The sequence below is a fragment of the Nematostella vectensis genome, chromosome 5, assembly GCF_932526225.1.
Source record: "Nematostella vectensis chromosome 5, jaNemVect1.1, whole genome shotgun sequence".
Classification (NCBI taxonomy): domain Eukaryota; kingdom Metazoa; phylum Cnidaria; class Anthozoa; order Actiniaria; family Edwardsiidae; genus Nematostella; species Nematostella vectensis.
Genome location: NC_064038.1, coordinates 5,090,180 through 5,159,333, shown reverse-complemented (window position 1 = coordinate 5,159,333; position 69,154 = coordinate 5,090,180). Strand labels below are relative to the sequence as shown.

Below are 69,154 nucleotides of genomic sequence, written 5' to 3'. Positions count from 1 at the left end.
ATTGCAATGCATTGCGATACACACGTAATGGCCCGCCGGAACGGCAAGCGCATGTCCGACGAAGAACTCGATGCGTTCCTTCGTCCTATATACTACGCCAGAGGTGGCTTCCAAGGAGTGACCGCTCTGCATGCCAAACTTCCCAAGGGATCAGCCTCCATAGATCGAGTGCGCAAGTGGGTAAGCTCGCAGCCAGTCGGGGGCTACACACAGACACCCCCTCCTACTACTACCTACGGCCACTTCTCGGAGCAGATACCAAACTGTATCCACCAGTCGGACCTGCTATTCTTGCCAACCGACCGCGGGTACAAGTATGCCCTGACTGTCGTTGACGTTGCTTCACGATATAAAGCCGCCTGCCCACTGAGGACTAAGAGCGCGGCCGTCGTCTCCCGCGAACTCGCTGGCATCTATGCAGAGGGACCTCTCGCATGGCCTAAAGTCCTCATGGTTGATGACGGCACGGAGTTCAAGGGCGCTACCACAAAGCTCCTGACAGACCACGGGGTGGAGGTCCGAAGGGCTGAGCCAGGGCACCACAGGAGCCAAGCTTTCGCCGAGTCTTTCCATCGCTGGCAGGCACAGCGCCTATTTCGTGCGCAGTACTCGAAGGAGCTTGCATCCGGCTAGACAAACCGCGAGTGGGTTACTGCTTTGCCAATTGTCATCTCGGACATGAACGCAACGAAGACTCGCATGACTGGCTTTGCGCCTAAAGACGCCATAAAGCTGAGGTGCGTGCCTCTCAAAGCCGAAAAGCCCCCATTAGAGGTCCCCTTAGGGGTAGGAACAGAGGTGTACATCGCCGTAAACGAGGAAGACCTTCAGGACAAGGGCCGACGGCGAGCGACGGACCCGTGGTGGACAAGCAGGGCATACCCAATACTAAAGAGGGTCATGGAGCCCGGACAGCCAGTGTTGTATTACACGGCGTACTCTAAGCAAGGCTTCACGCGTTCGCAGTTGCGTAGCGTGACGCTAGCGTGGCAAAACAGATAAAAAAATCTGCTGATCGCGCTAGCGCCACCCTAGCGTGATCAGCGCTTGTGCCTTCTATTGCAGCTAAGGCACGTGAGTCTGACATTCCACTTGTAGTGACCCTGACTGTCGTCCAGCCGGTCGATACTGAAGCATTGGGGATGACTCTTGGTGTACCCCTGAAGCAGAAGCTGAGTGTCACAGACCGTGCACTTCTTTTCCGCGTCAGCAATCATGCCGAGTACGTAATCTACCGTCAGAACGTGGTGCGGTCCCGTGTACTTTGTGCGACCCTTTTGCCTTTCGTCTATAGCGTATCGCTTGATTCGCGCTATAATCTTCACTCTTCACTGGGCGTAGCCTGCATTCCTGTGGGAACCAAGGCACCGGGGGTGTTATTGGGGGGGATCATGCGAACTATCTGGTCGGCGAGCCGCACGCGTGAGATGCCGGTGTATACAGCATTCGTGATCCAGCCCTCTAAGCTGTGATCTATGATAAACAAACGTCTTGGAGTCTGGATAGTCTTGCCCTGCACCCGGTGGACTGTCCCACAGCCCGCGTATTTCCACTCGAGGGGAAGCCCGTTAAGGACCGCGTCGAGAGGAACCTCGACTACCGTGCCTTTGTACGCGTCGACCTTCTCGCCCCTTTTGCCTGGCACGGGCACCGGCCGCCCTTGCTTGCGATAACGATGCGCGACGCTAGGATCGGGGTCAAAGCGGATGGTTGCTGGCAATCGGGGGTTGTTTTTCCTGTGGTGCTCTACCAATCGCTGCTGAACAAGGGCCCCCATCTTGTTGGTCGAGCACACCCACATAACGCTTGGGTGGGCCTGCTCGATCGCCGCGTCGAACGCCACCCCATCCCACTCCTCTCGAAACATCTCAAGCTGTTGGGAGTCTGGCTGACACCAAATCCGGCCCTTTATGTCGTGGAGCCTGGAGGAGGGCGCGGCAGAGCCGCAGTCGAATGTACTGTACGGCTTTCTGCAGTCTTCACACAGGCAGCGGTAGTCGGACTCGAACCAGCGGATGTTCCCTTGTGCCCACTCCTTGAGCATATCGTGAGGCCCCTCTTTATCTAACCAGGGCGGGACCTGCCCATAGTCGCCACAACACACTACCTGACACGGCCGCGTGGCGAGATACCCTAGGATGGCGCGTAGCACCTTAGTCTGTACCTTACAAAACTCGTCGATGATAATCACTTCTGCGAGACGGTCGAGTTTGTGCCCCAGTTCGGAAGGTCTCCACTCCTCTATCGGCTTCTCCGCTGGTATGCAGAGGTAGTGGTGGTAGGTTTGAGCCTTTACCGCGAGGCGCGGGTTGTTGCGATGGTCGTGGGCGAGGTCGTTCTCGGGGGTGAGCACCACAACTTTCCGTTGCGGAACATGCTCACCGCCCACTCGGTCTTCCCCGATCCTCCCTGGCCGGCTAGATACATCCTTGCAGAGGTTGCGGCCACTAGATCGCACGGCAGACTCGGCGCAGTGCTTGGCTCCATAGCCAAGCACCCCGACCTCTTCGGACCCCAAGCCGCTTCGGGTCGCCACTCGTACCCAGGCTTCTTGTGGCGCCACTCTCCATACCTCGGATTTCGCTCCACGAGCTTCACACCACTGGGCACCGCCTTTGCGTATATGGCATCTGTGCACACTCGGAGGACGTCTTCGCGAGGGATCCGCCTTAACATGCGTCGCAACGCTATGTTTGTGTACTCCAAGACGAAGGCCCTGATATGGTACCATTGTGAGCGCCGGACACCGTCTTTGTATTGTATCAGATGAGCCCCGTCGGCATGCTCGAAGTTAAGTAAGTGGTCGGTGCCCGCAAGGAGGTTTGTCAGATACGCGGCTTCTTCACGGTCGCAGACTACGATCGAGGACTCGTCGCCATGGCGAGCGCACTTGCCTACGAAACGGACAGCGAGATCTCGACCCTCAGGGTACTGCGAGTCTTCGCCGCCGGGGCGGCACGCGATGGAGTGGGGGAACTTGATGGGATCCTTTTTTCCGACGCTATACAACACCTCCCTCGCCTCGGCCATGACGAGGTCACCCGAGTCTAACAGGTCCTTGAGCTCTGGCGTGGTGATCCAGCCCTCGTTTTGATCCAAGTGCTGCCCTACCCTCCCGGAAGTGTAGGGGTGGCAGGCCTCAGAGAACCCCCACTCGGTCAGCTGAATGGCCCCGGTCAGTTGAAGAACCTCGCTCAATGGCCGTCCCACAACATCCGCGATACGATACACGTTCGTAGGGAAGCCGTATTTCCGTACCAAATCAATGGCGTCCGAGGCGCCGCCGAAGACGCTGTCCTCGCATCCTAGGTACGCCGCACGCATGTCGATGTGCGCATGAGGCTGCGCCCCTAAGTTTTCCTTGCTATTCCACACTTAGGACTCAACCTGCGCCGCTCGCCAGACGTCCCTGTATTTAAGAGGCGTTGGCCTGATGTTCTCTCTTTGGATCCACTTCTTGAAGGGATACCCTATTGCACCGCCCATCGAGTGCGTAGCTTCGGTGTACTCTTGGTAGGCTGGGTGGTCATCAGGGAGCCATTGAGGATCATATCCAGTCTCGTCTGTAAACGCCCTGTCGATAGCCCATCCGTCTTGTCCCGATCGGTACAGTTTGCCTTCGTGCGTGACTATAACACGCCCACACAGCCAGATCCTCGTGCTTCTGGGGATCGCCCTGTTTATAAAGCGAATGAGCACCTCTCGCACTTTTGCCTCGCGCGTCTTTGTGGCGGCACTGGTAGCGCGAGGCGCTGCCTTCTCCTGACATAACGAACGAAGCTCCCCCTCAGTCTCGAAGTCTAGGCCGTGGACGCTCGCGATCACAGGTGGTTCAGTCGGAAGCTCCGCCTAGGCGTGGCTATTGTGGCAAGGGATGCGGATTTGTGTGTACCCCCTCTCGTACTTCCCCGAGTCCCACATAACGTTGCCCAGGGCGTCCACGGCTACCAGCATTATCTCGAGCTTCTTTTCCATCTCAAAGAGGTCTTTTTTGGTGCATCCTGTAGTGGCCAGCTTCTTGTCAAATCGCTCGAGGATCTTGCCTCGTGTCTTGGTCAGACCAAGGGAGCGCGAGGTGCCGCGGTTCCTCAAGAAGTCGGCAACATAGCTCACAACACAGTTAGCGAAGGCGTCACTCCCCTCTTGCTCAAACATTGGCCCAGGCTCCCCATTTTGCTTAGGTAAAGGGCGAAGCTCGTATCTCACATAGACGAGGTACTCTCGTCCTTTCTCCCAAATACCCGCATCGATGCCTTCCAGGGCGCCGACTGCGATTTGGTCCCCTCTTTTGACTAACGACCCACCAATCGTGTGCTCCGAGCGCTTTTCCTCCTCCGTGATTGGCGCCAATGGCTCTGCGGGGGCCTTACCAACGACCGTGAAGAGTCCGTAACGCCAGTCGGGGTCTACCATCTCGAGCACCAGCGGCAGCACTGCGTTTGCCCTCAGAGACTCTCGCTCGCGCGAGACCCACCACACCGAGCCGTCGTCATTAATATCAGGCCCCCGCATAACCGGCTTTAGAGCAATGACTCCTGCTCCACCAAGATCTCGTATCTCCTGGTAAACACCGGCGCTTATGTCTTGGCCCCGAAGAGTGGCATCCACGCTTGGAAACCGAAGATGGGCGCCGCCGACGAAGAGAGAATAGTACTCCTCGGGGTCTAAGCTCTCTGGGACCTCTTGCCGCCGTCCCGGCAGCAAAGGGTCGACTTCTTCTGTCCACACTTTCGCCGGTACGAGCGGCTTAAGCAGCTTGTGTTTGACATCGTCGGGGATGTCCTCGTCCAGGATGTTCTGGACCAGCCCTGCCAGTACGGCGGGCGCCTCTTTGTCAGGCATGCTATCGAGAATCTCCTCTATATAAGCGTCCATGTTTGGGTATACCCTGTGCCACCCAGTCTCCGACTGCCCGTATCACAACCGGCGGGACGAGTGTTCGGGTATGACTTGTGCCACCCAGTATCAATTGCCCGTACCGCGGGCTGCGATGTCAGACAGGAAGGGTGCGAATTATTTCCGATCGCGCCTCTCGACGCCACGCATCCTCTGCCCTTCACGATTCGCTCCGCAGGGGCGGCACAACCGCGTCTCCGACCGAGTCCCTATGCCGCAGATCCTGCACGGCACGGGGAGGGGGGTGCCCTTACGGAGCCTTTGGAGGTGCACCTTGCAATAGGTGTCCATGCATCTCCGGCCGCACGTGTTTGCGTGGCCGACCTTTAGCCACCCGCAATAATCCTTTCCGCACCTCATCCTTCGAACGCTCGGTATACCACAGGACAGACGGATGTCTAATTGCAAGTCCTTGGGGGTTCGAACTGCATCATTGGAAAAATATAGCCATGATACTTCATAACAACTTCATTTATTAGGGTGCGAGTCACAAAGTCCTTAAAAACGTATGTCATGAAGTATCAAGCTCAATTATCCAAGATGGCGGCTCCACTCAAACACGAAATTAGACCTAAAGTGCTTGGCTGGAAACTTTCAGTAACAACCGAGGGGAAAGAAGAGGACGCCTTTGTAGATGGAGTTTTAAAGAGTTCGGCCGCCTCTATGAAACCGTATTTCGGAAACAGGAGGCTTCTGTGGCAAACAAAGATTGCCATAAAATCGTAGACCTCTGGCCGGCGATCGAGCGTTCGATAAAAAGAACACACGGCGGTATTCATCGCCCTATTATCGCTGCTTTAGTAGAGAAATCCCGAGAAAAGTTCGAAGTCATGAACACAAGCACGACCAAACTGGGGATTGGGGGCAATTCAAGCACCACGTGAGTAAAACTCAGGTTTAAACGCCACGCCAGCGGCTTTGAATTTACGGCCGAAAAACAGTTATTCCGCGCTCCGTAGGTCTTGCGTAGATGGATAATTAGCAATCTACGCGGGGCCTCATCCGCATGAGACGGGGCTGGGGGCCGCTGGCTGGGTTTGTGTACGCGGAACGGGCTCGGCCTACTACATACACAATCGCCCAGGTCGCGCCTGCGCGCTTTTTGGAACAAAGAGTTGTGTACGCGAACCGCGCCCGGCCTACAACAGCAATTGCCCCAAAAAGTAGTGTACAAGAAACCGCGCCCGGCCTACATGGGCAATTGCCCCTAAGAGTCGTGTACGCGAACCGCGCCCGGCCTACATGGGCAATTGCCCCAAAGAGTCGTGTACGCGAAGCGCGCCCGGCCTACATGAATAATTGCCCTAACTATTTATGTACGTGAAACATTATATGCTTGATATATGTGGAAGGGGGGGTAGCATCCGCATGATACGGGGCTTGGGGGCTCGGAGGGGCGCGCCGCGCCTCCCAAGCCTAAGATGGGGTTGGGTGGGGGGGGGGGGGGGGGGCGGAGGGGCCCGCCGATGCCCCCAGGGGAGTTTCACTCAAACCACCCAGTCCCCCCCCCCATGTTACCATGAGAGATCAGAAAACATTTGACAGCGAATTGTTTCTAATGACACAGTGAATCATTCAGAAAAGTACCGAAGAATTAATTATTCACGAAATCCTTAAGATCAATATAAGAAGTCTATCACGAACAAAACTTAAAGTTTGTTCGACATAAATAACAAAAACATAAACCCACAAATATTGGGTTAACTATGTTTTTTGCAGCCCTTGTTTCCACGTTGAGACCTTTGATAACAATGACGACGTAGACGCACGTGTGAGGGACGTAACATAGCAGTATAATGGTCATAAGGTATTTAAGGGCTTTGAGAGACTTGCGATACTTAAGAATGCGTATCTGATCAGCCCGCGCATTTCCACTGCTACGTAAATTACGGTCTGGTTACTCTTGTGCTTTTCCACGTGTCTCTGCTGAGTTCTTTAAACTTCTCAGTTGAAACGCATTTAAATAATTACATTCTTTTACCTGTTGCGGATTTCCCTGACTATATTTTTTCTCGCTTGAAATCTCGCCTGGTCATCCTTTTGTTGTTTCCTCCCTGGTCTTCTCTAGGCAGTGCATTATTCGAGACATCAACGAAAGACATCCCACTAGTATAGACGTTGCTCACATTTTCATGTAAGTTCCAAGCTTTTTGTCGGGTAGTCATTTTTCGATAGTGCGTCCTCAGTGCAATGTAAGCCTTGGAATAAGCTAAGATCAAAGTCGCAAGGCACATCAACATAAGCGCAGTAATCACCACGAAAAACAGCTTTGCTTCTACCCACAGCTGTAGGAACCCAGGTAACACAGCGAAAACCCACAGGATCACCACCAGTCTGACAACGCGGCATTGCGTGACAATCAAACGGTAACGCAGTCCTAAGTGTAACGCAAGGCATCGGTCAAGACTCATAACTGTAAGACTATAGAACGATGTGCCGGCCAGGAAGTAGCTCGAGACAAGCGCAACAATTTGCACCCCTGCGTTGCAGAATTCCTCGAATTTGCCACTGATTTCTGAGAATTTGTACGCCACGTAAAAAGGCTGCGTCACGAGACCGATGAGGAGATCCGAGAAAGACAGGCTGCAAATAAGAATGTTTGATGCAGAGTGAAGAGGTGGCGTCTGGTATATTGCAAGAATGACCATAATGTTCAGGAGGATCGTAGGAGGGGAGAAAAGGCAGTTGAGGACAATGTTGACGACATAGCTGGTGTAGGCTAGTTCTACGGACGCGCGATCCAGTACGATGAACCAGCAAGTCTGTTCAATTGTTTCGTTAGTCTGCATTGTCTGTTAAGTTCTATCCGAGTTTCCATGTACTACTACTGTTTGCCCTTAGCACGCCCATTAGGTTTAAAGGCCCTCTCACCGCTTGTGATAGTTCAGTTCAGGAGCAAGCTATCGTGCCATTTTATAGTCTTGGCTTGACTGTCGATGATCGTGTTTCAAGTAATAACTAAAATGGCTCAGAGCACTTCAGGAAATGTGGATATCTAATCTATTACCGTTTTAAAACATTTTTTAAGTCGGTTTTCTTTTTAGTGCTATCTTATTTCATGAGATTATTTTTCTATGAACCGAGTTTTCTCAAACTTTAGTAAAGTATCATATTCAGTTTCATCACACAGCTTACGCGCTCCCTGGCGGGCAGTGCATCCCCCCCGTAGAGACGGAACTCTCTCAAAACGCCGTGTAAAAACACCTTACTGATCTTTCGGTCATTAAGAGGCATATATTTAATAGGAATCAAGGGATAAAGCTTCAATGGACTAGACATGTATTGAACCCATTTGGTGAAGACGGAAAAACCGTATGCTCCGCGAAGAGATACTGAGGGAGATGCCACGTTTTCGTACAATGGCCGTCTGTCTTGCATTCCGAACTGAGTTTCCCTTTTCAAAACACTAATACCAAGAGGCTGAAGTGCACACTTCCAAGACTGGCATTTTCGCTGACTTTTTTCTTGATTATCCTCAAGCATCGTTTATGAAGGCTGGGACAAAATCTGCAAATTTCAGACACTTTACAAAAAGCCGCATCAAAATTTAAAATGTCGCATTTGATATTTTGTTAATTATCACTCTCTAAGTACTTAAAGTTGAAACATTACCTCATGTTACGCATTTGTTAATAAATATTCGCATAAAATTTAGTTTTCGGAGGAACTAATCCTGTAAAGAACCACCATGAACCCCTAAGCACACATCAGACACAAATATTGTGGCCAAACCCCATTTTACCTACTTTTAAATCTGTAGTGGAACTCCGATTATTCGAACTCGAACTTCGCGCTAACTAGGATTGACTCAAGTTCCCTAGAAACTACTTTTCAGTCATTTCCATTTGATAACTCGACATCCCCCCTAACTTGAACTGACTCTTAGTTCCCTAGATACTATTTTTTAGTCATTTCTATTCGGATAACTCGAACTCCCTGCTTACTCGAACTGTTTCCTCGTTTCATGTGAGGGTTCGAGTAAGCGCGCTTTACTTCATTGACTATGCAGAATAGCGACATGTTTCTATAGCTGTTCTGTTCTCTGTTCAAAATCGATGTACCCTTATCTCACAGCATCAATTAAACGGAACCAAGGGTAAAATCATGTGGCATTTTGTTAAGCTCATCATGATATAAGTTAAGTTGATGAGTTTTTGTGGCGAATGTTTACAAAGTCAAGCGTTTTGTTGAGAAAACACCATTTACAAGTGATAATACCGTTTAGATTTACAAAGGCAAATCAAAGCTGTACAAACATTGAAAACGGATAAAAACCTTTCAGGTACTTGGAATGTTGTTATTCACAGTTTGAAAATATTAACTTTTCCATGAATCAGATGAGAATATGAGTAGCTATATATTTTGAGTTTCAGTTAATGGAACTTTACACCAAATTTTTTACTTATCAAAATATAAATTTTGCCTAACTCTACTGAATGTGTGAGGAGAATTGATAAGCGGCGAGCATGTTATAAGATATCGTCACATTTTTCACGTTGATGGTAAATAGAAATTTGTTGCATGACTCTTGGCTATAGTTTCCGGTTGTCACGAATTAAGCCCTTGCTTTTTTATCATTTTATGAAATAAGTCTTGCCTATAAACATGCCTAGAAATAAGAAAAAAATACAGCTTGAAGTTTAAAACCTTGTAAAGGATTCCACTATTCTGACTAATTCCTTATTTAGACGGAAGCTGAAGGAGCCAGTATCGGGCCACTAGTGACGCGGCAGATGTCGTGTCGCTAACACACTGCAAGGAACGCCTGGCTGACCTGCAAACAACAAAAGGGCACACATTAGTAGAAATCTAAACAAGCGGAGCGCATTGGTTACATTTAAACCGTAGCATGTTTTAACTAATCCACAGGGCAAGTGAGAGAAAGCATCCATTTCCAACGGCTGATTTTGGGGAAGCTGCAGTGACGTTCCCTATTGAATTTTGTAAATAAAGCAAGATGCCTAAATTTCAGAGGTGTGCCTTAAGAGGGCTCTTAAAATGCCTGTTAGTATGAGACTAATGTCAGCTTTGTTTAACACATTGACCCCTCAACCGGCCTGTACCGGCTTTGGGAAGTACCCACAACCCAAAAAATTCATAAATTCAAAATAAACACAAGATGAAGATACTCAGGCATCAGTCTAAGGGATAAATGGTCTTGCAGATATGCATCCAACCAAGGTGTTGGCATCTACTCTTAAGCCAAATAATATCACAGGTTCTTTGACAAATCTCAAATCGAACAAGGAGAGAAAAGCAGAATCACCCCTCTCAATAAAACGCTCAAAATACCACACAAGGGAGAGAGATCAGCAAACACAGCTCAAGACACAAATAGATACCTTTATTCTGATCCTCCAGGTACATTTCCTTGGCCTCAAAACACAATGTCCATTCCTTGAAGGATTGAACAACCACGAAAATATCTTTACGTATTGCAAAGCATTCTGGGAGATCCAGGGGAAAATTCACGAGGGGAGGGCCAGTCAACACTCCTCTCCCCAAAGTCAGATGGTTTTTTATAAGTCTTTTCACCCCGAAGCCAAACGAATCAATTCCAGGTCATACAGACCCAGAATAGCAGTGTAAACAATTTTGCAATCAATTTGGTTTCAGAAAAGACACCATTTAGGAGAGCTGTGGTGATTCATTAGAAAATTATTTTCTCATCTGGGCAAAGCCAAACAAGAAAAAATCATCATGAATCCACCTTTGCTTGCAAATATCCATAAGCAAAGCATTCAATTATGCCCCAAAAGACTTCATGATGTCCTGAGACACTCTCCTAATATGCTCATAGCTGTATTTTTGATGAAAAATACAAGCAACCATCAACTTGTGCTGGCTTCAGCACATCGACGAGGGATTAAAAGTGGGGACCGCAAAGCACTGTTGGAAAGCTTGGATACCGCTGACTAGGTGCAGCTGTGTTTGACTTTGACGGGCTGTATAAAACTCAGAATAGGGGGGGGGGGAGGTATCTGTTTTCAGTCTGTTTTTTGTAAATTCAGCTCCAAAAAAGCCAGGAGTCAATGGGTTAAGTTCAGCTGTGATTTTTCTTTCCCATTTCTTCCCAGAGAACTCGAAACAGGGGAAGCCCAAATCCCCTCTTTTGTTTTTTATTTCCCACTGTCAGAGGTTCCTGTAGAAACTAGTGGAGCTTGCTTAGGGTCTCGGTTTAATGTCTGAAAGTCGTTTGCAAAATGGATATATGGACGCGTTACATTCGCACCTGGTGTTTCCAAGAATACACTGTGCAACTGCCTGGATAAGTCTGGCTGCAGTGCAACTTGGGTCGAGTTTCAAAACCTGAAAAGTTTAGAAAAATATTGAGATCGCCTTACATGTTAACCAATTGAACTCAAATTCAACAGACACTGAGCTGCCGGAGCGTGTATCGTAGCAAGAAATCCATTATGCCTACGAAAATAACCTTAGTTGGGTCATTAACTAGAAATTAATTGTGCGATTTTGATTCTTTCTGATATCTTGTGATGCTTCACATCGCTCAAAAGCACAAAATATACATTGTAGGCTATACAATATGGTGCATGGGTAAATCGATCATCGCTGCTTATCGAAATAGGTGTGTTGTGCAATTCTCTCCCCAACGCAGCGAATCACCCCTCCCCCATCCTCACAATTGGAATGCTTTATACAAGCTCTGTATTGAGCCTAACAGATAAAATTTCTCAGTGTGGGAAGACCTTTGTTCGAATCACACATTACATACTTTCGCGTCTTCTATCAAAAGGAATTGAGAGTTATCTAGACCCAGACCCAGACAGCAAATAGCACCCACCTCGGTCGACGCCTCGGTACACAGTGCCTCCCATCGCTCACGGTTAGCCTCGTTAGCCTGAGATAAAAGTATAGGACACGAGTGATCTGTGGTACTTGAATGTTTCCAGACCTTTGCAAAATTAGTAAGGTAACTTGACTCCTCTGACTATTGTTAGTAAAGCGATTGAGTTATTATTATTTATTTCAAAGTTCAGAGCGGCTGCTTTGGAGGCCGGAGTCAGAGTTGAGACTTTACTTTTTACCTTAAAATAAGGTTAACCCACCTGGATTTGTTGCAGCGCGAGGAGAGCCAGTCGAATAAGGGGGACTAGGCGCCAACTTGTTGATCTGGTCATGTGGCAGAAGATTAAAGGTACAGGGAAGGGACACAGGAATAGTTATACGGATTAGCCAATCAAAGTGTAGGGATACGAGAACAGTTCAACGGGATAGCCAATCAATGTGCAGGGATACTAAAACAGCCCAACCAGATGGCCAATCAAAGTGCAGTGATACGAGAACAGTCAAAAGAGTTAGCCAATCAAAGTGTAGGGATACGATACAACAGTCCAAGTCAACCAGATGGCCAATCGAAGTGTAGAGAAACCAGAACAGTTCAACGGGATAGCCAATCAATGTGCCAGGGATACTAGAACAGTCCAACGGGATGGCCAATCAAAGTGCAGGGATATGAGAACAGTCCAAAGGGTTAGCCAATCAAAGTACAGGAATACGGGGACATTTAAGCGGGGTAGCCAATCAAGGAGCAGAAATACGAAAACAGTTCAACCAGAAAGCCAATCACAGTAACCTAATGCGGTAGCTATTCAAGATGCAACAAACACAATATACTGGCTAATCTATGCCGGAACAATAACTGTATCTTGTTTTAACAATTAAACCGAACGGGTTAAAAAAGTATATGTCACACCCGCAAAAAGTCAAAGTTAAGCTGTGATGGGAAAACGATATTAATATACTGTTCCCTCCGTAAGCTGGACACGGGGTTTACCTTTTGCCAGATCCTGCCTGGAGACATTGGCGATAGCACAGCTCAGCCGCCATGGGTGCGCCCAGTTTGCTCTGAACTTGCGCGACGAGCTGGGAAAACGAAATAATTATGAGCCCTCTTTGACCACATATCCGCACAAAAAATTTGTTATGGATGGACAATCAGATCTTTGAATTTTGGCAGGCTCAGGCTAAGTTTAAACGTCGTTTTTTCCATTCGCCGTGTTCAATTCAAACGCATGCAAACGAATCGAGTCGATTGTTTTATCTTTTAAGATCAATTAAAATTTGCATGCATTTGCAATGAATACGGCTCATCTACAATACGACGTTTGAACTTAGCCTTAGAAAATGTTTATACAATATTTATATTTTTTTAGTATTGTTGCTAATGCTTTGGTAAGTCTGACGGGTATTTTCCCCTCCCCCTTAAATATCTATTGTTTAATACGAGCGTGAGTGTGAGTAGCCTCGAAAATTGTATCGAGGGCCAGCATCCGTTTCTTATTAAGAAAAACAATATATTGGATGTACCATTAAATTAAAATAAGCGCCCCTAATACGGTACACAGTATTTTATCACAATCAATTGCCAACACTTAGTCGGTTTTTACTAATCAAAAAGCCCTAGATATTCAAACATTTTAATCAATTTTGAAATTATTAAATTACATTTGATGAAATCTTGTGATGACCATCCAAAACACAGTTTTATAATTCATTTATTAAATTCAATAGAAAATAGTCCAATAGCTTCTACAAATTAGCCGATTGAAATGGATATTTTGCTAGGATAAACTGATGGCGGCTGACAAAGACAGCGTTTATGGCTTTCCTACCTGCCACGCATGCGCAGAGTGGTGTGGACTCGACAGCACGGAGGCCTGGAGTGAGTTTAGCCCAGTCTCCGACGAGTCCCCCATCTGCAGTAATACTTGAGCCTTGAGGAAGTGAACACCGGTTGATAGCTGAGGAACATCGCTATATGCAGCAAGGACCTTAGGTTTAAATGGGAAAGTGTCTGTTATTTCAACTAACTCTTCAGTCTAAGCTGCAATTTGAGCACGAAAGAGAGGCTTTGGTAGGTTTGAGTTTGTTGCCATCTATTGCAACATTTGAACTTTTCGTTTTACGATAGGAAAATATTCTAGGATCGAGGGCATGGAATGCAGCTATTTAATACAAAATAGCAGTCAAACGGCTGTAAACAGACCAGGACCTGGCAAAAAGATTCGCTTTCGCACAGGAAATCGAATCTGGAAAACGTCCAATTATACCTTGACAATTCTACAAGAATTAAGACACAACAAAATGGAATAGTACAAGACACAACGAAATACAATAGTACAATTGAAGATATATATATTGTTATAATTGACAGTACATACACATACTTGTCATATGTAACAGAACAATATTTACAATAACAGAACAATATTACAATGAGAGAACAGAAGACTCCTGTTAATTCCTACCTTCAGTCGGAATTATTGGTAGATCACAAACGCATTACTACTGAGCAAGTTGAGAGGCAAAGAAGTGACTGCAAAAATAAAACTATAAAAAGCGCCACCTACTTGTTCACAGTGCTGCAAAGCTTCCTGCGTGAGCCCGCAGTTCAGCAAGCAGTAGCCCGTGTGAAGCAGGGTCCACTTGTAGACAGCGTCAGCAAGCGACGCGTGTGACCCTGAGGGCCTGGTACCGAGGCTCTGTAGGAGATCGTCTTTTTCTTGAGAAGCTGAATGAAGAGAGGGAATAAGGTCAAAGTGGTTCTCCACATTCTTCCGTTTCTCGATCCATCCCTCTTTCCATTGGTTTATTCCATCATCTGTATGTCTATGTGTCTGTTTGTCCGTTTATCTGTTCACTCGTGTGTCTGCCAATCCGTCTGGCCGTTTAAATTTTCTTCCCATATATATATATATATATATATATATATATATATATATATATATATATATATATATATATATATATATATATATATATATATATATATATATATATATATATATATAATGAATGAATCGTAACCCGCAGTGCTTCTTGGGTATCAAATAAATGAGTAAATAAGCGTAAATAAAAATATTCCCAGGCTTCAGAAGAAGTAGAATTCTTGTTCATGTTTCTATGAATATTTGCATGGCTTTCAGATACCAGGATTCAGCCATTTATTTACACCCATGAAGCGCTGAGGGTTACGGTACAATGATTTCCGAGTGCAAAGTTATTTGGAATAGGTGTAAATATAAACATTGCATGCATGTGACGTGGTCTGCGTCTGAAGAAAGAGTCGCTCAGACGTAGCGAATGTCGGCGAAATCACTCAAACAGTTTTTAGGGAAAAGTCCAACATAATACTCCAACCTTTTGAATTCCCTGTCCCTACGTCTGTCGGTTAATCTGCTTCTAAAGAAGGTCGAACGACAACCCCGCGGGTCTATGGTACCTTTAGCACTGACATATCTTGATAGCTTCAGAGCCAGGCGGTGTAAACCTTTCTCTCTAGTCACGCTCTCCACTGCAATACCATTGGCAGTTACAGCAGACACAAAAACAGCCCAGTTGGTCACGTGTCCAGGGTACATGCGCAGAGCCTTCTGGGAAGCACGCAGAGCGTACGTTGAACGCGATGTTAGATTTGAAGCGTCGAGGGGCGGGTCACCTGTGGTGGGTAGTGTGCCTGAACCCAAGATACTCGCAGGATATAAAGTGCGGTTTGTCTGTGGAAAAAAAAGGTTGGAACTAAATGTAGCCATCAATATAGTGTGTCCTAGACACTTACCCTTACCATATTGATGGGCTACATGAAGTTTGATGTAACAAAGATTTGTAAAAACTTCTATGAAATTTGGCAAAGTGACAGAGTATCTCGCACTGAGCAATTGAGCAAAGATGCTGCATTATTGTCTTTTTTATTGTAATGTAACTGGTGTAATGATGTAAAGCTCTGTTGGCCACGAATAGCCTTAGCTACCTGCAAGCAACTCCAGATAAATTTGTATTGTTATTAGTTTTTAATAAACCTAGAAACCATCCACTAAAAAGGTGCAATGAGCTAGGGTAGCTACAGTATGTGTTGGAAAGCTAGACAAGCTTAGCCTCTGGCACCCAGAGTGAAATCATACTAACTTCTGCCTTTTTAATGTTCCCTAGAACTATGCCAGGATGAAGTGGCTGCTTCTGCCTTTTTAATGTTCCCTATAACTATGCCAGGATGAATAGGCGGCTTCTGCCTTTTTAATGTTCCCCATAACTATGCCAGGATGAAGTGGCGGCTTCTGCCTATTTAATGTTCCCCATAACTATGCTAGGATGAAGTGGCGGCTACTGCCTTTTTAATGTTCCCCATAACTATGCTAGGAAGAAATGGTGGCTTCTGCCTTTTTGATGTTCCCCATAACTATGCCAGGATGAAGTGGCGGCTTCTGCCTATTTAATGTTCCCCATAACTATGCCAGGATGAAATGGTGGCTTCTGCTTTTATAATGTTCCCCATAACTATGCTAGGATGAAATGGTGGCTTCTGCTTTTATAATGTTCCCCATAACTATGCTAGGATGAAATGGTGGCTTCTGCTTTTATAATGTTCCCCATAACTATGCTAGGATGAAATGGTGGCTTCTGCTTTTATAATGTTCCCCATAACTATGCTAGGATGAAATGGTGGCTTCTGCTTTTATAATGTTCCCCATAACTATGCTAGGATGAAATGGTGGCTTCTGCTTTTATAATGTTCCCCATAACTATGCTAGGATGAAATGGTGGCTTCTGCTTTTATAATGTTCCCCATAACTATGCTAGGATGAAATGGTGGCTTCTGCTTTTATAATGTTCCCCATAACTATGCTAGGATGAAATGGTGGCTTCTGCTTTTATAATGTTCCCCATAACTATGTTAGGATGAAATGGTGGCTTCTGCTTTTATAATGTTCCCCATAACTATGTTAGGATGAAATGGTGGCTTCTGCTTTTATAATGTTCCCCATAACTATGCTAGGATGAAATGGTGGCTTCTGCTTTTATAATGTTCCCCATAACTATGTTAGGATGAAATGGTGGCTTCTGCTTTTATAATGTTCCCCATAACTATGCTAGGATGAAATGGTGGCTTCTGCTTTTATAATGTTCCCCATAACTATGTTAGGATGAAATGGTGGCTTCTGCTTTTATAATGTTCCCCATAACTATGCTAGGATGAAATGGTGGCTTCTGCTTTTATAATGTTCCCCATAACTATGCTAGGATGAAGTGGCGGCTGACAGGGCCAACCTCAATACTTTCATTAGGCTCGAAAACACTGTCGACAATTCTTACCCCAGCAGTGCCAGGATCGAGCTTTACTGTTCCCTCTGCACAGCGTGAAGCCGCCTACAAGAAACGGGAAAAACACAAAAAAAGTCAAGAAATGCCAGTCAAGTCTTCTGTATAAGTCAAGTGATAACTTCGGGCCAGACCAACGCCTGCTTAACAGTTACTCACAGTGTCACGCACGCCTCCCCAACAAGCTAGTGGGAAGGCGTGCGTGACATTAAAAGCGGCTGCTGAGTAGACTAGGACTGATTCTAACCGGAAAAAGCTTTACGCGTCAGTTCAGTAGATCAACGACGAGCTGCATTGATTTTGACCTTTTTGTTTAGGTTATTCATGAACAAAAAGAGAAAAAAGTGCGATGGTTCTGACTGGGACTGGCTAGCCATGTCCTAATAGCATGACAAGTCTTGCTTAGAATTGGGAATTGAAACGAATGTTAGCAGGGCGGTAAGAAATCGTAAAAAAGCCCAAAATGGGCCAGAAATCTCAAACCATGCGCATAAATCCCGTGAGACTTACCTGCAGATCGTCAGGACAGACTTGTACAATAAAGGCCGCCAGCTGATCCCATAATTCCGCACGGTCCGGGTGCCTAAACACATGACACGAAAACGTACTGTAAAAAGGTCGAATAACCTCTAAGGTTCAACTGTTGCAAATTGTACGAAGAATGGATGGCGCTATCTTGACGATAGAAAAACGTATTGGTAACTTGAATAATTCCAGCCCTATAGCTTCATGCTGCCGCGGGCTTTAACAAGTGTCACTTTATCTTTGCTAGTGTCACGTGGTCTTACCGATGGACAGCCTTGACAATATGACGAAGACCGAGGCGAGGGTCACCCTGTGGAAAAAGCGGCAGGGGGTTAATATCAAATGGTTATCAGACACCTTTTACCTTAGCTTTTTTACTCTACCTTCTGCCTTTTATGAAATGATAGGTTGTCGGAGATCTTCTAAAGTAAAAGTTTTTTGTAGGTGTCCAGTTTGTGCATTTACCACATTGTGGACACTGGTGTGGCTTTTCTCTTATGTGTGTAAGAGAATGCGTTCGAGGGTTCCAACCAGTGCAAAGCATTTACCACACTGAGGACACTAATGTGCCTTTTCTTCAGTATGTGTTAGAGCATGTCTTTTGAGATCTCCAGTTTGTGCAAATCATTTACCACACTGAGGTTTCTTCGAACGTTTCTAAAAAAAGTGTTTAAAAAGGGGTATTCAAGGTTAAATTTTTGAGCAAGCAGGGCAGCAAGCAGCAAGCAGGGTAGGTAATGAAAATCACACGAGAGGATACAACAACCGCAACAAATCTTAACACTTAATCCTTAGATACACACCTGAAGAGTGTAGAATCTTGAGAAAAGATAGCAGATCTCGTAATGCAGGTCTTTATTACCTAGAGATAATAGCAATTCGAAATAGTAAGGTGATAACAACACAAGTAATATACTCACTACACTATACATTGTGTTTGGGTTAAAAACTGCTAAAAGAACACGTGGCTTTCTTTTTTCCGAAGAAAAGAGGCTGCCATACACTATACATTGTGCTTTGGATTAATTTATAGAAATACATTTGACGTTTACAGCAAAATTTTAGTTTAAATTTTCATTTTAATACTGCAAAAAGTTCTACGTGGATTTCTTTCGTCCCGAGGAAAGGAGGCTTATGTAGAAAGAGGCGTATTCCCGGTATATGGCTTCTGTGCCGTTTGTTTATATTTACACGGAAAAAGAAAGTGACTCGTTGATATAAACATTAAATACACGTTGATAGTCCTGGTATTGTGTCACGCTAGGTGCTTTATAATCTTGAGGGTGGGTGGGGGAGGGGGGGGGGCTTTAAGGAAGGAGGGGGGCTTATGTGACTTGAGTTCTTCAAATACGTGTTCCAAATGTTGATTTTAAACAACCAACTCCATAGTGTTTCTACTTTGTCAAAATATTGTGATACCTCCTCCTCCAAGCTTCATCAGTTCCCCGAGTGCAGCCCCTGCTAGCGCCGAGTCTCCCGTCACCAGACCGAGGGCACACAGCGCCATTAGGCCGCGTTCACATGGCTGGGAAAGTTGAGAGCTGGAAGATTGATCAGAAGTAGCATGGGTTAACCACGGGAACTTGGATACTAAATCAGCTTTTGTCACGTACACTACACAGTAACGTTTAGAGGGTAAAAAAAAACACAAGGATCACAAGAGTTTCCAGACTCAAGAGAAATAGGAATATAAGACACTATTAAAAAATATTTGGCTGAATCGTTTTCTGAAATAAGTGAAAGGAAAAGAGAAGAAGAAACAATCAGAAATGAGCTATCATATTTTTCAGGCGTCACTTGTCTTCTCCAAGCTCTTTATACAAATAAATTTCCTTTGTTGAAAAGCCAGTAAAAGAAAATTTGTTCGCCTTCTCACTTTATTTTTTTACTTTACTTCACTTTATTGCACAACCTATCCATACAAATAAAATAGTGCGCAGCGCATGTTTACATCTAAAGCCCAGCGTGGTTTTTGACACCATGTTTCCCATTAAAGGCGCGCAACGTGATATTTTCATACAACAGATACGACTGACGCGGGAGACACAACCCTAAGGAGTTAGATACTTGAATATGTGATACGTTGTAAGCAATTTACGTCCCCGTGTGACCGTAGAATCGTAAAGCTGTAAAGGAGTTTACAGGGAATATTGTGGTGCGAGATAATAAGCGTCGTCATGAATAAATTAAAAAATTACCTTAAAGAATGTCGATCAACTTCTCCTCTGTTATTAGTTGAAAATACAATGGTTTATTTGCAAAAAATTCAACTTCAAAATAACCATCCACAAATGAAGTCTACAAACTTGAATAAACAATGATTTAAAAGTTTGCGAAAGCCCAAATAAAGTGAAAAGTAACGGGGGAGATCACAAACATTTGACGGCGAATGGTTCCTAATGACAATTCAGAAAGGTTGTAAAATTAAAATAGGGTTCAGATGGATAAAATTGAAAAAAATCTATTGAAAAGCAATAAGATTTGATGTTATCATGAGAGATCAGAAAACATTTGACAGCGAATTGTTTCTAATGACACAGTGAATCATTCAGAAAAGTACCGAAGAATTAATTATTCACGAAATGCTTAAGATCAATATACGAAGTCTATCACGAACATCTTACAGTTTGTTCGACACAAATAACAAGACAATAAACTTTTTTGAAAACAAATTATCATTCTCAGCGAATCATTCAAAGCAGCGACAAATTAATAATTAACGAAAGCTTTTAAATCGAAATAAAAAGTTTCTCAAAAACATATTTTCTTAGAGATTGGTCGGCATGTTATTCCTGCAAATTCTACGTTTCACTTTTTATATTTTCTTCATCTTGGCTTTCCTGCCCTTCTTAATAGAAGGAACTTCTAACGGGAAGCAAAGAAACTCGGAATTTGACTTTTCTTTCGGTAACTTCATCAAGAACAGCTCTTCGTATCTGGAAGGGCCGATCATCTCTCGTAGTTTCGAAGGCGATGCTCTTTCTTGCTGGATGAGGTGTCTTGACGTCTTGGAGTGTTTGTCTGTCAACGTGGCGGCCATTGCTGACTCGAGCTTAAAGTTTTGGTGCGAATTACTGTCTGTCGATAAGTACAGCTGCCCAGACGAGAAGTACCAGCCCAACTCCACCTCAGACCATTACGAAATGAAGGTACGACATTATTTCAAAGTATTCAATGTTTTTTTTAAATGATCTGTTATATAGCAAGTAAATAAAAGTCTATATTTCGTATTTTCAATTTTGAGTTTTGTTATAATACGTTTTCGATCAACAAAAGCCAGCACCGTGCGAGCAGCTTTCGAATATTTTTGGGCAGGATAACAAATTACTGTCTTGTACTAGTCTTGTATATTTATTGCTATTTGAAGGTTTTAAAATCGGAGCTAAGAGGGGTAAACTGCACGAGCAAGATTTAAAATAATTAAAAAAATGTTTGAATGAAGTAAAAATACTTATGCTTCACACAGTTTAGTATGTATGAGTTATATTGAGAAAATAAAGTTTAATTTACACTGAACTGAAATTTGATACTTTGGTTCATGAGTTATTTAAGATGTGGCATTTGTTTGCTTAGTTACGAGTTTATTTTGCTTACACAATTAATAACAAACCACACTGATATACAATGATTAAACAACGATTTTCACATGCACGATCGATACCTACATAACCATAACCAAACCACATAATGAATACTGGTTTGTCCGTCCCACATAATGACCGCCCCCCAACGTACAACCGCCCCACCGAAAAATCGAAAAGCTAGTCCGCCCCACTCTTTAACGAAAGTCTTATTCACGTCTTATTCTTAGTTTTTCTTAATTTGTAGATTGGTTCTGGTATTTATATATCTTTTGCGTGTTGAATGTTTTCATCGCGTAGCGAATAAAATCACGAATTGCGTGGCTTTTCTAACGAGTTGCGGGATTCGATACGGGATAGACAAGGGATTATTTTTTTTTTTATTTTCTGACTTTGGTAGACGGTCGGGATAGGGATATGAGGGATCACGGGAATTATGTTGATGTTTTGTGTGAGCAGAAGCATATGGTTGACTTTTGTCAGAGCCGTTTTTGTATTTGCTCAATTGAGCCTTGACCTTGACTTTCTGGTCGCGGACGGGCTGATTGACTCTAGCGCAGGTACGTAGAAGGGCATGTACACTCTTCTCGCCGGCCGCGTAGTCTTCCCAGCCTTTGAAGATGATGGCCTGGTGGTCTCTGTAGCGCTTTTGTTGGATGCATTTTACCCTGTTTGCTTATTGGCTCGCTTATATGCTAATGTAGAAGCGAGCCAAACCCATATATGCTAATGTCATATTTCGATCCTTTTTCGAAAATCTCGAAACCTTATATGATAATTCTATCCGAAAAAAAAAAATACGCTTAGGTCGTAAATTACCCACTACAGAGTTAATTATTATCAGCCGACATTACAAGCCGACAGCGAATGCTTGTAAGATAAGACAACATGATGTTAATGACGGCGGCATTCTTAGCCGCTAGCTAGGTGTGAAAATGAACCCAAAGTCGGTATCAAACTTTCCATATCATGGCAGCGCTAGAAAAATCGCACCAAATAAATGCGAGATACTTTTCCGTTATAGTAAAGGGATTTATTTGATGTATGTTGTGTTGGGATACGTAATTTAACGAGCGAATAAAGACGAAAGTTGTTCCATTGACAGATGGGCGCTTGGATACGGGAATGCTTTCTCGCTAAACAAACGGTTAACAAAAAGTATCTTAAGCCCGTACTAACTGATGAAGATCGTGACAGAAATAAATACGAAATACTTTTTCGTTATAGTAAAGGGATTGATTTGATGTGTGTTGTGTTGGGATACGTAATTTAACGAGCGAATAAAGACGAAAGTTGTTCCATTGACAGATGCGGGCGCTTGGATACGGGAATGCTTTCTCGCTAAACAAACGGTTAACAAAAAGTATCTTAAGCCCGTACTAACTGATGAAGATCGTGACAGAAATAAATACGAAATACTTTTCCGTTATAGTAAAGGGATTTATTTGATGTATGTTGTGTTGGGATACCTAATTTAACGAGCGAATAAAGACGAAAGTTGTTCCATTGACAGATGCGGGCGCTTGGATACGGGAATGCTTTCTCGCTAAACAAACGGTTAACAAAAAGTATCTTAAGCCCGTACTAACTGATGAAGATCGTGACAGAAATAAATACGAAATACTTTTTCGTTATAGTAAAGGGATTGATTTGATGTGTGTTGTGTTGCGATACGTAATTTAACGAGCGAATAAAGACGAAAGTTGTTTCATTGTCGTTGTTCTTGTGTTATTGTAAAACAACGCGGCGGCGACTGTAATATGCCAGTTTACGCTCGCTCATAAACAAGCGCATCAAACAGATCCCGCAAAAAAGATTCCCTGAGCTTTAATTTGACAAAAAGATCGTGGCAATCGGGGTTGAACTGTGAGAGTTATCGCCGTACGCGTGCCGAATAATCGAGTTCGGGTTCCCCCAAGAATCAGGTTCATTCTAGTTGTTCTAGTGTTTTTGTAAAACAAGGCATGAAATAATATGCTCGCTCATAAACAAGCGCATGAAACATATGTCCCCTGAAATATGCCGGTTTTTGCTCGCTCCTGAACAAGCGCATCAAGTCCCCTGAAGGGGGGGACTTTGAATTTTCATAAACACCGAAACGCGTTTCGCGTAGATTAATAATTGCTAATTATAAATCTACGTCGGGACCACTTCGCAGATTAATAATTAGCAATTATTAATCTACGCAAAACACACTCCGCGAAGATAAATAATTAGCAATGGTTAGCAATCATTAATCCGCTGTCTATCGACAGCAGCGGGACTGGGGCCTTTCATAGAAACGAGTGAGAACCTTGCCATTAGACCCCCGTATGTCCTGTAGTATATGCACATGTGCGTATGTACGTATATAAACACATGTGCATAGCATTGGGTTGGGCCGCCACCCTACGGAGCGCGGAATGACCGTTTTTCGGCCGTAAATTCAAAGCCGCTGGCGTGGCGTTTAAACCTGAGCTTTACTCGAACACCTCGCTCCCGAACTCCTCGCGAATTTCTCGCAGCCTTTTTTTCATCTTTTCGCGTGTCTCCAGGGAGGGCCCTTTCCTGCTTTTTTTCCCACGCGATGCGAGGCCGTGCCGAGCTCTGATAGCGGCCTTGAGCGCGTAGTATCTCTCTTGTTCCCGAAGTATCAGCCGAAACTCTTCGTCTGAGGTATGCCCGTCTTGCAGAGCCTTAGAGACCAGCTCGCTGATCGAGTTTTTCTTACTCTCCGCTAAAACCATCGTGTCTTCGTGTTTAGCCACCTTGCTCGTAAGACCCCTAGAGACCACCACCGCGCCCACGACACCGACACCGACCAGGCCCAGCGACCCCTGCCAGCGGACCGCCGATCAGAACCCCTATCCCACTCAAAGAGACCCCTGCCCCGGCACTGGAAAGCGCCCCTGCAGCGATGCCGGATGCCACAGACACAGCATGGGTAACGGCAAAGGCGCGCTTATACTTTTTCCGCACCTGTCGATGATGCGATATCTCGTTGTCTAGAACCGCCTGAGTGTCACATATTTTCTGGAGTCGGAAGCTTTGCACGTCGCCGCCGACGCTTGCCGGAACGGCAGGCGTCATGTGCGTATCCTTCGGGGGGGAAACACTGGGAAGCGAGGGGTATATGGCACCACCGCTAACGTCGCTGTTTGCCATGTTTGTTACGTCGGAGCTAGGTTAGCTCTAATACGAGGCGAACGGGCTTGCCCTTAAAGTCCACCCGTCTACCGTAGTTATCCCTCATCCATATTTGGATACTCGAGACAAACTCAGAGGAAGATGCTGCGGCACAAACGGGGGTGTCGGGTCCATAGACGACTTTCTCGTGCGGTCGCCCGCGGGTTTCTAGGCAAGCGAGAACGTTTGAAGGCTCACCTAATGAGTAGCATTGCGTGCGATCTCCGATATCGCAGCAGATGTAAAGGGCCTTTATTTTCGGCAAAGCCACCTTAATTGGGGGTCCCCCCAAGGACAGTGCGAGGCCCCGCTCCCCCAACTGATCGTCTTTAGCCTCTAGGCCAAATAGTGCGCAAAGCTCGGCATTCAGGAACGCAACGCCATTGGACATGAGCGCGATCTTCCCGGTGAGGGGATCCAGCTCCGCGGTCAGAATCTTGCTTTCAGCGCGGTTGATTGTTTCCACGATGGACTCGGCCGTGTGGTGCCCGGCTGGCAGAGAAGCGATGGGCGGGAGGGCGGCTATAGTCGTTATCTGATGCTCTCGCTCGAGATTATACCAGCTGTTAAACAGCGAGCACTGCCGGAGCGCCACGAAGCGTGGGCGCCTTATCGGCCGCTCGAAGAAGAGTGTCTGTTCGCCTTTGGTGAGCACAATATGTAGGACCACCATTGTGTTGAACACAGAGCACGGCCTCAGACATCACCCCACTACTCACGCAGCTAGAGATACACGTGGCTGAGGACAAATCATTCACGACTAGGGTCCGAGATATATTCAAAGAGACAGTAGTCACGCACAAGTCCTCCAAGGATTCTCGCCGGTGGCTATCGGAGCCTTCCTATGGGTACTGGCCACAGCAACTCAACTTTGCGGTCTGGTGCGCAACCGCCGGATGCGGGGTGTCCCTAACCGACCCCGCTTTCGCCACGCTCCCCTCTGTCGTCAGGGGATTTCTAAGGTTTCACGTCTACTTTACCACGCGGAGGATACTCTACGAGCTCGGCGCCCCCCTGCCTGGCGACAGCCCGTTCACGCAGAAAGGTAACCCCTACAAGAAAGCCGCTTTCGAGCGTCTATGTATAGAGTTCGGTTTGCCGCGTGAGCCGGACTTCCGATGGAAAGGCGGGCGGAACCACGGGCCAGGCGATGTGTTTGTGTTCTACCCGGGGGAGGGGTATCGCAACGTGCACGTGATCCGTGGCTACGACACGGCGGCTGACGAGTACCCGAGCCACCTCAATCTGTTTAGCGACGAAGGTGGGACGTACAATAGTGGGAAGCAGCTGGATTTCATACGCAACGACGACCACGGGGGTGTGCAACATAGCTGGTTTGCGCCTCCCAAAAATGAGGGGCTGACAAAAGCAGGGCTAGGAAGACTCGATCGCTCGGTCGAGGCGTTCGTCTACACAGTGCTGTTCGTCTACACAGCGCCGGTAAACGTCCGTTCCTCCATCGCGGGGGCCGGTGGACCGGCCATGGAGGCGCAGGTGGAGTTCACGAAGCTGCTTGAAGACGCGATCATAGAAAACGACATCGCTCAAAGCGTGCAAAGTTACCAGTTAGCCGTGCAGTAGGCCAAGGTGAGACTGAGTCTTGCGGTCGCACCAGGAGTGTGGCTGATGCCGAGCGATCTGGTGATAAACACGCAAAGCATAATGGGCTACAACAATAAACTACAGAAAGCCACAGACTCCATGACGCTCGGCGCAAACGCGATCAACACCGAGACAAAGCCAGTCGGTGCTCATAACATGGCCGGTGGGCATCCTAGGGTGCAACACGCGACTAGTCCGAGGATCGACCGCGAGGTGCGAAGCAAGGCTTTCGCACCTGCGAAAGTGCACGCAGAGGGAGCGGCGCCTGCCCCCTCTTCACGTATGCATGCTGCGCATAGCATGACTGCCGCCGGAACGGCAAGCGCACCCGGACCGGGCTAAAGGAGTGACCACACCGCCCCCAAGACGGGGTTGTCGGGACTCGCGGTGGCCGCGGCGTATTACTTGTTCCGATGATTGCTTTGCATTCAACGAACCAAGAACGCGGCTACGGCTAGAATAAGCAGCCACGCATTTTCGACAAGGAATTTCACCGCTTCTCCTGCAGCCTTAAACACGAAGTTCGCGATGCTGCCTACTAGCCCAGGGAGAAGCTCGCTAGCTTTTTCCCGATAGCCTTAAGCCCGTTACCGACCCCTCTGGCCACGGAGGAGAGCGACTTGCCGAGCGACGTCACAATGGTCGCGATCGTCGTCGCTACGGCCAAACCGATAGCGGTGACGGTAAAGCCGTACTTTTCGAAGATAGCTTTGATGCGCTCTCTGAGCGGCTTTCGGTTCTCGAGCTCTCGGTTTTCGCGTTCTAGTTCGTCGACCTCGGATAGCCTTTCCTCGTTGCGCTTACGGGCTTCTTGGCGGCGACTCTCTGACGTTTTAGGGTCGTCGATGGTCTCCCTGTCTGTGGTTACCACCCCATGCAGCTCTTGGACTCGTTCTGTGTTCTCCTGGATAACCGCGTCTATCTCTGCCACAGACCCCATCGCAAGCTTGAAGCCTTTCAACTTTGCAACGTCCTGTCGAACGCCCCCGTTCTCGTTGAACAGCTGTCTTGGTTTAGTCCAACCCCCTTTGTCGAGGTTGCGAAGCTGTATTAGAGTCTTTCCCCTCCGGTCTGACTGGAACCGTATCAGATTCTCGTTAAGGTCTGGGTATTTCTCCCTGAGGGACTGGAGACCGAGTCTTGTCGCTGCACCCTCTGTGGTGAACGAGGTTTCAGCGCTTGCCGTTCCGGCGGTTTGCGTTGCGGTTCGCGCAGTCATGCTATGCGCAGCATGCATACACGATGACGTGCTCGTCATTGGGATCGACTCCCCATCGTCGAGGTCAAACGGGATAAGGGGCGTCGTCTCGTCGTCCCCCGCTCCGCGATCGGCGGACGCACCCGGCAAGGTATCGTCAATGCCAATGTCAACATCATCCATGATGCGTGCGCATAGCCCATGTTACGCTATATTAGACATGTCCAACAGTCCGCACCATAGCCACTTTATGTATATATATCGCCGACTGACATTCCTATTACGTATTACGTATATTATATATATTATTTTATATATATATATATATATATAAAAATATATTATAAATATATATTTATAATATACGTAATACGTAATAGGAATGTCAGTCGGCGATAAACTTGACCCCCAACGAACACCCAGAACTCCTCTGGGGTTGAAAACCGAGAGAACTCTTCACCGGGTCATTCTCAACCCGTCGACGGCTTCCCTCGGCGAGACGCTATATGTGGCGGTCCCAAAGCTATCGGAAGGCGTCACGCTCGTGCCTGGCTCCTTGAGGGTTTCGATCTCTCCATCTCAGGCCAAGCAAATAATACCGTCGTGAACAACGTCGGCCGAAATCTCGTGAGCCGCCTGAAAATCACGTTTGCAGGAGAAACGCTCCAGGACACCAACCGCTACGATGTCTTCAAGACGTATGAGGAGCTTTACCTGTCCAAGGTCGAGAGAGAGGACCGAATGGAGCAGGGCATACAGTCAGAAAACATGCGCAAGCTTCGCTCCAAGGCTGGCGATAAAGCGACTAGTAACGCCAAGAAGAACGCTCTAAACGCCGCCCACGGGGCGAAGTACACGATCCCGCTAGACCATTCTCTGCTGACGGACCACGGCGTACTGTACTCAAGGGCGCTCTCCGAGGCGCTGCTCTTCAAGATCACGCTCGCAACAGTTGACCAGGTAGTAGTCGGGAGCGATGCTACCAAATTTTCCTACGGCATCAAAAATCTAGAGCTGGAATACGAAAGCCTGAGGGACGGCAACCTCGCCCGGTCTGCAGCCGCCGCCTACCAAAACGGCACAACGTTCTTCTACGAGCAAGTGAACTTCCACAAGACCTTCGTGATTAGCAAAGGGACGGACAGCATAATCAACCAGAGTGTCAACCTGCCGCGAAGGTCTATGAGTGGTCTGTTGCTCCTCTTTGTGGAGCCATACACGGCAGGGGCTCGCGACTCTGAGAAGTTCGTGTACCCCGACATCAAGAGCGTTCGCGTTACAATCGACGTCATGCCAAACAAGGTCTTCAGCCAGGGACTACGCACCACGGATTTCTGTAGGGAGGCGAAGAGGCGGTTCGTCCGCCCCTACCCTGGGGGGAGGGGGGCACAGCGGAGCGCCTGCCGCCCCTGCAGTCAGCCCCGAGTCGTTCTATGGCGATAACAAGTTTGCTATGTGGATCGACCTTCGAACGACGGACGACAGTGCTATCCATGGGGGTGGTCTCCGATTGGTCAATACCCGCGACGGTGTGCATCTCGAGATAAAACGCACGGCAAGCAGCCAGGGTATCCTGGCTATCCTGCATGACTACGGCGCGGAGCTCTCAGAAGAGAAGATAAAAGAGTACATGAAGGCCCTCAAGACGAAAAAGTTATCGAAGTTAGAGTTTTCCTTGCGTCACCCTTATACCATCGCCCTAGTTGAACGGTAAGGGCAGTAAATCACCGCCCACGTATACGTATAGTATACGTATACGTTTACGTATACGCATTGATCACACCGCCCTCATGGCACGTGAAACGTACACACTTGTTGCACCCTAGGGTGCATGATGAGCGACGAATACTTTGAGAGTCTTTTTGAGGGGGTTCCGCGCCGTAGTCATGCAGGATAGCTTTCATGTCCGCCTTGCTCGGCGTATGGAAGACCACCAAGGCCGCGATGTTCTCACGGAACGGCTTCGTGATGCTGGTGAGCTGCTGCGTGATCACCCACACGCTAATACCCACGTGGCGCGCGCTGAACGCCAAGTTGACGAGCTGGTCAGAGCGCCTCTTTACGTCTTTCGAGTCGTTGGGCTGCTCGACGCAGCCTGCCGGAACGGCAACCGGAGGTGAGCAAACTGAGATAGCAGACGCAAGGGAGAAACTCGCGATTCTCGTAGCCTCGTGGAACTCGAGAGAAATGGTAGGCAAGGCCCTGACTCACGACTTCAAACGCATGAGCGCCGAGGAGGTGAGGAAGTACGAGAAGCGATACAAGACTGCTCTAGCCAGCCGGACTACAGACGCCCTGGCAGACAGCTTTCTGAAGCTTACGACCAAGCTAGTAGGCATGGCGCTGCCGATAGAAAAGGTGGTCGATCTCCACAATGACCTAGTGTCCGACTACATCATCAACAACGAGCTCCGCACATTGTGCGGAAGCCTGTCTCTACGCTGAAGTCGTTTGGTGGCTTTAGCTGTCGGGGCGTTACACGTAGCAAGCCATGTGAACACCGCCGGAACGGCAAGCGCTAACACGCGGTGTCAACACGAGGTAGCAGTCGCGAAACCACCAGTGGTTTGCCCGCAAACGCACACTGGCGAGTCTGCCACCCCAGAGTAGACGTTCGTTTGAAAGCTTGTCACTTCTTCAGCAACCAAGTAGTTGCATCACAAATGGAGGAACCTCAAGGAAGTACTAGTGCTCAGCCTGCCGGAACGGCAAACGGGTCAGCGGAACCTGACAAACAAGCTGCTGATGATGAGCATCATCAAAAAACTGCTCATAAACATGCACGTACGCCTTCGGCGTTGGTGGAGAGAATCACGAGCCCCGAGCCACCCGTGACCCGACCTAAACATCCTAGACGATTCGAAGCTGGTAGAGTGGAACCGAATTAACCGAGCGAAGAAGAAAAAGACACTTCGTGTCGTGCAACACGTTGAGTCGACGGTCGCTGGCGAGCCGCAGGGACGCGAGGGCTTGTGCGCGCGCGCCGAAGATGCCGCCGCCGGAACGGCGAGCGCTGGCACGCCTTCGGCACACACACCAGTCCCGGAAAGCAACTCTGCTTGGTCGGCCAACTCGGTTATCGGGGTCGCTGGTCTTCTAGTGTCATTGATCGGCATCTACACACGTAGGCGGGAGCTAGCTGCCGCGTTCACTCGTACCCAGCTGCCAAACAGCGAGCTACCGATCCACTTGCTACCGAAGGTACCGACGACGTGACCCCGCCCGCAAATGCGCAGCAGATCAAGGATCGACCGCTTGCCGCTCCGGCGACAGCATTTCGCGCTACGGGATTATGCAAATCTCGACTGTTAGCCATGGAGTAAGCAGACATTTAAACACAAGAGCCCCACCCATATCCGCACGTCCGTGAATAATATGCGTACACGCGTATATATGTCGACGAAGCAGCAAAGCAAGATTACAAAGACCATCACCGACGCCGCAGTCATAACCGGCCTCGTCACCGGTATTGGCTGGGTTGGGCGCAAGGTCTTGCGCGAAGACTTCACCAAAGACCCCTCCGCGAACGCCATGAACTACGCAAAAATGACTGCCGCTTTTGCGGGTGCTGTCGCTTTGAAGGGTTACCTTGAGGACCAGAAGATCCTGCCCATGTAGTAGTGTACTACACGTGTAGGCCACGTATTAGACTCGTGTTCACGTACACACAGCACGTGAAACGTACACACTACTCGATGGCCTCCATCGCAATTTTGGTTGGCGGCGCCGTCCTAAACGCGACTGCATTCGTTGGTGGCAACTACCTCGCAAAGTTCCTGTCAAACGATGAGAGCCCTGCCTTAGCTGAGAAGGAGAGGCACGACAAGGCGCTCGAGAAATACAAACGAGACTATGGACGCTACCAACAGCGGCGACAAAAAATCCTCGATTGGCAAGCGCAAAGTCGCGAGAGAGGGGCCCTCGCAAAGCAAAACTTCACCGACACTGACTACGCGTTCAAACTCTACAACCAGACCCGGCCAAAACAATCCCTGGAGTCGATGCGGGCTCCTGAGCTGTCCGACTACTACATCCCCAGCAAAACGCAGGAAAACGCCGAGTTGGCGTACATTGGCGCCGACACTCTCGCCATCGGCTACACAGCCAGCCTCTTGCTATGATGCAGCCGCCGTTCCGGCGCTGCATCTAGGCGGCCTTTTTCCATACTGCGCTTATACGTATACGTATACTTATAAGATGATTGCAGACCAGTTGTGGAGTGCTATGCACGAGGTAGCAGCCGCTGCTAAGCTAGTGACACCGAAGGTGTCGTCGATGGGTGGGTTATGTAGCTTTGGTGACATTGCTAACCGAAGCCTCGAGTTGTGGCGCGCAGACAGGGAGTGCGTTAAGAGATTCGCCAATGTCGTTCTCCGAGGGGCTACCGACCTCAGAAAGACCGCCTCGGCGTGTTGGAGACTGATACACCTGTTGCAATACATTGCCGACACATAATGGCGGCGAAGCGCATGTCCGACGAAGAACTCGATGCGTTCCTTCGTCCTATATACTATGCCAGAGATGGCTTCCAGGGAGTGACCGCTCTGCATGCCAAACTTTCCAAGGGCTCAGCCTCCATAGATCGAGTGCGCAAGTGGGTAAGCTCGCAGCCCGTCGGGGGCTACACACGGACACCTACTCCTCCGACTACCTACGCCCACTTCTCGGAGCAGATACCAAACCGTATCCACCAGTCGGACCTGCTATTCTTGCCAACCGACCGCGGTTACAAGTATGCCCTGACTGTCGTTGACGTTGCTTCACGATATAAAGCCGCCCGCCCACTGAGGACTAAGAGCACGGTAGTCGTCTCCCGCAAATTCGCTGACATCTATGCAGAGGGACCTCTCACATGGCCCAAAGTCCTCATGGATGATGACGGCACGGAGTTCAAGGGTGCTACCACAAAGCTCCTAACAGACCACGGGGTGGAGGTCCGAAGGGCTGAGCCAGGGCACCACAGGAGCCAAGCTTTCGCCGAGTCTTTCCATCGCTGGCTGGCACAGCGCCTATTTCGTGCGCAGTACTCGAAGGAGCTTGCATCCGGCGAAACAAACCGCGAGTGGGTTACCGCTTTGCCAATCGTCATCTCGGCTTTGCGCCTAAAGACGCCATAAAGCTGAGGCGCGTGCCTCTCAAAGCCGAAAAGCCCCCCTTAGAGGTCCCCTTAGAGGTCGGAACGGAGGTGTACATCGCCGTAAAAAGGGGGAAGACCTCCAGAACAAGGGCCGACGGCGGGCGACGGACCCGTGGTGGACATGCAAGGCATACCCAATACTAAAGAGGGTTATGGAGCCCGGACAGCCAGTGTTGTATTACACGGCGTACTCTAAGCACGGCTTCACGCATTCGCAGTTGCGTAGCGTCACGCTTGCGTGATCAGCGCTTGTGCCTTCTATTGCAGCTAAGGCACGCGAGTCTGACATTCCACTTGTAGTGACCCTGACTGTCATCCAGCCAGTCGATACTGAAGCATTGGGGATGGCTCTTGGTGTACCCCTGAAGCAGAAGCTGATTGCCACAGACCGTGCACTTCTTTTCCGCGTCAGCAATCATGCCGAGTACGTGGTCTACCGTCAGAACGTGGTGCGATCCCGTGTACTTTGTGCGACCCTTTTGCCTGTCGTCTATAGTGTATCGCTTGATTCGCTCTATAATGAGCTCTTCACTGGGCGTAGCCTGCAGTCCTGTGGGAACCGGGGGTGTTATCGGGAGATGCCGGTGTATACAGCATTCGTGATCCATGATAAACAGACGTCTTGGAGTCTGGATAGTCTTGCCCTGCACCCGGTGGACGGTTCCTCAGCCCGCGCATTTCCACTCGAGGGAAAGCCCGTTAAGGACCGCGTCGAGAGGAACCTCGACTACCGTGCCTTTGTATGCGTCGACCTTCTCACCCCTTTTGCCTGGCACGGGCACTGGCCGCCCTTGCTTGCGATAACGATGCGCGACGCTAGGATCGGGGTCAAAAGAGGATGGTTGCTGGCAATCGGGGGTAGTTTTTCCTGTGGTGCTCTATTAATCACTGCTGAACAAGAGCCCCCATCTTGTTGGTCGAGCACACCCACATATCGCTTGGGTGGGTGCTCGACCGCGTCGAACGCTACCCCATCCCACTCCTCTCGAAACACCTCAAGCTGTTGGGAATCTGACCGAAACCAAACCCGGTCCTTTATGTCGTGGAGCCTGGAGGAGGGCAGGCCGACGCATGTTCTGTACGGCTTTCTGCAGTCTTCACACAGGCAGCGGTAGTCGGACTTGAACCAGCGGATGTTCCCTTGTGCCCACTCCTTGAGCAGGACCTGCCCATAGTCGCCACAACACACTACCTGACACGGCCGCGTGGCGAGGTACTCTAGGATGGCGCGTAGCACTTTAGTCTGTACCTTACAGCACTCGTCAATGATGATTACTTCTGCGAGATGGTCGAGTTTGTGCCCCAGTTCGGAAGGTCTCCACTCCTCTATCGGCTTCTCCGCTGGTATGCAAAGGTAGTAGTGGTAGGTTTGAGCCTTTACCTCGAGGCGCGGGTTATTGCGATGGTCGTGGGCAAGGTCGTTCTCGGGGGTGAGCACCACAACGTTGCGGCCGCGGAACGTGCTCACCACCCACTCGGATTTCCCCGACCCTCCATGGCCGGCTAGATACATCTTTGCAGAGGTTGCGGCCACTAGATCGCACGGCAGACTCGGCGCAGTGCTTGGCTCCTTGGCCAAGCTCCCCGACTTCTTCGGACCCCAAGCCGCTTCGGGTCGCCACTCGTACCCAGGATTCTTGCCTGTGAGCGGCTTAAGCAGCTTGCGCTTGGCATCCTCGGGGATGCCCTCGTCCAGGATGTTCTGGACCAGCCCTGCCAGTGCGGCGGGCGCCTCAGGCATGTTATTGAGAATCTCCTCTATGTAAGCGTCCATGTTTGGGTATGCCTTGTGCCACCCAGTCTCTAATTGCCCGTATCACAGCCTTGCGGTATCAGACAGGACGGGTATTTGGGTATGCCTTGTACCACCCAGTCTCTAATTGCCCGTATCGCAGCCCTGCGGTATCAGACAGGACGGGTATTTGGGTATGCCTTGTGCCACCCAGTCTCTAATTGCCCGTATCGCAGCCGGCGGGACGGGTGTTCGGGTATGCCTTGTGCCACCCAGCTCCGCCGGCTACGATATCAGACAGGACGAGTGCGAACCATTCCCGGGCGCGCCTCTCGGTGCCGCGCATCCTCTGCCCTACACGATTCGCTCCGCAGGGGCGGCACAACCGCGTCTCCGACTGCGTCCCTATGCCGCAGATCCTGCACGGCACGGGGAGGGGGCTGCCCTTATGGAGCCCTTGGAGGTGCACTTTGCAGTAGGTGTCCATGTACCTCTGGCCACACGTGTTTGCATGGCCGACCTTTAGCCACCTACAGTAATCTTTTCCGCACTTCATCCTTCGAATGCTATGCACATGTGTATATATACGTACGTATGCACATGTCGTATACTACAGGACAGACGGGGGTCTAATTGCAAGGTTCCCACTCGTTTCTATGAAAGGCCCCAGTCCCGCTTCTGTCGATAGACAGCGAATTAATGATTGCTAACCATTGCTAATTATTTATCTACGCGGAGTGTGTTTTGCGTAGATTAATAATTGCTAATTATTAATCCACGCGAAGTGGTCCCGAAGTAGACTGATAATTAGCAATTATTAATCTACGCGAAACGCGTTTCGGTGTCTATGAAAATCCAAAGTCCCCCCCCCCCTGAAATATGATGGTGTTTATGCTGGCTCATAAGATTATGTCAGATTCCCCTATATGTGAGCTTTTATTTTTCATATGCTTGCCGCTTACCGAAGAATCCGTTATTAGAATTTACGAATTAGATGTGGGGCGGATTTACCGGGCTATCAGGGGTATTGAGTGGGGCGGATATCGAGTGGTTATCACCTGGTAGCCCAACTCTGTTTTTGTGTGTTGTTTTGTTATCTGTTGAATAATTTAGCTTCCTTGAGAAATACAGCAACAAGCAGATAATGAAAGTTCTATGGCACGATTTTATTTACTACATCAGTAATCAGTAAATAATCGTGAGTAAATAACAAGACTTAACATTATTATCCATTCCTATTTAGGAATTTTGCCTCGTTGTTTAAGGAGTCTCCGTATAATTTACTAGTTTACTACTCATGGGGGAAGATTTACAGTTTTCACAAGAGCAAAGCTGGCTAATTAAACTTACAATATCATACGAATCTGCAAAACATTTTATAGTCGAGCAAACATACCAAAAATAGCGATGCAGGAAACCGACGAAAGAAAGAAGAGGGAAGACGTCTTTTTCGTCTTCGCGCGTACTCTCGATTCGGTTCCCTGCATCGCCCTGGATCCCCGCGAGAAGACGTAAGAAAGGAGAGGGAAGATGTCTTTTTCGTCTTTGCGAGTTCTCTTGATTCGGTTTCCTGTATCGCCCTGGGTCCCCGAGAATGATTTTTCATGTCATTACAGAAATTTATCAGGGAATATCTATTCTATGTTCTGAGTCGATTGATAAAGGATAGAGGCTCAAACAAAATTAGGTCCATTTTTTTACAAGGAAAAAGTGATTTCAGTCAAGACTTTAGACGCAAAATGACATCAAAATGCTGTAACCACCAGCGACCTTGAAGAAACGACGACGGCAACATAGACGACGACAGCAGAAAACAATGGAATTTCATTCAATATTCCGTAGAAGCACGTGAAAATGCGTCCTGTCTGAAACATTTCAGCTGTTTTCAACCCAACCACAACCGAGCCGCATACTTTTTTTTTCAATCTCGTTGTTAAAGCCGTAGTTAAATAATAATATTCCTGACAGGCTCTTTCCACAATTGTACATGTTGCAGAGCGCATGTGAGCACAAGCCGTGTAATAATGGAACATGTCACACCAGCAAGCTCGACGATACCTACACGTGTGTCTGCCATGATGGATTTATCGGAGAGAATTGCGACATAAGTATGACATAAACATAATAAATTATTTTCTAAATTGAAGGCCGACGAGTCAATTTGTATATTTCAATAGTACTAACATTCTAATGGAAATGTAATAACAGAGGCATTTAACTCGTGATGAATTGAATTATACTGATGAGGCTCAATGTAATCTTAACAGAGGAAGCTCGAGCTCTTGGGATGGAAGATGGCAGAATCAAAGACGACCAAATCACCCAGAGCTCTTATTACATTGATAAGTATATGGGAAAGTACGCACGCTTGAACCTAGACGCGAATTCAACCACCCCTAGAGCCTGGACAGCACACGGATCTGACCCTGAGAAATGGATACAGATTGACCTGAAGCGACTTGTGATAGTCACCAAAGTGCAAACACAGGGAGGTACCGGAGCAGACAATTGGATCACAAGCTTTACGATCAGCTACAGTCTTGACGGAACTAACTGGTCAGTGTACCAGGAGGGAGGTGTTGATAAGGTATGTAATGGTTGGACCATCAGTCTGTATGGTACTGCCTGGTCAGTGTACCAGGAGGGAGGTGTACCCAAGGTATGTAATGGCCAGACCATCAGTCTGTATGGTACTGCCTGGACAGTGTACCAGGAGGGAGGTGTTGATAAGGTATGTAATGGTTGGACCATCAGTCTGTATGGTACTGCCTGGTCAGTGTACCAGGAGGGAGGTGTACCCAAGGTATGTAATGGCCAGACCATCAGTCTGTATGGTACTGCCTGGTCAGTGTACCAAGAGGGAGGTGTTGATAAGGTATGTAATGGTCAGACCATCAGTCTGTATGGTACTGCCTGGTCAGTGTACCAGGAGGGAGGTGTTGACAAAGTATGTAATGGTCAGACCATCAGTCTGTATGGTACTGCCTGGTCAGTGTACCAGGAGGGAGGTGTTGACAAAGTATGTAATGGTTGGACCATCAGTCTGTATGGTACTGCCTGGTCAGTGTACCAGGAGGGAGGTGTTAACAAGGTATGTAATGGCCAGACCATCAGTCTGTATGGTACTGCCTGGACAGTGTACCAGGAGGGAGGTGTTGATAAGGTATGTAATGGCTGGACCATCAGTCTGTATGGTACTGCCTGGTCAGTGTACCAAGAGGGGAGGTGTTGACAAGGTATGTAATGGTTGGACTATCAGTCCATATGGTACTGCCTGGACAGTGTACCAGGAGGAAGATGTGACAAGGTATTGGTCAGACCATTAGTCAACATGCTTACAACCTTGAAAGTGTTACAGGATGGAGGTTGGTAGTCGGACCATCAGACATAGAACCAGGGCCTGGATGGACTTGAAGCACTTGATGAGTAACATGTACTGTAATGTTTTTCACCAGGTATTCCAAGTTGTTGGTGTAACCCATAATCACCAGGTGGTAGATACTGTCCTTTCTCAACCAATCAAGACAAAACTCCTGAGGATCACTACCGTCACGTGCCACTTCTGGTGTGCACTGAGATTGGAAGTGTATGGTTATGACGCGGACTAATTGTGTTCTGTCCATTAATCTACAAGGTGGGGTGTGGGGTATGGCAGGATTATCATGATTTTGATATTATAAGTGTGTTCTTTCTTATGCCAGGAGGAGCCGATTAATGGCATATTAAACTATCAAATGATTAAACAACCAGTTCACTAATTCAAGAAGAAATTTAACGGATAAAATTGCATCAATTATTATCGTATTAAAAACAGTTTGTTTTCTAATTATATGAATTTAAATATATTATTCTTATAGACACTGTTGAAGGACAAGAATTACAGATGAAGCGCACAAAATAAAAAGATGCACAGTTCATGGGATAGGGATTATGTATTAGAGGCAATTCACAGTACACACTAGGAATAGGGGCTGAGAAAGAGGATGCACAGTTCGCTAGAAACAGATCATGTTGTAGAAAATAATTAAAAGTTCTTTTAATAGTGCTCATGTTATAAAAGAGAATTCACATTTCGCTCAAAACAGATCATGTTGTATAAAGAGAATTAAAAGTTCGCTTAAAAGCGCTCATGATATAAAAGAGAATTCACATTTCACTAGAAACAGATCTTGTTGTATAAAGAGAATTAAAAGTTCGCTTAAAAGTGCTCATGTTATAAAAAAGAATTCACATATTGCAAAAGCTCTAAACTCAACACTAAAATGAATTGTGAAACGTTTAACTTCTTCATTTTCGTCCTTATCGGACCTTGGTAATAATTCCGCATCAAAATAAGGTGATGGGTGCATGTTGTAAAAATCGAAGTCATGTTAGGATTGTAATAATAAACATTACCAACTGATGCCGAAATGCTGTTACGTCATGTTTTATCGCGCGGGTCGATCACACTAGCACGGATATTCAAAAGTATCCGGATTCGTTTTGCCAAAAGCGGATCACTTGATTTGCGTCCACACTATCGTTTTCGCAGGGTTTTCGCTTTGATGCAGTCGTCCACACTAACACGGTACGGCGTGACGTAATTTTTTTTATGCGCATGCTCATAGAAGCAGACGAGCCTGCGAGATGACGTCATCGTTTTCAATTTGACACGGATTCGACCGTCTACACAACGGACCAAAGTATATGGATATATTTTGATTCACTTTCGACAGAGTTTTTTAAAGTATCCGGATTCCCGTGTTAGTGTGGACGGAATGCCTAAACGTATCAAAAATACGGATTCAAACGAATCCGTGTTAGTGTGGACGGCCCCTCAAAAGCCTACAATAAACACCGACTCCAGACATGCGCAGTACCATAACGCTGCCCCTTAAGGCTTGTTAACCTTGAAAAGTGAAGGTTTTTACTCGCGGGCTTTTACTGAACATGAAACAAACAAATTTCTTTGTAAGTCAAAAGAAAGTGGTTCCAAGTTAATTGGACACCCAAGGCATAACGCAAAAACAAAAAAGTTGTACAATTAAAACAAGATCCAGATGGATAAAATTGAAAAAAATCTATTGAAAAGCAATAAGATTTGATGTTATCATGATCACGCTTCCCAAATTTGAATAAACAATGATTTGAAAGTTTGCGAAAGCAGCAAATAAATCGAAAAGTAACGGGGGAGATCAGAAAACATTTGACGGCGAATTGTTCCTAATGACACAGTAAATCATTTAGAAAAGTACCGAATAATTATTTATTCACGAAATTCTTAAGATCAATATTCGAAGTCTATCACGAACAAAACTTAAAGTTTGTTCGACACAAATAACAAAAGACAATAAACTGTTTTAGAAAACGAATAATAATTCTCAGTCCATCATTCAAACAGAGACGAATTAATAATTAACAAAAGTTTTTAAATAAATAAGAAGTATATCAAAATCATATTATCTTCCCTTCATAACAGAAGGGACTAGAAACTTGGAATTTTACTTTTCTTTCGGTAACTTTTTAAACAATAAACCATTTTTAAACAAATAATCTTACTCAGCGAATCAAAGCAGATACTAATTAATAAGTAACGAAAGCTTTCAAACCCAAAATGAAGTTCCTCACAAATCAAACCAGAGACCAGAGGCGGATTTCAAAATAGGGGGTGGATTATGGCCGGATAGATGGCTTATATCTGATCTAGTGGCTCTTGGTAGGTTAAATAAATCTAACTACTTCACGCTGAATTGGATTTGTCGCGTCAACAAAGTCAAGCAGTCAAAGGCACATGGACAGTACATCCCTTCCCTCACACATTTATTTTCTTCAAACAAAGTGACTTTTAAGTTGTTTTTATTAACTCAAAAAGGGGGGGGGGGTGGATATCCACCCAAACTACCCCCCCTGTATCCGCACACCCCGAGACGAATAAATAATTAACGAAAGCTTTTAAACCCAAATAAGAAGTTCCTAAAAAAATATTATATCATTTTTATCTTGGCTTCTGCCCTTCATAAAAAAAGGAACAACTTCTAGAGGGAAGCAAAGAAATTCCGAATTTGACTTTTCTTTCGGTAACTTCATTTAACGATAAACAAATCTTAAAGTTTGTTTAACAGAAATAACAAGATAATAAACTTGTTAGAAAACAAATACTTCTACTTAGCGAATCAAAGCAGCGACGAATTAATAATTTACGAAAGCTTTTAAATCAAAATAAGAAGTTCCTCAAAAACATATCATTTTAAAGATTGGTCGGCATGTCATTCCTACAAATTCTCCGTTTCACTTTTTATATATCCTTAATCTTGGCTTTCCTTCCCTTCTTAATAGAAGGGACTTCTAAAGGGAAGCAAAGAAACTCGGAATTTGACTTTTCTTTCGGTAACTTCATTAAGAACAGCTCTTCGTATCTGGGAGGGCCGATCATCTCTCGTAGTTTCGAAGGCGATGCTCTTTCTTGCTGGATGAGGTGTCTTGACGTCTTGGAGTGTTTGTCTGTCAATGTGGCGGCCATTGCTGGCGTGAGCTTGAAGTTTTGGTGCGAGTTACTGTCTGTCGATAAGTACAGCTGCCAAGACGAGAAGTACCAGCCAAACTCCACCTCAGACCATTACGAAATAAAGGTACGAAATTATTTCAAGGTATCCAATGTATTTTTAAAAACGATCTGTTATAGAGAATGAAATAAGTAAATTAACGTCTATATTTCTTATTTTTTATTTTGCGTTTTGTAATGTTACGTTTTCGATCAACAAAAGCCAGGATCGTGCACGCTACTTTTAACTATTTTTGGGCAGGAAAACAATTACTGTCTTGTACTATTTTATTGAAGGCCGAGGTCAGTATTTTCAAGTCCGAGGTCACGGTATTTCACGATAGGGACCGACCCTTAGCTCCATTTTGTATTCCACACAACGCTTTTAATCCTCCACAAATACAGAACCACCAAAGAAGACATCCTCTAAGTTTTGACCAACAATTTTGTAAAATAATTCAGTTCAAATTTATACGTCGTTCTCAACTCGAAATGATCGTAGAAATGTCTTCTTTCGCTTTGTCGCGAGGTCCGGGTCGTAAGATGCCGGACCTCACGAGAGCCAATCAGAGCGCTGGATTTGATGGATACAAGACCACGAAAAAAATCTATTTTTTTAATTTAAAAATTATTTTTACAAAGTTTTAATGGAGTAAAAATGCTTACGCATTACACAGTTTAGTATGTCTGAGTAATATTGACACACTGAAGTTCAATTTACACTGAACTGAAATTTAATACTTGGATTTATAAATTATTTAAGATGTGGCATTTGTTTGCTCAGTTATGAGTTTATTTTGCTTACACAATTACCACACCACACTGATATACAATGATTAAACAACAATTTTCACATGCACGATCGATACCTATAAAACCACATAGTTTACGAAGAGTGCTAAAAAGTACGGGAAACTTATGAAAAATGCGCTTTATCGATATAGCTTAGTCGTCTAGAGAAATCACCAGTTAGCGCAACTCTATTTTTGTGTGTTGTTTTGTTATCTGTTGAATAATTTAGCTTTCTTGAGAAATACAGCAAAAAGCAGAAAATGACAGTTCTATGGCACGATTTAATTTACTACATCAGTGATCAGTAAATAATCGTGATTGAATAACATGACTTGAGATTAGTTATCCATTCCTATTTAGGAATATACCTCGTCGTTTAAGGAGTCTCCGTACAATTTACTAGTTTACTACTCATGGGGGAAGATTTACAGTTTTCACAAGAGCAAAGCTGGCTATTGAAAAATACAATATCATACGAATCTGCAGAACATTTTATAGTGGAGCAAACATACCAAAAATATGTGCCGTAATGCATTAACTTGATTATGATTCCAAACTAAAAGCCAATGTAATTGAAAGAATCAAAGCCAACTAGAAAGAAGCAATTTCAATTTGCAGTCACAAATTACAACACACTGTTCTTTAAGAAAAGATGACATCACAGCGTGCTATCAACAACAAAATATACAAATTCGTGGGAAAGATTTCCGTGGAAATAGAAAGCGAGATAAGATTATGACCGCAAATAGAATGGGAAGAATGGGAAGGAAACTCCTTCCTCCCCATCCTTTGTTGCCATTCCCCGCGCGCAGTCATACTATTGCTACAAAACTATTGCTCTCCGCTGGAACAGGAAGGCAACGAGACGGGTCTCGGTTGCGTGACTGTTGTTCAGGATACGCTGTAACGTTATTCGGTAATTTTTCCTCATCCTCGGGGACCCATGGCGACTTGGAGACCAGCGAGACGTCTTTTTCGTCTACGCGCGTACTCTCGATTCGGTTCTCTGCATCGCCCTGGGTCCCCGAGGATGATTTTTTATGTCATTACAGAAATTTGTCAGAGAATATCTATTCTAAGTTCTGAGTCGATTGATAAAAGATAGAGGCTCAAACAAAGTTAGGTCCATTTTTTGTTTTGTTTTTACAACGGAAAAGTGATTTCAGTCAAGACTTTAGACGAAAAATGACATCAAAATGCTGTAACCACCAGCGACCTGGAAAAAACGACGACGGCAAAATGGACGACGACAGCAGAAAGCACTGGAATTTCATTCAATATTCTGTAGAAGCAGGTGAAAATGCGTTCTGTCTGAAACATTTCAGACGTTTTCAACCCAACCACAATCGAGCCGCATACCTTTTTTCCAATCTCGTTGTAAAAGCCGTCGTTGTATAATGATATTCCTGACAGGCTCTTTACACAATTGTATATTTTCCAGAGCGCATGTGAGCACAAGCCGTGTAAGAATGGAACATGTAACACCAGCAAACACGACGATACCTACACGTGTGTCTGCGATGATGGATTTATCGGAGAGAATTGCGACATAAGTATGACATAAACATAATAAATTATTTTCTAAATTTAAGGCCGACGAGTCAATTTGTATATTTAAATAGTACTAACATTCTAATGGAAATGTAATAACAGAGGCATTTAACTCGTGATGAATTGAATTATACTGATGAGGCTCAATGTAATCTTAACAGAGGAAGCTCGAGCTCTTGGGATGGAAGATGGCAGAATCAAAGACGACCAAATCACCCAGAGCTCTTATTACCACTATATGTCTATGGGAAAGCACGCACGCTTGAACCTATTCGTGGGTTTAGGAGCCTGGATAGCACAAGGATTTGCATCTGGGGAACGGATACAGATTGACCTGAAGCGACTTGTGATAGTCACCAAAGTTGCAACACAGGGAAGATATGGACTCGAGAGATGGATAACAAGCTTTACCATCAGCTACAGCCTAGACGGAACTAACTGGAAAGTGTACCAGAAGGGAGGCGTTGACAAGGTATGTAATGGTCGGACCATCAGTCTGTATGGTACTGCCTGGTCAGTGTACCAGGAGGGAGGTGTTGACAAGGTATGTAATGGTCGGACCATCAGTCTGTATGGTACTACCTGGACCATCAGTCTGTATGGTACTGCCTGGTCAGTGTACCAGGAGGGAGGTGTTGACAAGGTATGTAATGGTTGGACCATCAGTCTGTATGGTACTACCTGGACCATCAGTCTGTATGGTACTGCCTGGTCAGTGTACCAGGAGGGAGGTGTTGACAGGGTATGTAATGGTCAGACCATCAGTCTGTATGGTACTGCCTGGTCAGTGTACTAGGAGGGAGGTGTTGACAAGGTATGTAATGGTTGGACCATCAGTCTGTATGATACTGCCTGGTCAGTGTACCAGGAGGGAGGTGTTGACAAGGTATTGGTCAGACCATCAGTCTGTATGGTACTGCCTGGTCAGTGTACCAGGAGGGAGGTGTTGATAAGGTATGTAATGGTTAAACCATCAGTCTGTATGGTACTGCCTGGTCAGTGTACCAAGAGGGAGGTGTTGACAAGGTATGTAATGGTCAGACCATCAGTCTGTATGGTACTGCCTGGTCAGTGTACCAGGAGGGAGGTGTTGATAAGGTATGTAATGGTTAAACCATCAGTCTGTATGGTACTGCCTGGTCAGTGTACCAGGAGGGAGGTGTTGACAAGGTATGTAATGGTCAGACCATCAGTCTGTATGGTACTGCCTGGTCAGTGTACCAGGAGGGAGGTGTTAACAAGGTATGTAATGGTTGGACCATCAGTCTGTATGGTACTGCCTGGTCAGTGTACCAGGAGGGAGGTGTTGGCAAGGTATGTAATGGTCAGACCATCAGTCTGTATGGTACTGCCTGGTCAGTGTACCAGGAGGGAGGGGTTATCAAGGTATGTAATGGCCAGACCATCAGTCTGTATGGTACTGCCTGGTCAGTGTACCAGGAGGGAGGTGTTGACAAGGTATGTAATGGTCAGACCATCAGTCTGTATGGTACTGCCTGGACAGTGTACCAGGAGGGAGGTGTTGGCAAGGTATTTTATGGTTGGACCATCAGTCTGTATGGTACTGCCTGGTCAGTGTACCAGGAGGGAGGTGTTGACAAGGTATGTATTGGTCGGACCACCAGTTTGTATGGTACTGCCTGGACAGTGTACCAGGAGGGAGGTGTACCCAAGGTATGTAATGGTTGGACCATCAGTCCGTATGGTACTGCCTGGACAGTGTACCAGGAGGGAGGTGTTAACAAGGTATGTAATGGTCGGACCATCAGTCTGTATGGTACTGCCTGGACAGTGTTCCAAGAGGGAGGTGTTAACAAGGTATGTAATGGTTGGACCATCAGTCCGTATGGTACTGCCTGGACAGTGTACCAGGAGGGAGGTGTTAACAAGGTATGTAATGGTCGGACCATCAGTCTGTATGGTACTGCCTGGACAGTGTACCAGGAGGGAGATGTGACAAGGTATTTGTCAGACCATTAGTCAACATGCTTACAACTTTGAAAGTGTTACAGGATGGAGGTTGGTAGTCGGACCATCAGATATAGAACCAGGACCTGGATGGACTTGAGGCACTTGATGAGTGACATGTACTGGAATGTTTTTCACCAGGTATTCCAAGTTGTAGGTGTAACCAATCGTCACCAGGTGGTAGATACTGTCCTCCCTCAACCAATCAAGACAAAACTCCTGAGGATTACTACCGTCACGTGCAAAGGATACTGTGCACTGAGAATGGAAGTGTATGGTTATGACGCGGACTAATTGTGTTCCGTCCATTCATCTACAAGGTGGGGTGTAGGGTATGGCAGGATTATCATGATTGGGATATTATAAGTGTGTTCTTTCTTATGCCAGAATGAGCCGATTAATGGCATATTAAGCTATCAAATGATTAAACAACCAGTTCACTAATTCAAGAAGAAATTTAACGGATAAAATTGCATCAATAATTATCGTATTAAAAACAGTTTGTTTTCTAATTATATGAATTTAAATATATTATTCTTATAGACACTGTTGGAGGACAAGAATTACAGATGAAGCGCACAAAATAAAGAGATGCACAGTTAATGGGATAGGGATTATGTTTTAGAGGCAATTCACAGTACACACCAGGAATAGGGGCTGAGAAAGAGGGTGCACAGTTCGCTTGAAACAGATCATGTTGTAGAAAATAATTAAAAGTTCTTTTAATAGTGCTCATGTTATAAAAGAGAATTCACATTTCGCTCAAAACAGATCATGTTGTATAAAGAGAATTAAAAGTTCGCTGAAAAGAGAATTCACATTTCAATAGAAACAGATCTTGTTGTATAAAGAGAATTAAAAGTTCGCTTAAAAGTGCTCATGTTATAAAAAATAATTCAATTATTGCAAAAGCTCTAAACTCAACACTAAAATGAATTGTGAAACGTTTAACTTCTTCATTTTTCGTCCTTATCGGACCTTGGTAATAATTCCGCATCTAAATAAGTTGATGGGTGCATGTTGTAAAAATCGAAGTCATGTTAGGATTGTAATAATAAACATTACCAACTGATGTCGAAATGCTGTTACGTCATGTGTTATCGCGCGGGTCGATCACACTAGCACGGATATTCAAAAGTATCCGGATTCGTTTCGCCGAAAGCGGATCACTTGATTTGCGTCCACACTATCATTTTCGCAGGGTTTTCGCTTGGATGCAGTCGTCCACACTAACACGGTACGGCGTGACGTATTTTTTTTATGCGCATGCTCATAGCAGACAAGCCTGCGAGATGACGTCATCGTTTTCAGTTTGACACGGATTCGACCGTCTACACACCGGACCAAAGTATATGGATTTATTTTGATTCACTTTCGACAGCGTTTTTTAAAGGATCCGGATTCGCTGGATCCTACCCCAGTGTTAGTGTGGATGGAAGGCCTAAACGCATCAAAAATACGGATTCAAACGAATCCGTGTTAGTGTGGACGGCCCCTCAAAAGCCTAAAATAAACACCGACTCCAGACATGCGCAGTAGCATAACGCTGCCCCTTAAAGGCTTGTTAACCTTGAAAAGTGAAGGTTTTTACTCGCGGGTTTTTACTGAACATGAAACAAACAATGTTCTTTGTAAGTCAAAAGAAAGTGGTTCCAAGTTAATTGGACACCCACGGCATAACGCAAAAAGAAAAAAGTTGTACAATTAAAACAAGATCCAGATGGATAAAATTGAAAAAAAATATATTGAAAAGCAATAATATTTCATGTTGGGGGGGGGGACTGGGTGGTTTGAGTGAAACCCCCCTGGGGGCCGCTGCGGGCCCCTCCGACCCAACCAACCCCATCTTAGGCTTGGGAGGCGCGGAGCGCCCCTCCGATCCCCCCCCCCCTCCCCCCCCCCCAGCAATTCCCGCAATTCTACGAGCTATTCCCCTTCTATGTATATCAAACATATAATGTTTCACGTACATAAATAGTTAGGGCAATTGTTCATGTAGGCCGGGCGCGGTTCGCGTACACGACCTTTTTGGGGCAATCGCTTATGTAGGCCGGGCGCGGTTCGCGTACACGACACTTTGGGGCATTTGCTCATGTAGGCCGGGCGCGGTTTGCGTAGATGGGTAGGTCTACGCAAAACACACTCCGCGTAGATGGGTAAATAGCGATGGTGTCGGGGACGTGTGCTAGGGCCGCGAAAACGAGGAGGGCCGCCAACCTACGGAGCGCGGAATAACCGTTTTTTGGACGTAAATTCAAAGCCGCTGGCGTGGCGTTTAAACCTGAGTTCTACTCGAACACCTCGCTCCCGAACTCCTCGCGAATTTCTCGCAGCCTCTTTTTCATCTTTTCGCGTCTCCAGGGAGGGCCCTTTCCTGCTTTTTTTCTGACGCGGTGCGAGGCCGTGTCGAGCTCTGATAGCGGCCTTAAGCGCGTAGTATCTCTCTTGTTCCTGAAGTATTAGCCGAAACTCTTCGTCTGAGATATGCCCGTCCTGCAGAGCCTTAGAGACCAGCTCGCTGATCGAGTTTTTCTTACTCTCCGCTAAAACCATCGTGTCTTCGTGTTTAGCCACCTTGGTCATAAGACCCCTAGAGACTACCCCCGCGCCCGCGCTCACGACACCGACCAGCCCAGCGAACCCTGCCAGCGGACCGCCGATCAGAACCCCTATCCTACTCAAAGAGACCCCCAGCCCGGCGCTGGAAAGCGCCCCTGCAGCGATGCCGGATGCCACAGACAAAGCATGGGTAACGGCGAAGGCGCGCTTATACCTCTTCCGCACCTGTCGATGATGCGTTATCTCGTTGTCTAGAATCGCCTGAGTGTTACATATTTTCTGGAGTCGGAAGCTTTGCACGTCGCCGCCGATGCTTGCCGGAGCGGTGGGCGTCATGTGCGTACCCTTCGGGGGGCAGACGCTGGGAAGCGAGGGGTATATGGCACCGCTGCTAACGCCGCTGTTTGCCATTCTTGTTATGTCGGACATAGGTTAGCTCTAATACGAGGCGAACAGGCTTGCTCTTAAAGTCCACCCGTCTACCGCGGTCATCCCTGATCCATATTCGGATACTCGAGATAAACTCAGAGGATGATGCTGCGACACAAACGGGGATGTCGGGCCCATAGACGACTTTCTCGTGCGGCCTCCCGCGGGTTTCTAGGCAAGCGAGAACGTTTGAAGGTTCGTCTAAGGCGGGGCATTGCGTGCGGTCTACGACATCGCAGAAGATGTAGAGGGCCTCTATTTTCGGCAAAGTCACCTTAAGTGGGGACCCCCCCACGGGCAGCGCGAGGCCCTGCCCCCCCAATTGATCGTCTTTAGCCTCTAGCCCAAATAGTGCGCAAAGCTCGGCATTCAGGAACGCAACGCCTTTGGACATAAGCGCGATCCTCCCGGTGAGGGGATCCAGCTTCGCGCTCAGAATCTTGCTTTCAGCGCGGTTGATCGTTTCCACGATGGACTCGGCCGTGTGGTGCCCGGCTGGCAGAGTAGCGATGGGCGGGAGGGAAGCTATGGTCGTTATCCGATGCTCCCGCTCGAGATTATACCAGCTGTTAAACAGCGAGCACTGCCGGAGCGCCACGAAGCGTCGGCGCCTTATCGGCTGCTCGAATAAGAGCGTCAGTTCGCCTTCGGTGAACACGGCATGTAGGACCACCATTGTGTTGAACATAGCACGCCTTCGTGTTTAATAGGACTGAGCATGGATTGGGAAGGCTGGCGGATGCTGAACGAGGAGGCGATTCCCCGAAGGAAGGAGGAGGAGACGAAGAAGGCGGCAGTTGCGGCGGGAGCCTCTATAGCCGAGCATATCAAACACGCTATAGCCGAACAAGTCAAAAAACCGGTTTCCCTAGGTCTCTGACCCTCGCGCAAAAGCTGCTCTACGCCGTGCCCGCGACCCCCGTGGAGAGCACGGCCTCAGACATCACCCCACTACTCACGCAGCTAGAGATACACGTGGCTGAGGACAAATCATTCACGACTGGGGTCCGAGACATATTCAAAGAGACAGTAGTCACGCACAAGTCCGCCAAGGAGTCTCGCCGGTGGCTATCGGAGCCTTCCTATGGGTACTGGCCACAGCAACTCAACTTTGCAGTCTGGTGCGCAACCGCCGGATGTGGGGTGTCCCTAGTCGACCACGCTTTCGCCATGCTCCCCTCTGTCATCAGGGGATTTCTAAGGTTTTACGTCTACTTTACCACCCGGAGGATACTCTACGAGCTCGGCGCCCCCCTTCCTGGCGACAGCCCGTTCACGCAAAAAGGTAACCCCTACAAGAAGGCCGCTTTCGAGCGTCTATGTATAGAGTTCGGTTTGCCGCGTAAGCCGGACTTCCGATGGAAAGGCGGGCGGAACCACGGGCTAGGCGATGTGTTTGTGTTCTACCCGGGGGAGGAGTATCGCAACGTGCACGTGATCTGTGGCTACGACACGGCGGCGGACGAGTACCCGAGCCACCTCAATCTGTTTAGCGACGAAGGTGGGACGTACAATAGTGGGAAGAAGGTAGGTTACATACGCAACGACGACCACGGGGGCGTGCATTATAGCTGGTTTGCGCCTCCCAAAGGTGAGGGGCTGACAAGAGCAGGGCTAGGAAGACTCGACCGCTCGGTCGAGGCGTTCGTCTACACAGTGCTTGGGGCGCAGGTAAACGTCCGTTCCTCTATCGCGGGGGCCGGTGGGCCGGCCATGGAGTCGCAGGCGGAGTTCACGACGCTGCTTGAAGACGCGATCATAGAAAACGACATCGCTCAAAGCGTGCAAAGGTACCAGTTAGCCGTGCAGGAGGCCAAGGTGAGGCTGAGTCTTGCGGTCGCACCAGGAGTGTGGCTGATGCCGGGCGATCTGGTGATAAACACGCAAAGCGTCGTGGGTTACAACAATAAGCTGCAGAAAGCCACGGACTCCATGACGCTCGGCGCAAACGCGATCAACACCGAGAGGAAGCCAGTCGGTGCTCATAACATGGCCGGTTGGCATCCTAGGGTGCAACACGTGACTGACCCTGGGATCGACCGCGTGCAGTCCCGGCGGCGAAGCAAGGCTTCCGCCCCTGCGAAAGTGCACGCAGAGGGCGCGGCCCCTGCCCCCTCTCCACATACGCACGCTGCGCATGGCATGACTGCCGCCGGACCGGGCGAAAAAAGTGACCACACCGCCCTCAAGGCGGGGTTGTCGGCACTCGCGGTGGCCGCGACGTATTTCTTGTTCCGATGACTGCTTTGCATTCGACGAACGCGGCTACGGCTAGAATGAGCAGCCACGCATTTTTGCCAAGGAATTTCACCGCTTCTCCTGCAGCCTTAAACACGAAGTTCGCGATGCTGCCTACTAGCCGAGGGAGAAGCTCGCCTAGCTTTTTCCCGATGGCCTCAAGCCCGTTACCGACCCCTCTGGCCACGGAGGAGAGCGACTTGCCGAGCGACGTCACAATGGCCGCGATCGTCGTCGCTACGGCCAACCCGATAGCGGTGACGGTAAAGCCGTACTTTTTGAAGATGGCTTTGATGCGCTCTCTTAGCGGCTTTTGGTTCTCGAGCTCTTGGTTTTCGCGTTCTAGTTCGTCAATCTCGGACAGCCTCTCTTCGCTGCGCTCACTGGCCTCTTGGCGGCGACTCTCTGACGTGTTAGGGTCGTCGGTGGTCTCCCTGTCTGCGGCACCCCTTGCAGCTCTTGGAGTCGTTCCGTGTTTTCCTGGATGACCGCGTCTACCTCTGCCACGGACCCCATCGCCAGCTTGAAGCCTTTCAGCTTTGCAACGTCCTGTCGAACGCCCCCGTCCTCATTGAACAGCCGTCTTGGTTCAGTCCAACCCCATTTGCCGAGGTTACGAACCCGTATTAGCGTCTCCCCCCTCTGGTCTGACTGGAACCGTATCAGATTCTCGTTAAGATCTGGGTATTTCTCCCTGAGGGACTGGAGACCGAGTCTTGTCGCTGCACCCTCTGTGGTGAACGAGGTTTCAGCGCGTGCCGTTCCGGCGGTTTGCGTTGCGCTTCGCGTAGCCATGCTATGCGCAGCATGCAAACGCGATGACGTGCTCGTCATTGGGATCGACTCCCCATCGTCGGGGTCAAACGGGATAAGGGGCGTCGTGTCGTCGTCCCCCGCTCCGCGATCGGCGGACGCACCCGGCAAGGTATCGTCAATGTCAACGTCAACATCACCCATGATGCGTGCACATAACTCGTGCTATGCTATATTAGACATGTCTAACAGTCCGCACTATAGCCACGCGGCTTCGTACTTTATGTATATATAGTATATATACGTATACGATGTCAGTCAGCGATAAACTTGACCTCCAACGAACACCCAGAACTCCTCTGGGGTTGAAACTCGAGAGAACTGTTCACCAGGTCACTCTCAACCCGTCGACGGCTTCCCTCGGCGAGACGCTATATGTGGCGGTCCCAAAGCTATCGGAAGGCGTCACGCTCGTGCCTGGCTCCTTGAGGGTTTCGATCTCTCCATCTCAGGCCAAGCAAATAATACCGTTGTGAACAACGTCGGCCGAAATCTTGTGAGCCGCCTGAAAATCACGTTTGCAGGAGAAACGCTCCAGGACACCAACCGCTACGACGTCTTCAAGACGTAAGAGAGGCTTTACCTGTCCAAGGTCGAGAGAGAGGACCGCCTGGATCAGGGCATACAGTCAGAAAACATGCGCAAGCTTCGCTCCAAGGCTGGCGATAAAGCAACTAGTAACGTCAAGGAGAACGCTCTAAACGCCGCCCACGGGGCGAGGTACACCATCCCGCTAGAACATTCTCTGCTGACGGACCACGGCGTACTGTACCCAAGGGCGCTCTCCGAGGTGCTGCTCTTCGAAATCACGTTCGCAACGGTTGACCAGGTAGTAGTAGGAAGCGATGCTACCAAATTATCCTATGGCATCAAAAATCTAGAGCTGGAATACGAAAGCCTGAGGGACGACAACCTCGCCCGGTCTGCAGCCGCTGCCTACCAAAACGGCACAACGTTCTTCTACGAGCAAGTGAACCTTCACAAGACCTTCGTGATTGCAAAGGGACGGACAGAATAATCAACGAGAGTGTCAACCTGCCGCGAAGGTCTATGAGTGGTCTGTTGCTCCTCTTTGTGGAGCCATATACGGCAAGGCTCGCGACTCTGAGAAGTTCGTGTACCGCGACATCAAGAGCGTTCGCGTTACAATCGACGGCGTGCCAAACAGGGTCTTCAGCCAGGGGCTGCTCCCCACGGATTTCTGGAGGGAGGCGAAAAGGCGGTTCGTCCGCCCCTCCCCGGTGGGGGCACAGCGGAGCGCCTGCCGCCCCGGCGGTCGGCCCCGAGTCGTTATATGGCGATGACAAGTTTGCTCTGTGGATCGACCTTCGGACGACGGACGACAGTGCTATCCATGGGGGTGGTCTCAGATTGGTCAATACCCGCGACGGTGTGCACCTCGAAATAAAACGCACGGCAAGCGGCACGGGTACCGTAAACTGTCACGTGTTTGTGGTGGCCGACGCGCAAATGAACCTTATGAACGGACAGCTAGAGTCCATACAATACTGAGCACAGACAGTTTCTGCGCGGTATGGACCCGAAAAACATCCCATTTAACGCTCTCATCGCGGGAAGACCCGATTCATAGTGGACCTGCTGCGCGGCCCTTTCCGGGGCAGGTTTGACTACATCGTACTCATGTGCCCTACCTTTGTCTACAACAAAACAAACGACGGCATAGGCGAGGGCGACGATCGTCTGTTTGTCATCGCACCTGAGGCGGGTCAGATCGACATACTGCTGAGGTTTGTCTCCGCTCTCTTCGAAGGCACTAATACGCTAATCATACTCGACGACTGTGCGGCCTCGAAAGACGTAAAGAGGCGCTCTGACCAGCTCGTCAACTTTGCGTTCAGCGCGCGCCACGTGGGTATCAGCGTGTGGGTGATCACGCAACAGCTTACCAGCATTACGAAGCCGTTCCGTGAGAACATCGCGGCCTTAATGGTCTTCTATACCCCGAGCAAGGCAGACATGAAAGCTATCCTGCATGACTACGGCGCGGAGCTCTCAGAAGAGAAGATGAAAGAGTACATGAAGGCCCTCAAGACGAAAAAGTTCTCGAAGTTAGAGTTTTGCTTGCGTCACCCTTATACCATCGCCCTAGTTGAACGGTAACCACCGCCCTAGGGCATAACGTGTGTGTGCACACATATACGTACGTACATACGTAATCACACGTGTTGCAACTTAGCCACGGCATGATGAGCGACGAATACTTTGAGAGTCTTCTTGAGGGGGGCGCCGCCGGCCTCCCGGTTGTCGAGTCGTTGGACTGCTCGACGCATCCTGCCGGAACGGCAACCGGAGGTGAGCAAACTGAGATAGCAGACGCGAGGGAGAAACTTGCGATTCTCGTAGCCTCGGGGAAGTCGAGAGCAATGGTAGGCAAGGCCCTGACTCACGACGACGTCAAACGCATGAGCGCCGAGGAGGTGAGGAAGTACGAAAGGCGATACGAGACCGCTCTAGCCAGCCGGACTACAGACACCCTAGCAGACAGCTTTCTGAAGCTTACGACCAAGCTAGTAGGGATGGCGCTGCCGATAGACAGTGTGGTCGATCTTCACAATGACCTAGTGTCGGACTACATCATCAACAACGAGCTCCGCACATTGTGCGGAAGCCTGTCTCTACGCTGCGGTCGTTTGATGGCTTTAGCCGTTGGGGCGTTACACATAGCACGTCATGTGAACACCGCCGGAACGGCAAGCGCTGACACGCGGTGTCAACACGAGGTAGCAGCCGCGAACCCACCAGTGGTTTGCCTGCCGAAACGGCACTCGCACAGTGGCGAGTCTGCCATCCCAGAGCAGACGTTCATTTGAAAGTTTGCCACTTCTTCAGCAGCCAAGTTGCTGACACCGCGTGTCAACACAAATGGAGGAACCTCAAGGAAGTACTAGTGCCCAGCCTGCCGGAACGTCAGCGGAACCTGACAAACAAGCTGCTGATGAGCATCATCAAGAACCTGCACGTACGCCTTCGGCGTTGGCGGAGAGAATCACGAGCCCCGAACCACCCGCGACCCGACCTAAACAACCTGGACGAGTCGAAGCCGGAAGCCTTTGCGCTTGGTAAAGTGGAACCGAATTAACAGAACGAAGAAAGAGACACTTCGTGTCGTGCAGTCGCCGGTCGGTAGCGAGCCGCAGGGACGCGAGGGCTTGCGCGCCGAAGGCATACACACACCAGTCCCGGAAAGCAACTCTGCTTGGTCGGCTAGCTCGGTTATCGGGGTCGCTGGTCTTCTAGTGTCATTGATCGGCCTCTACACACGTAGGCGGGAGCTAGCTGCCGCGTTCACTCGTACACCAGCTGTTAACCAGCGAGCTACCGATCCGCATGTAGCGGCCGACGGCGTGACTCCGCCCGCAAGGCCGCCGCTGGCGGCAGCACAGCAGACCAAGGATCTGCCGTTCCGGCGACAGCGCTTCGCGCTCCCGGACAATGCAAATCTCGGCTGTTATCCATGGAGTAAGCAGACATTTAGACACGAGGGCCCCACCCATATCCGCACGTCCGTGCATCATACGCGTGTACGCATATATAATGTCGACGACGCAGCAGAGCAAGATTACAAAGACCATCACCGACGCCGCAGTCATAACCGGCCTCGTCGCCGGTATCGGCTGGGTTGGGCGCAAGGTCTTACGCCATGAACTACGCAAAAATGACTGCCGCCGTTGCAGGTGCTGTCGCTTTGAAGGGTTACCTTGAGGACCAGAAGATCCTGCCCGTGTAATAGTGTACACTACTACAGTAGTGCACATCACTGCGCGTGTGAGCCATGTATTAGACTCGTGCGTGCTTTGCACAATTCATGCGCATTCGCCGCCGAAGGCATACTCATAGCACGTGAAGTGTGCGCACGTGAAACGTAAACGCACTACTCGATGGCCTCCATCGCGATTTTGGTTGGCGGCGCCGTCCTAAACGCGACTGCATTCGTTGGCGGCAACTACCTCGCAAAGTTCCTGTCGAACGATGAGAGCCCTGCCTTAGCTGAGAAGTAGAGGCAAGTTAAGGCCCTAGAGAAGTACCAACAAGACTATGGACGCTACCAACAGCGGCGAAGAAAAATCCTCGATTGGCAAGCTCAAAGTCGCGAGAGAGGGTCCCTCGCAAAAAAGAACTTCACCGAAACCGACTACGCGCTCAAACTCTACAACCAGACCCGGCCAAAACAATCCCTGGTGTCGATGCAGGCCCCCGAGCTGTCCGACTACTACATCCCCAGCAAAACGCAGAAGAACGCCGAATTGGCTTACATTGGCGCCGGCGCTCTCGCCATCGGCTACGCAGCTAGCCGCTTGCTGTGATGCAGCTGTCGTTCCAGCGCTGCGTCTAGGCGGCCTTTTTCCATGCTGCGGGTATACGCATGCGTATACGTATAAGATGATTGCAGACCGAGTACGCGCAGCAGTGCGTATGCACACCAAGCAGACGGCAAACGCCTGTTGGAGACTGATACATGCGTTGCAAAGCATTGCAATGCATCGCGATACACACGTAATGGCCCGCCGGAACGGCAAGCGCATGTCCGACGAAGAACTCGATGCGTTCCTTCGTCCTATATACTACGCCAGAGGTGGCTTCCAGGGAGTGACCGCTCTGCATGCCAAACTTCCCAAGGGATCAGCCTCCATAGATCGAGTGCGCAAGTGGGTAAGCTCGCAGCCAGTCGGGGGCTACACACAGACACCCCCTCCTACTACTACCTACGGCCACTTCTCGGAGCAGATACCAAACTGTATCCACCAGTCGGACCTGCTAAGTATGCCCTGACTGTCGTTGACGTTGCTTCACGATATAAAGCCGCCCGCCCACTGAGGACTAAGAGCGCGGCCGTCGTCTCCCGCGAACTCGCTGGCATCTATGCAGAGGGACCTCTCGCATGGCCTAAAGTCCTCATGGTTGATGACGGCACGGAGTTTAAGGGCGCTACCACAAAGCTCCTGACAGACCACGGGGTGGAGGTCCGACGGGCTGAGCCAGGGCACCACAGGAGCCAAACTTTCGCCGAGTCTTTCCATCGCTGGCAGGCACAGCGCCTATTTCGTGCGCAGTACTCGAAGGAGCTTGCATCCGGCTAGACAAACCGCGAGTGGGTTACTGCTTTGCCAATTGTCATCTCGGACATGAACGCAACGAAGACTCGCATGACTGGCTTTGCGCCTAAAGACGCCATAAAGCTGAGGTGCGTGCCTCTCAAAGCCGAAAAGCCCCCCTTAGAGGTCCCCTTAGGGGTAGGAACGGAGGTGTACATCGCCGTAAACGAGGAAGACCTTCAGGACAAGGGCCGACGGCGAGCGACGGACCCGTGGTGGACAAGCAGGGCATACCCAATACTAAAGAGGGTCATGGAGCCCGGACAGCCAGTGTTGTATTACACGGCGTACTCTAAGCAAGGCTTCACGCGTTCGCAGTTGCGTAGCGTGACGCTAGCGTGGCAAAACAGATAAAAAAAATCTGCTGATTGCGCTAGCGCCACCCTAGCGTGATCAGCGCTTGTGCCTTCTATTGCAGCTAAGGCACGTGAGTCTAACATTCCACTTGTAGTGACCCTGACTGTCGTCCAGCCGGTCGATACTGAAGCATTGGGGATGACTCTTGGTGTACCCCTGAAGCAGAAGCTGAGTGTCACAGACCGTGCACTTCTTTTCCGCGTCAGCAATCATGCCGAGTACGTAATCTACCGTCAGAACGTGGTGCGGTCCCGTGTACTTTGTGCGACCCTTTTGCCTTTCGTCTATAGCGTATCGCTTGATTCGCGCTATAATGAGCTTTTCACTGGGCGTAGCCTGCAGTCCTGTGGGAACCAAGGCACCGGGGGTGTTATCGGGGGGGATCACGCGAACTATCTGGTCGGCGAGCCGCACGCGGGAGATGCCGGTGTATACAGCATTCGTGATCCAGCCCTCTAAGCTGTGGCCCCTAAGTGTGCGCCCCTAAGTTTTCCTTGCTATTCCACACTTTGGACTCAACCTGCGCCGCTCGCCAGACGTCCCTGTATTTAAGAGGCGTTGGCCTGATGTTCTCTCTTTGGATCCACTTCTTGAAGGGATACCCTATTGCACCGCCCATCGAGTGCGTAGCTTCGGTGTACTAATGGTAGGCTGGGTGGTCATCAGGGAGCCATTTAGGATCATATCCAGTCTCGTCTGTAAACGCCCTGTCGATAGCCCATCCGTCTTGTCCCGATCGGTACAGTTTGCCTTGACTATAGTCACTTGTGCGTGACTATAACACGCCCACACAGCCAGATCCTCGTGCTTCTGGGGATCGCCCTGTTTATAAAGCGAATGAGCACCTCTCGCACTTTTGCCTCGCGCGTCTTTGTGGCGGCACTGGTAGCGCGAGGCGCTGCCTTCTCCTGACATAACGAACGAAGCTCCCCCTCAGCCTCGAAGTCTAGGCCGTGGACGCTCGCGATCACAGGTGGTTGAGTCGGAAGCTCCGCCTAGGCGTGGCTATTGTGGCAAGGGATGCGGATTTGTGTGTACCCCCTCTCGTACTTCCCCGAGTCCCACATAACGTTGCCCAGGGCGTCCACGGCTACCAGCATTATCTCGAGCTTCTTTTCCATCTCAAAGAGGTCTTTTTTGGTGCATCCTGTAGTGGCCAGCTTCTTGTCAAATCGCTCGAGGATCTTGCCTCGTGTCAGACCAAGGGAGCGCGAGGTGCCGCGGTTCCTCAAGAAGTTGGCAACATAGCTCACAACACAGTTAGCGAAGGCGTCACCCCCCTCTCGCTCAAACATTGGCCCAGGCTCCCCATTTTGCTTAGGTAAAGGGCGAAGCTCGTATCTCACATAGACGAGGTACTCCCGTCCTTTCTCCCAAATACCCGCATCGATGCCTTCCAGTGCGCCGACTGCGATTTGGTCCCCTCTTTTGACTAACGACCCACCAATCGTGTGCTCCGAGCGCCCGTCCTCCTCCGTGATTGGCGCCAATGACTCTGCGGGGGCCTTACCAACGACCGTGAAGAGTCCGTAACGCCGGTCGGGGTCTACCATCTCGAGCACCAGCGGCAGCACTGCGTTTGCCCTCAGAGACTCTCGCTCGCGCGAGACCCACCACACCGAGCCGTCGTCATTAATATCAGGCCCCCGCATAACCGGCTTTAGAGCAATGACTCCTGCTCCACCAAGATCTCGTATCTCCTGGTAAACACCGGCGCTTATGTCTTGGCCCCGAAGAGTGGCATCCACGCTTGGGAACCGAAGATGGGCGCCGCCGACGAAGAGAGAATAGTACTCCTCGGGGTCTAAGCTCTCTGGGCCCTCTTGCCGCCGTCCCGGCAGCAAAGGGTCGACTTCCTCTGTCCACACTTTCGCCGGTACGAGCGGCTTAAGCAGCTTGTGTTTGACATCGTCGGGGATGTCCTCGTACAGGATGTTCTGGACCAGCCCTGCCAGTACGGCGGGCGCCTCTTTGTCAGGCATGATATCGAGAATCTCCTCTATATAAGCGTATATAAGGTATACCCTGTGCCACCCAGTCTCCGACTGCCCGTATCACAACCGGCGGGACGAGTGTTCGGGTATGACTTGTGCCACCCAGTATCAATTGCCCGTACCGCGGGCTGCGATGTCAGACAGGAAGGGTGCGAATTATTTCCGAGCGCGCCTCTCGACGCCACGCATCCTCTGCCCTTCACGATTCGCTCCGCAAGGGCGGCACAACCGCGTCTCCGACCGAGTCCCTATGCCGCAGATCCTGCACGGCACGGGGAGGGGGATGCCCTTACGGAGCCTTTGGAGGTGCACCTTGCAATAGGTGTCCATGCATCTCCGGCCGCACGTGTTTGCGTGGCCTACCTTTAGCCACCCGCAATAATCCTTTCCGCACCTCATCCTTCGAACGCTTGGTATACCACAGGACAGACGGATGTCTAATTGCAAGTCCTTGGGGGTTCGAACTGCATCATTGGAAAAATATAGCCATGATACTTTATAACAACTTCATTTATTAGGGTGCGAGTCACAAAGTCCTTAAAAACGTATGTCATGAAGTACCAAGCTCAATTATCCAAGATGGCGGCTCCACTCAAACACGAAATTAGACCTAAAGTGCTTGGCTGGAATCTTTCAGTAACAACCGAGGGGAAAGAAGAGGACGCCTTTGTAGATGGAGTTCGGCCGCCTCTATGAAACCGTATTTCGGAAACAGGAGGCTTCTGTGGCAAACAAAGATTGCCATAAAATCGTAGACCTCTGGCCGGCGATCGATAAAAAGAACACACGGCGGTATTCATCGCCCTATTATCGCTGCTTTAGCAGAAAAATCCCGAGAAAAGTTCGAAGTCATGAACACAAGCACGACCAAACTGGGGATTGGGGTCAATTCAAGCACCACGTGAGTAAAACTCAGGTTTAAACGCCACGCCAGCGGCTTTGAATTTACGGCCGAAAAACAGTTATTCCGCGCTCCGTAGGTCTTGCGTAGATGGATAATTAGCAATCTACGCGGGGCCTCATCCGCATGAGACGGGGCTGGGGGCCGCTGGCTGGGTTTGTGTACGCGGAACGGGCTCGGCCTACTACATACACAATCGCCCAGGTCGCGCCTGCGCGCTTTTTGGACCAAAGAGTTGTGTACGCGAACCGCGCCCGGCCTACATCAGCAATTGCCCCAAAAAGTCGTGTACAAGAAACCGCGCCCGGCCTGCATGGGCAATTGCCCCAAAGAGTCGTGTACTCGAACCGCGCCCGGCCTACATGAATAATTGCCCTAACTATTTATGTACGTGAAACATTATATGCTTGATATATGTGGAAGGGGGGTAGCATCCGCATGAGACGGGGCTTGGGGGCTCGGAGGGCGCGCCGCGCCTCCCAAGCCTAAGATGGGGTTGGGGGGGGGGGGGGGGCGGAGGGGCCCGCCGCTGCCCCCAGGGGAGTTTCACTCAAACCACCCAGTCCCCCCCATGTTACCATGAGAGATCAGAAAACATTTGACAGCGAATTGTTTCTAATGACACAGTGAATCATTCAGAAAAGTACCGAAGAATTAATTATTCACGAAATGCTTAAGATCAATATAAGAAGTCTATCACGAACAAAACTTAAAGTTTGTTCGACATAAATAACAAAAACATAAACCCACATATATTGGGTTAACTATGTTTTTTGCAGCCCTTGTTTCCACGTTGAGACCTTTGATAACAATGACGACGTAGACGTACGTGTGAGGGACGTAACATAGCAGTATAATGGTCATAAGGTATTTGAGGGCTTTGAGAGACTTGCGATACTTAAGAATGCGTATCTGATCAGCCCGCGCACTTCCACTGCTACGTAAATTACGGTCTGGTTTCTCTTGTGCTTTTCCACGTGTCTCTGCTGAGTTCTTTAAACTTCTCAGTTGAAACGCATTTAAATAATTACATTCTTTTACCTGTTGCGGATTTCCCTGACTAAATTTTTTCTCGCTTGAAATCTCGCCTGAGTTCTCCATCATCCTTTTGTTGTTTCCTCCCTGGTCTTCTCTAGGCAGTGCATTATTCGAGACATCAACGAAATTCATCCCACTAGTGTTGACGTTGCTCACATTTTCACGTAAGTTCCGAGCTTTTTGTCGGGCAGTCATTTTTCGATAGTGCTTTCTCAGTGCAATGTAAGCCTTGGAATAAGCTAAGATCATAGTCACAAGGCACATCAACATAAGCGCAGTAATCACCACGAAAAACAGCTTTGCTTCTACCCACAGCTGTAGGAACCCAGTGAACACAGCAAGAACCCACAGGATCACCACCAGTCTGACAACGCGGCATTGCGTGACAATCAAACGGTAACGCAGTCCTAAGTGTAACGCAAGGCATCGGTCAAGACTCATAACTGTAAGAGTATAGAACGATGTGCCGGCCAGGAAGTAGCTTGAGACAAGCGCAACAATTTTCACCCCTGCGTTGCAGAATTCCTCGAATTTGCCACTGATTTCTGAGAATTTGTACGCCACGTAAAAAGGCTTCGTCACGAGACCGGTGAGGAGATCCGAGAAAGACAGGCTGCAAATAAGAATGTTTGATGCAGAGTGAAGAGGTGGCGTCTGGTATATTGCAAGAATGACCATAATGTTCAGGAGGATCGTAGGAGGGGAGAAAAGGCAGTTGAGGACAATGTTGACGACATAGCTGGTGTAGGCTAGTTCTACGGACGCGCGATCCAGTACGATGAACCAGCAAGTCTGTTCAACTGTTTCGTTAGTCTGCATTGTCTGTTAAGTTCTATCCGAGTTTCCATATACTACTACTGTTTGCCCTTAGCACGCCCATTAGTTTTAAAGCCCCTCTCACCGCTCGTGATAGTTCAGTTTAGGAGCAAGCTATCGTGTCATTTTATAGTCTTGGCTTTACTGTCGATGATTGTGTTTCAAGTAATAACTAAAATGGCTCAGGGCACTTCAGGAAATGTGGGTATCTAATGTATTACTGTTTTAAAAAATGATTAAAGTCGGTTTTCTTTTTTAGTGATATCTTATCTCATAAGTTTTTTTTTCTATGAACCGAGTTTTCTCAAACTTTACTGATCGTTCGGTTATTAGGAGCCATATATTTAATAGGAATCAAGGGATAAAGCTATGATGGACTAGACATGTATTGAACCCATTTGGTGAAGACGGAAAAACCGTATGCTCCGCGAAGAGATACTGAGGGAGAAGCCACGTTTTCGTACAATGGCCGTCTGCATTGCATTCCGGACTGAGTTTCCCTTTTCAAAACACCAATACCAAGACGAGGCTGTAATGCACGCTTCCAAGACTGGCATTTTCGCTGCCTTTTTTCTTGATTATCCTCGAGCATCGTTTATTAAGGCTGGGACGAAATCTGCAAATTTCAATGACACTTACAAAAAGTCGCATCAAAATTTAAAATGTCGCATTTGATATTTTATTAATTATCACTCGCTAAGTACTTGAAGGAATTCTCTGCTTTATTTGATGTAAAATAAGCTTATTTGAAACATTCCCTCGTGTTACGCATTTGTAAATAACTACTCACATAAAAGTTAGTTTTCGGAAGAACTAACAAAACTTATCCTGTAAAGCACCACCATGAATGGAACCCTAAGGACGAACACAAATATTGTGGCCAAACCCCCTTTCACCTACTTTTAAATATGTAGTGGAACTCCGATTATTCGAACTCGAACTTCGCGCTAAATAGGATTGACTCCAAGTTTTTATTTGATAACTCGGCATACCCTATAACTTGAACCGACTCCAAGTTCCCTAGAAACTACTTTTCAGTCATTTCCGTTTGATAACTCGACATCCCCCCTAACTTGAACTGACTCTTAGTTCCCTAGATACTATTTTTCAGTCATTTCTATTCGGATAACTCGAACTCCCTGCTCACTCGAACTGTTTCTCGTTTCATTTGAGGGTTCGAATAAGCACGCTTTACTTCATTGACTATGCAGAATAGCGACATGTTTCTATAGCTTGCTGTTCTCTTGATATAATCTAGGTTGATGAGTTTTTGTGACGAATGTTTACAAAGTCAAGTGTTTTGTTGAGAAAACACCATTTACAAGTGATAATACCGTTTAGTTTTACAAAGGCACATCAAAGCTGTACAAACATTGAAAACGGATGAAAACCTTTCAGGTACTTGGAATGTTGTTATTCACAGTTTGAAAATATTAACTTTTCCATGAATCAGATGAGAATATGAGTAGCTATATATTTTGAGTTTCAGTTAATGGAACTCTACACCACCTTTTTTACTTACCAAAATATAAATTTAGCCTAACTTTACTGAATGTGTGAGGAGAATTGATAAGCGGCGAGCATGTGTTTGTTGCATGACTCTTGGCTATAGTTTCCGGTTGTCACGAATTAAGCCCCAGCTTTTTTATCATTTTATGAAATAAGTCTTGCCTATAAACATGCATAGAAATAAGAAAAAAATACAGCTTGACGTGTAAAACCTTGAAAAGGATTCCACTATTCTGACTAATTCCTTATTTAGACGGAAGCTGAAGGAGCCAGTATCGGCCCACTAGTGACGCGGCAGATTTGGTGTCGCAAACACACTGCAAGAAACGCCTGGCTGATCTGCAAACAACAAAAGGGTACACATTAGTAGAAATCTAAACAAGCGGAGCGCATTGGTTACATTTAAACTGTAGCATGTTTTAACTAATCCACAGGGCAAGTGAGAGAAAGCATCCATTTCCAACGGCTGATTTTTGGGAAGCTGCAGTGACGTTCCCTATTGAATTTGGTAAATAAAGCAAGATGCCTAAATTTCAGAGGTGTGCCTTAAGAGGGCTCTTAAAATGCCTGTTAGTATGAGACTAATGTCAGCTTTGATTAAGTTCAGCTGTGATTTTTCTTTCCCATTTCTTCCCAGAGAACTCGAAACACAGGAAGCGCAAATCCCCTCTTTTGTTCTTAATTTTTCACTGTCAGAGTTTCCTGTGGAAACTAGTGGAGCTTGCTTAGGGTCTCGGTTTAATGTCTGAAAGTCGTTTGCAAAATGGATATATGGACGCGTTACATTCGCACCTGGTGTTTCCAAGAATACACTGTGCAACTGCCTGGATAAGTCTGGCTGCAGTGCAACTTGGGTCGAGTTTCAAAACCTGAAAAGTTTAGAAAAATATTGAGATCGCCTTACATGTTAACCAATTGAACTCAAATTCAACAGACACTGAGCTGCCGGAGCGTGTATCGTAGCAAGAAATCCATTATGCCTACGAAAATAACCTTAGTTGGGTCACTACCTAGAAATTAATTGTGCGATTTTGATTCTTTCTGATATCTTGTGATGCTTCACATCGCTCAAAAGCACAAAATATACATTGTAGGCTATACAATATGGTGCATGGGTAAATCGATCATCGCTGCTTATTGAAATAGGTGTGTTGTGCAATTCTCTCCCCAACGCAGCGAATCACCCCTCCCCCATCCTCACAATTGGAATGCTTTATACAAGCTCTGTATTGAGCCTAACATATAAAATTTCTCAGTGTGGGAAGACCTTTGTTCGAATCACACATTACATACTTTTGCGTCTTCTATCAAAAGGAATTGAGAGTTATCTAGACCCAGACCCAGACAGCAAATAGCACCCACCTCGGTCGACGCCTCGGTACACAGTGCCTCCCATCGCTCACGGTTAGCCTCGTCAGCCTGAGATAAAAGTATAGGACACGATTGATCTGTGGTACTTGAATGTTTCCAGACCTTTGTAAAATTCGTAAGCTAACTTGACAAAGCGGCTGCTTTGGAGGCCGGAGTCAGAGTTGAGACTTTACTTTTTACCTTAAAATAAGGTTAACCCACCTGGATTTGTTGCAGAGCGAGGAGAGCCAGTCGAATAAGGGGGACTAGGCGCCAACTTGTTGATCTGGTCATGTGGCAGAAGATTAAAGGTACAGGCAAGGGACACAAGAATAGTTATACGGATTAGCCAATCAAAGTGCAGGGATACTAAAACAGCCCGACCAGATGGCCAATCAAAGTGCAGGGATACGAGAACAGTCCAAAGGGTTAGCCAATCAAAGTGCAGGGATACGGGAACATTTAAACGGGGTAGCCAATCAAGGAGCAGAAATACAAAACAGTCCAACCAGAAAGCCAATCACAGTAACCTAATACGTAGTGGAGCACTGAGACCTTAGGGTGGGCAACAATAAAGTAACAAATGCGGTAGCTATTCAAGATGCAACAAACACAATATACTGGCTATGCCGGAAAAATAACTGTATCTTGTTTTAACAATAAAACCGAACGGGTTAAAAAAGTATATGTCACACCCTCAAAAAGTCAAAGTTAAGCCTACGTAAGCTGGACACGGGGTTTACCTTTTGCCAGATCCTGCCTGGAGACATTGGCGATAGCACAGCTCAGCCGCCATGGGTGCGCCCAGTTTGTTCTGAACTTGTGCGACGAGCTGGGAAAAAGAAATGCATGCAAATGCATGCAAACGAATCGAGTCGATTGTTTGATCTTAATTTGCATGCATTTGCAATGAATACGGCTCATGGACAATACGACGTTTGACCTTAGCCTTAGAAAATGTTTATACAATATTTATATATATTTTTAGTATTGTTGCTAATGCCTTGGTAAGTCTGACGGGTATTTTCCCCTCCCCCTTAAATATCTAGTGTTTAATACGAGCGTGAGCGTGAGCAGCCTCGAAAATTGTATCGAGGGCCAGCATCCGTTTCTTATTAAGGAAAAACAATATATTGGATGTACCATTAAATTTGAATAAGCGCCCCTAATACGGTACACAGTATTTTATCACAATCAATTGCCCACACTTAGTCGGTTTTTACTAATCAAATTTCAATTCAATTTTCGAATTATTAAATTGCATTTGATGAAATCTCGTGATGACCATCCAAAACACAGTTTTATAATTCATTTACTAAATTCAATAGAAAATAGTCCAATAGCTTCTACAAATTAGCCGATTGAAATGGATATTTTGCTAGGATATACTGATGGCGGCTGACAAAGACAGCGTTTATGACTTTCCTACCTGCCACGCATGCGCAGAGTGGTGTGGACTCGACAGTACGGAGGCCTGAAGCGAGTTTAGCCCAGTCTCCAGCGAGTCCCCCATCTGCAGTAATACTTGAGCTTTGAGGAAGTGAACATCGGTTGATAGCTGAGGAACATCGCTATATGCAGCAAGGACCTGAGGTTTAAATGGGAAGTGTCTGTTGTTTCAACTAATTCTTCAGTCTAAGCTGCAATTTGAGCACGAAAGAGAGGCTTTGGAAGGTGTGAGTTTGTTGCCATCTATTGCAACTTTTGAACTTTTCGTTTTACGATAAGCAAAATATTTTAGGATCAAGGGCTTGGATGCAGTTATTTAATACAAAATAGCAGTTAGACGGCTGTAAACAGACCAGGACCTGGCAAAGATTTGCTTTCGTACAGGAAACCGAGTCTGGAAAACGTCCAATTAAACCTTAACAATTCTACAAGAATTGAGACACAGCAAAATGGAATAGTACAAGACACAACGAAATACAATAGTACAATTGAAGATATAAATTGTTACAATTGACAGTACATACTTGTCATGTGTAACAGAACAATATTACAATAACAGAACAGGTGACTCCTGTTAATTCTTACCTTAAATCGGAAGAGGCAAAAGAAGTGACTGCAAAAGTAAAACTATAAAAAGCGCCACCTACTTGTTCACAGTGCTGCAAAGCTTCCTGCATGAGCCCGCAGTTCAGCAAGCAGTAGCCCGTGTGAAGCAGGGTCCACTTGTAGACAGCGTCAGCAAGCGACGCGTGAGAACCTGAAGGCCTGGTACCGAGGCTCTGTAGGAGATCGTCTTTTTCTTGAGAAGCTGAATGAAGAGAGGGAATAAGGTCAAAGTGGTTCTCCTCATTCTTCCGTTTCTCGAACCATCCCTCTTTCCATTGGTTTATTTCATCATCTGTATGTCTATGTGTCTGTTTGTCCGTTTATCTGTTCACTCGTGTGTCTGCCAATCCGTCTGGCCGTTCAAACTGTCTTCCTTTATATCTGTCTAATATACGCCTATTTTAAATAAGGTTGCACTCAAGAGTTCCATGAATCGTAACCCGCAGTGCTTCGTGGGTATCAAATAAATGAGCAAATAAGCGTAAATAAAAATATTCCCAGGCTTCAAAACCATAAAATTCTTGTTCATGTTCCTGTGAATATTTGCATGGCTTTCAGATAATAGGATTCAGCCATTTATTTACACCCATGAAGCGCTTCGGGTTACGATACAATTTCCGAATGCAAAGTTATTTGGAATAGTTATTTGTAAATATAAACTCTGCATGAATGTGACGTGGTCTGCGTCTGAAGAAAGAGTCGCTTAGACGAAGCGAATGTCAGCGAAATCACTCAAACAGTTTTTAGGGAAAAGTCCAACATAATACTCCAACCTTTTGAATTCCCTGTCCCTACGTCTGTCGGTTAATCTGCTTCTAAAGAAGGTCGAACGACAAACCCGCGGGTCTATGGTACCTTTAGCACTGACATATCTTGATAACTTCAGAGCCAGGCGGTGTAAACCTTTCTCGCTAGTCACGCTCTCTACTGCAATACCATTGGCAGTTACAGCAGACAAAAACAGCCCAGTTGGTCACGTGTCCAGGGTACATGCGCAGAGCCTTCTGGGAAGCACGCAGAGCGTACGTTGAACGCGATGTTAGATTTGAAGCGTCGAGGGGCGGGTCGCCTGTGGTGGGTAGTGTGCCTGAACCCAAGATACTCGCAGGATATAAAGTGCGGTTTGTCTGTGGAAAAAGGTTGGAACTTCATGTAGCCATCAATATAGTGTGTCCCTAGACACTTACCCTTACCCTAACCATATTGATGGGCTACATGAAGTTTGATGTAACAAAGATTTGTGAAACATCTATGAAATTTGGCAAAGTGACAGAGTATCTCGCACTGAGCAATTGATCAAAGATACTGGATTATTGTCTTTTATGTTGAAATGTAACTGGTGTAATGATGTAAAGCTCTGTTGGCCACGAATAGCCTTAGCTACCTGCAAGCAAATCCAGATAAATTTGTATTGTTATTAGTTTAATAAACCTTGAAACCTTCCACTAAAAGGGTGCAATGAGCGAGGGTTGCTACAGTATGTGTTGGAAAGCTAGACAAGTGGCGGCTACTGCCTTTTTGATGTTCCCCATAACTATGCTAGGATGAAGAAGTGGCGGCTACTGCCTCTTTAATGTTCCCCATAACTATGCTAGGATGAAGAAGTGGCGGCTACTGCCTCTTTAATGTTCCCCATAACTATGCTAGGATGAAGAAGTGGCGGCTACTGCCTCTTTAATGTTCCCCATAACTATGCTAGGATGAAGAAGTGGCGTCTTCTGCCTTTTTTATGTTCCCCATAAATATGCTAGGATGAAATGGTGGCTTCTGCCTTTTTGATGTTCCCCATAACTTGCCAGGATGAAGTGGCGGCTGACAGGGCCAACCTCAATACTTTCATTAGGCTCGAAAACCCTGTTGACAATCCTTACCCCATCAGTGACAGGATCGAGCTTTACTGTACCCTCTGCACAGCGTGAAGCCGCCTACAAGAAACGGGAAAAACACAACAAAGTCAAGAAATGCCATTCAAGTCTTCTGTATAAGTCAAGTGATAACTTCTTGACTTTGCGTTACAGCCGGAAATAAAAGCACTTTCGTGCAAGTCGGGCCAGACCAACGCCTGCTGAACAGCCACTCATAGTGTCACGCATGCCTCCCCGACAAGCTAGTGGGAAGGCGTGCGTGACATTAAAAGCGGCTACTGAGTAGACTAGGACTGATTCTAACCGGAAAAAGCTTTACGCGTCTGTCCAGTAGATCAACGACGAGCTGCTTTGATTTTGACCTATTTGTTTAGGTTATTCATGAACAAAAAGAGAAAAAAGTGCGATGATTCTGACTGGAAATGGCTAGCCATGTCCTAATAGCATGCTTAGAATTGGGAATTGAAACGAATGTTAGCAGGGCGGTAAGAAATCGTAAAAAAAGCCCAAAATGGGCCAGAAATCTCAAACCATGCGCATAAATCCCGTGAGACTTACCTGCAGATCGTCAGGACAGACTTGTACGATAAAGGCCGCCAGCTGATCCCATAATTCCGCACGGTCCGGGTGCCTAAACACATGACACGAAAACGTACTGTAAAAAGGTCGAATAACCTCTAAGGTCCAACTGTTGCAAATTGTACGAAGAATAGATGGCGCTATCTTGACGATAGAAAAACGTATTGGTAACTTGAATAATTCCAGCCCTATAGCTTCATGCTGCCGCGGGCTTTAACAAGTGTCACTTTATCTTTGCTAGTGTCACGTGGTCTTACCGATGGACAGCCTTGACAATATGACGAAGACCGAGGCGAGGGTCACCCTGTGGAAAAAGCGGCAGGGGGTTAATATCAAATGGTTATCAGACACCTTTTACCTTAGCTTTTTTACTCTACCTTCTGCCTTTTATGAAATGATAGGTTGTCGGAGATCTTCTAAAGTAAAAGTTTTTTGTAGGTGTCCAGTTTGTGCATTTACCACATTGTGGACACTGATGTGGCTTTTCTCCTATTTGTGTAAGAGAATGCGTTCGAGGGTTCCAACCAGTGCAAAGCATTTACCACACTGAGGACACTAATGTGCCTTTTCTTCAGTATGTGTTAGAGCATGTCTTTTGAGATCTCCAGTTTGTGCAAATCATTTACCACACTGAGGTTTCTTCGAACGTTTCTAAAAAAAGTGTTTAAAAAGGGGTATTCAAGGTTAAATTTTTGAGCAAGCAGGGTAGGTAATGAAAATCACACTAGAGGATACAACAACCGCAATAAATCT

General features: G+C 47.5%; 5 protein-coding genes, 2 long non-coding RNA genes and 1 other non-coding gene across 8 annotated transcripts in view; 2 read left to right on the top strand and 6 right to left on the bottom strand.

Moving 5' to 3' along the window:
* Positions 1-6,896: 6,896 nt before the first annotated feature.
* On the bottom strand, positions 6,897-7,685 carry LOC125563106 (5-hydroxytryptamine receptor 1B-like). The gene has a single exon (XM_048727922.1). The coding sequence runs from the start codon at positions 7,683-7,685 to the stop codon at positions 6,897-6,899; it is 789 nt and encodes a 262-aa protein (XP_048583879.1).
* Positions 7,686-8,993: 1,308 nt separating this feature from the next.
* Positions 8,994-15,455, bottom strand: LOC125563190 (tetratricopeptide repeat protein 37-like). Its single transcript, XM_048728188.1, has 8 exons — positions 15,140-15,455; positions 14,268-14,428; positions 13,530-13,688; positions 12,692-12,780; positions 11,964-12,027; positions 11,699-11,755; positions 11,129-11,205; positions 8,994-9,670 (listed from the first exon to the last, which is right to left on the bottom strand). Exons 1-8 carry the CDS (start codon positions 15,447-15,449, stop codon positions 9,577-9,579), a joined length of 1,011 nt encoding a protein of 336 aa, XP_048584145.1. The 5' UTR covers positions 15,450-15,455; the 3' UTR covers positions 8,994-9,576.
* A 2,080-nt stretch (positions 15,456-17,535) lies between these two features.
* Positions 17,536-18,408, bottom strand: LOC125563192. The gene is made up of 3 exons (XR_007308203.1): positions 18,342-18,408; positions 17,802-17,848; positions 17,536-17,596 (listed from the first exon to the last, which is right to left on the bottom strand). It is a non-coding gene; the product is annotated as an uncharacterized LOC125563192 (long non-coding RNA).
* Positions 18,409-20,176: 1,768 nt separating this feature from the next.
* On the top strand, positions 20,177-36,406 carry LOC125563105. Its single transcript, XM_048727921.1, has 4 exons — positions 20,177-20,687; positions 35,950-36,061; positions 36,221-36,311; positions 36,397-36,406. The coding sequence occupies exons 1-4, from the start codon at positions 20,322-20,324 to the stop codon at positions 36,404-36,406; spliced, it is 579 nt and encodes a 192-aa protein (XP_048583878.1). The 5' UTR covers positions 20,177-20,321.
* A 750-nt stretch (positions 36,407-37,156) lies between these two features.
* On the top strand, positions 37,157-38,358 carry LOC5496981. Its single transcript, XR_007308204.1, has 2 exons — positions 37,157-37,587; positions 37,811-38,358. It is a non-coding gene; the product is annotated as an uncharacterized LOC5496981 (transcript).
* Positions 38,359-59,885: 21,527 nt separating this feature from the next.
* On the bottom strand, positions 59,886-61,046 carry LOC116616134 (dopamine receptor 2-like). The gene has a single exon (XM_048727920.1). It carries the CDS (start codon positions 61,044-61,046, stop codon positions 59,886-59,888), a length of 1,161 nt encoding a protein of 386 aa, XP_048583877.1.
* Positions 61,047-63,234: 2,188 nt separating this feature from the next.
* Positions 63,235-63,978, bottom strand: LOC125563193. The gene is made up of 2 exons (XR_007308205.1): positions 63,915-63,978; positions 63,235-63,421 (listed from the first exon to the last, which is right to left on the bottom strand). It is a non-coding gene; the product is annotated as an uncharacterized LOC125563193 (long non-coding RNA).
* Positions 63,979-66,719: 2,741 nt separating this feature from the next.
* LOC125563191 overlaps positions 66,720-69,154 on the bottom strand; it is a 3,198-nt gene continuing 763 nt past the window's right edge. The window contains exons 3-6 of the mRNA XM_048728189.1: positions 68,659-68,705; positions 68,381-68,453; positions 67,829-67,882; positions 66,720-67,084 (exon numbers count right to left, since the gene is read on the bottom strand). Coding sequence (XP_048584146.1) covers positions 66,869-67,084; positions 67,829-67,882; positions 68,381-68,453; positions 68,659-68,705 — 390 coding nt within the window. The 3' untranslated portion in view covers positions 66,720-66,868. The remainder of the gene's footprint in view (positions 67,085-67,828; positions 67,883-68,380; positions 68,454-68,658; positions 68,706-69,154) is intronic.

Coding starts and splice junctions, on each gene's coding strand:
- LOC125563106 (XM_048727922.1), bottom strand. CDS start 7,685: ATGCAGACTAACGAAACAATTGAACAGACTTGCTGGTTCATCGTACTG.
- LOC125563190 (XM_048728188.1), bottom strand. CDS start 15,449: ATGGCTACATTTAGTTCCAACCTTTTTTTTCCACAGACAAACCGCACT. Junction 14,429..15,139: donor AAGATATGTCAGTGCTAAAG/GTACCATAGACC, acceptor CTCTTCATTCAG/CTTCTCAAGAAAAAGACGAT. Junction 9,671..11,128: donor TGTATTCTTGGAAACACCAG/GTGCGAATGTAA, acceptor TGTTGTTTGCAG/GTCAGCCAGGCGTTCCTTGC.
- LOC125563105 (XM_048727921.1), top strand. CDS start 20,322: ATGTTATTCCTGCAAATTCTACGTTTCACTTTTTATATTTTCTTCATC. Junction 20,688..35,949: donor CAGACCATTACGAAATGAAG/GTACGACATTAT, acceptor TACATGTTGCAG/AGCGCATGTGAGCACAAGCC. Junction 36,062..36,220: donor CGGAGAGAATTGCGACATAA/GTATGACATAAA, acceptor TAATCTTAACAG/AGGAAGCTCGAGCTCTTGGG.
- LOC116616134 (XM_048727920.1), bottom strand. CDS start 61,046: ATGCAGACTAACGAAACAGTTGAACAGACTTGCTGGTTCATCGTACTG.